Source organism: Phodopus roborovskii, unplaced genomic scaffold (assembly GCF_943737965.1).
Source record: "Phodopus roborovskii unplaced genomic scaffold, PHOROB, whole genome shotgun sequence".
Lineage (NCBI taxonomy): Eukaryota > Metazoa > Chordata > Mammalia > Rodentia > Cricetidae > Phodopus > Phodopus roborovskii.
Window position 1 is genome coordinate 8,113,004 of NW_026126567.1, and position 71,475 is coordinate 8,184,478.

The 71,475-nt window shown below is 45.9% G+C and overlaps 2 protein-coding genes across 2 annotated transcripts; one reads left to right on the forward strand and one right to left on the reverse strand.

The window, feature by feature from the left end:
- Positions 1-982: 982 nt before the first annotated feature.
- Positions 983-7,008, reverse strand: LOC127235234 (gasdermin-A). Its single transcript, XM_051202469.1, has 9 exons — positions 6,747-7,008; positions 6,182-6,368; positions 5,380-5,554; positions 4,345-4,450; positions 3,687-3,734; positions 2,947-3,122; positions 2,458-2,599; positions 1,917-2,029; positions 983-1,273 (listed from the first exon to the last, which is right to left on the reverse strand). Exons 1-9 carry the CDS (start codon positions 6,964-6,966, stop codon positions 983-985), a joined length of 1,458 nt encoding a protein of 485 aa, XP_051058426.1. The 5' UTR covers positions 6,967-7,008.
- A 12,613-nt stretch (positions 7,009-19,621) lies between these two features.
- Gsdmc (gasdermin C) lies at positions 19,622-34,815 on the forward strand. The gene is made up of 10 exons (XM_051202470.1): positions 19,622-19,832; positions 20,474-20,657; positions 21,679-21,841; positions 28,297-28,440; positions 30,897-30,960; positions 31,628-31,654; positions 32,435-32,574; positions 33,083-33,203; positions 33,654-33,727; positions 34,558-34,815. Exons 1-10 carry the CDS (start codon positions 19,622-19,624, stop codon positions 34,795-34,797), a joined length of 1,368 nt encoding a protein of 455 aa, XP_051058427.1. The 3' UTR covers positions 34,798-34,815.
- Positions 34,816-71,475: the final 36,660 nt, after the last annotated feature.

Genomic DNA, 71,475 nt, shown 5'->3' on the forward strand with positions numbered 1-71,475 from the left:
CAGTTATTAACCCGTTTCTAAGTATTTCTATGTGATCTTGGCTTACCAGAGAATGCCTGGACCTGTTAAGCCTTCAGCAGCTACATGGCATCTCCCTAGCGGCTTCTCTCTGCCTTCCTCTTCCCAACTTGACTATACTTCCTGTCTGTCTAGCGGCCAATCGGTTTTATTCATCAACCTTTAAAAGAAACCTATATATAAAAGTGCATCCCCCATCACCAACATGTACAGTTGGCTGGAACCTCAGCAGTGTTACCAATTTGTTACGATGGTGGCAGTTGGGGGTTGGGGAGGCCATAGGAAAGTTGCAGGAAATGCAAGGCAGGACAACATAAGTCCTTTGTTACTCTGGAGAGTGTCTTCCCCGTGTAGCTCATTCGCCATCATACAATAACAGTACTCTTTTTTCTTTTTTTGGTTTATTTTATTCATTGTATATGCAGTGCTGTCATCTTGCATGCCTGCAATGCATGCCTGCAGCCAGGAGAGGGCATCAGATCTCATAGGTGGTTGTGAGCCACTGGATGGTTGCTGGAACTTAAACTCAGGACCCCTGGAAGAGCAGCCAGTGCTAGTAACCTCTGAGCCATTGCTAGAGCCCAATAACAGCACGCATGTAAGCATGTCGTGTACAACTTTGAAAGTTCTCACTGCCACGTTGTGCTCTGGGAATTATTAGCACAAATATCCTTTTACGATGGCTCGTTCCACCGCGGCACAGAGGGGACTGTGCTGTGTAAGCTACACAGCTGGGAGTTGTGGCTGAGCTAGCTACAGAGCCAAACTGTTCTCCAGCCAGCCTGGATTGCTCTCAGAAAGAATCCTGGGCGGGCCAGGGTGTGTGACCTTGTTCTGAATGAGTGTTTTGCGTCCCTGAAACCAGTCCTGAGTGGGGCCTGTCCTGGTGGGAGCCTACCATCAGCTGTGGCTACCAGAGGGCCAGTGACATCTTAGGCTGCCAGCAGTCAGGTTGGATGTGACCCTAGGGACAGATGAGTGCTCCCTCTTCAGGCACTGTCCTAGAAAGCCCGGGGCTTGCGTCAGCCAGTAGCTGCAGCCCTGAGAGGCTCCCATAGAGAGCAGAGAGCTGAGGCACCACTGTGGGGTCCCAGGCGAGCTGGCAACTGGACTGCTCCAGTTCCAGCCCACAGCTCTGCACCAAGCTTAGGAGGATGACTACATCCTCACTCTTGAGAGCACAGAGGACTCCTGTTGGGAGAGGACAGGTGGTTTCCTCCATCTGATTACAGTAGTGTTCCAGGATGCTCGCCACCTGCAACAAATCACTCAGAAGGAACACAGGGACTGCCTAGGCCTTGGGTGGTGGCATCCACCCTCAAGCAGCAGCCAGGGGCCTCTGCTCCCTGTCCACAGCCAAGCTGTGCCTTTGGGATTTATGCAGGTTTGTGTTTGGCCCTGGAGATTGTGCTACCTTGTTTCTACTCCCGTGAACAACTCCCCTCAGATGCTGCTGGCTACAGTAAAGCATCCCTAGTGGAGATTGTGCTACCTTGTTTCTACTCCCGTGAACAACTCCCCTCAGATGCTGCTGGCTACAGGAAAGCATCTCTAGCACTCTGCCAGGCTGCCTACCCTCTAGCAGCTTATGGGTGTCAAGAGCTGCCTCCACCAGGAAGTGCTTGCAAGGCCACCCATCAGCAGCAGCAGGAGACAGTCGGGTGGGGCATCCCTTCACATTCGTAGGCTTGGCAGAGAACATGAATGATATGGATGTATAGAGCATTTCAGGATGCAGGACAAAGTGGCATCCCCCCGCAAGAGGCTGCTCAGCAAGAGCTGTAGGCTGCAAGGCCAGACGCAGAGCCTGCTGCCCCTGAGCAGGGGCTACACATATGAGCTGCTGCGGGCAGGTCCTACAGAGCATCTCCACTTGCTCCCCGCATCCTTCCCTGCACCTCCCTGAATCCCAGCACCCCCTTCTTTGAGGCTCTCACCAGTTCCAGCTCCTCAGATAGGATTCGTCTCTCTATGGACTGGGCCAGCAGGCAAAGCTGGGGTTCACTCAGTGCTGTGAGAAATAGAGACGGGTTACCAAGTAGAAGGGGTCCCGGGTGCTCTGTATGTATTATGTCTCCTCTGTGGCTCTGGTGGGGGAAGGGCTGCATCCCAGGAGTCCTTAGGTAAGGAGAACCTGTGCTGGTTCTGGCACCGCTGGAGTCATCTTTCCTAAGAGATTCTAAAAGGGAAAAACTGTCCACCCTGGAACATTCCATCTAGGGCTGGCAATGAACATCAGACACACAGGGTTTTCACATATCCAGTTGAGTGACCTTGAGCAATACTGATTAACCAGGATCTGTCTGGCAAGGCTTTGGCAAGGCTACTCATATTGTTAGTGCAGACCTAGGGCCAGATACTCAGTTCAGGAAGCTTCAGCATGTGATCCTCACCCTTGTTCACCCTTTAGGGTCTGCTTTCAATCCCTGACCCTCTTACCTGCTAGGGCTCCGAGAATGTAGAGGATAGCCTTGCCTCTCGAGCGTGACAAGTTGCCTGTGGAGTCTTGGAGGATGCTTAAGACGAAGCCCCCAGAACCCTTCAGCTGTGCCAGCAACCCAGTGTCCAGAGCCTGTTCCAGCTGCAGGCAAAGGGTGTACGGACAGGACCCTGTTCATGCAGTCAGTGTCCCGGTCCATTCAGGGAGTTGCTCCTGCCTCTGTGTACCCATGACTATGCAAAGAGCTCCGTTTGGGCTTGAACTTGGCTGAATCAGGTTTCCCCTAAGTGGGTGGGCCGGTGGGGGTCTGGGCTTAAGTGCCTGACAAAGTAGCTGGCACTAAGACGTGCTACCCCATGCATGGCCTGCAGTGTGTGTGAGAGCCCCAGGGATGCCCTGTCATCCACCATGCTGTGCAACTCTACCCTTCCCCTGTCTGTCTGCCAGGACCTGAGGCCTTTGCCAAGGCTGGCTAGTGGGCCCATTACCGTGTCCTCTAGCTCCTGGAGTGCCTGGCGGTCTTGTAGCAGCTCCTGGAGGGCACCCAGCAATGTTCCCCGTAGCTCTGAGGACAGCGTGGCCAGGTCCTGCAACTGGCCATCTGCTTGCTCCTGCAAGCTCTGGAGGTTAGACACCTCCCCTGAGTCCTGGCTGAAGGCTATGCCTGTATCGATCAGGGGGCAGCCATTAGTCTTGTGCCCAGTCACCTGTTCAGGGGACCTTTGTGCGCCCAGCCCCCCGAGGAGATCCAATGTCCCAGGACTGGCCCTGTATATAAAAGTACATATGCACCATATGTATTCACCACATTCCCTCCTCTGTGCCTTTGCCAGACATTTGCAGGGCAGTTTGTCCACATCAGGCAGTCAGCTTTCCTGCCTGTCACCTCTTTCCTGCCTTCCTATTCTTTTCTTCCCAGAAGGAGAACGAAAGTCTGACCCGGCTTCCTCTTCCAGGGCTGCTAGACCTCTCTGATTGTGGGAACCCAAGTTAGCTCAGGCACAGCCTCTGAGGCTCTAGCTCTGATCCTCTAGGCTGGAGAAAAACAAGTGTCACCTTCCGTGTACAGAAGGAACCAGAGTTGGAACTATAAGGAGTCTCCAGTGGGGCCATGCTGGCACTCACTCCTCTGGGCATTCCTGGCTCACTTTACCTTACCCACAGTGACCTAGGTTTACCACATAGCGTTGGAAAGGAACCACAGAATCATGTCAGGGCAGCCACTCACCTCTCCTGGTGTCCCTGTAGAGCTTTCTTTCGGGGAAGTAGAGGACAGCTACTTGTGGCGGAACAGGGAGAAATAAACCCAAAGGTCAGGGAGGCTGCATCTCCCATGCTGGCCAGCGGGGGTGGGACTCTGCGTGGTTTCCCACGTGGCATCCTAAAGTAACCCAAGCTCTGCAAGAGAGGGCTGGACAGGGGCATGGACAGGGCCACGAGGGGACAGGGGTTGTCTCCTGAATCCATGCTTTTCCCTCCCATGGGGACAAAGAAGCTGTCTGTAGTTGCCACATTCTCTCACTCCAAGGCAAAACCTAGAGATCCAGGGGCTGGGGTGAGTGCCCAGAGCTGGTACCATCTAGGCATTTTCCAGATGTGTCCCTGGTTTAGGACACGGAAGGCCCGCTCTGTCTCTCCGCTCAGTTTCTAACTACAGATATGCAGAGAGACTTCGTTCCAATTAGGTAACAAAGGCCCTCCCTGCTGGTAGAATCCAGCCCCACCCCAAGGCAAGCAGGGACAGACTGGGTTTAAGCCTCCTCAACATCTGCTCAGCCAGTGGGGAGCCCTGGGAGTTCCCTCCTTCTTCAGCTCTTCACTGCTCTCTGATTATTAACTGCTGGTAGGGGGTAGGTGGGGCAGGGAGCAGGGATGAATAGGCTTACCCCAGCCATCTTCCTCCACCACCAGCTGCAGAACCCTGTAGGCCAATATACTGCCCTGCGGGATGCTCAGCACTTTCTCTGTGTCCCTGTGGCTCTGAATCTGGACCTGTGAGGGAGTCAGAGAGAAAGGAAACCAACCCTAGGGCCTCTAGAAGGAAGGGTCTTGATGACAAGATTCCTGGAGGGTTGGCAACAGGTAGGTGAAGGTGGGGTCCTTATGTGAGGCAAGAACGCAAGATAAGCTTGCACGAAAAAACATTTCCAGAGATAACCCAGACAAGATTAATTAGCACACCTCGAGGCCCTAAGGTCTGCTGACCCTAACAGCCAGGCCATCCCTGGCTCAAAGGGTCACGTACTCAACGGACAGAGGGTCACACCCCGTCCCTAAGCTTGTGGGTTTTGCCTTTAAAAACGCCTGTGCCTGGAGAATGACGCTTCTCTCTGGCCTGCGCGCTGAAGGAGCCCGTCTGCGCAAACGTTTCCTGTTCATTAAAGCCTCTTGCGTGTTGCAGCAACTGGACTGGACATTGAGTTCTTGGGGGTACCGACCGAAACTGGGAGACTCCTCATTCTGAGGGTCTTACAAGGGGAGGCTGAAATAAATGACCTGAGAATAGATGTTTGGAACCAGGTGTGTAAATCCTCCTGCTGTGAAGAACACATGCAGGGGTTGTCTGGGCAAACTCAAACTAAACCAGTGATTTATGTGCTATTTCAGACCCATGATAAGTTGAGGAGAGAGAGGCCCATGCTGCCACCTGGTGGCTGGAAACATGATACCTGGAAAGCAGAGTCCGGATTGGGTAATATACTAAGACCTGGTTCAAAGCGGAGGGAAAGAAGGGGAAGTAGGGGAGGGACATGAGAAAACTCAACAACAACAACAAGCATGTCCAGGCAGAGCTGACGTCATGTCATCCTCCAAGGATGAGGAGGCCAGATCGCCTTCTGGAGGCTGATGAGTTGATATTCAGGGTTTCAAACGCCCTGCCCTGCCCGCCCGCCGTGTACCCACTCCAGCGCACTGCACACCTGGACATGGCCCAGCTGTAGGAGGGACAGCTGCCCAGCTCCCAGCGTTTGGCCCTGGCTCTGAAGGACAGCATCCTGCAGGGTCTCCACAGCCTCAGTCACCACGTAGAGGCTCTCCCTCTCCTTCCGGCTCTGGAGCTCCTGGAGGAAGGAGGGTCTAGGGGACCTCAGTTTCCTGGAGGGTGTGGGAAGCAGAGAAGATCAGAGCTGGTGGGGAGGAGGGGGGGAGTGCTATCTGTCCAGCCGGGGAGTTCCAAGGCCTTTCCAGGCTGATCTCAGTGACTTGTGGAAACAATGTGCTTGCCTTGTGTGGGCGGTGGGGTGGGGTGGGGGGTGGGTGTGAACACACTGCATGTTTAACGTGAGTGGGGGTGGCCTGAAAGGGGGGAAACTGAGGACAGCCTGGAACAGTCCTCTTCAAGGTTACAGATAAACAAACAGATCAGAATTATATTTCAGATTTGGGAAATAATACTAAAACTGATGAAAAAGACCCAGATTGCTAACCTGGGAAACCTGGCAGCAGCTGAGTAGCCACCAGCCTCATGCTGGTCTCTAGTTTACCCTTGTTCCTACCATGCCCTGTTGCCTGCCTCCCAGAACTGTTCTGTTTCCTTTCCTGGCCCTGGATATATCTGGCCTGAAACCTCTGTGCCTCCACAGGGGCCCTGAGCATCCTAGCCTACTATCTCATGGCTTGTAAGGCCACAAGCCCCCTGGGCTCTCCCCTCGACCCTGAGGATCTGTGCCCACTGACCCCAGCTGGGCGCCCAGCTGCCAGCGAAGCTTCCCTGGCTTTTACCTCCTCTCAAGCAGCATCTCCCAGGTGCAAGGGGAAACCCAGAGTGTCTGCACAGCCAAGGCAGAGATGCAGGCGGAGTTGCTGCCTCCAGTCACCTGGCCCTGCAGGCCAGCACTCAGGCTCACAGCCGCTGTTAGCTCTCCTGCCACCTTGTCCCAGATATTGATGGGACTGCTGTGGTTCACCTCTGTGGAGAAAGAGGTCCAAGCTGCAGGTGCCTGGCATGGGAAGGAGACAGGTTGCCCGGTGGTCCCAGGGTGCGGTCAGGTCTCAGAATGGCTGCTAGCACTGATGCATTGTGTGAGCTGTGCAGAAGCCACTGAGCTCTCAGAGCCTCAATCTCCTCATTAATAAAAACAAATAATGATTATTGTGACTTATTTTGCAGGGAGGAACACAGGAAGAAACGAGCCCTTTCTGTCGTACATACGGCCGCGGTAACATGGCTCTGAGGGCCATGCTTCTGCCGGCCCTCACCTCGGAGTCTCCCCGGGGGCACCCAGATAGAAGCCTGTCCGTTTGGGAGTCCCACTCCGTTCCACAGCAGCCTCCTCATGGAATGTACCTGGCTCGGGAAGGCCAGGCTCCAGCAGGTCCAGGAGAGAGAAGTCTGTGGGGATGAGCGGGGTGTCCCAAGGCCAGAGGTATCGCCTGTGTTTCTTCCTCACCAGGCAGAAGGGGCGCAGGCGAGGTGAGCTGCTCAGGCTGTCCACCGGTACCAACTCGCCCTTCCTGCCCAGCTCTCTCACCAGGCTCTTCGTGGTCCTCAAGAACAAGGATGACATGCTCCTTGAGAAGCAAGGGACATTATCATCCAGGGCCAGCTGTGGAGGGCTTGGTGATCGCTGCCAGCTGGAAACGGGAACAAAGACTGGGAGCCCAGGCTGGCCCGAGTCACGCCTGATCCAGCGCTAGGTTTCCAATCCTGGTCTTAGCCTGGAAGCCACAGTTGGCCACAAACACCCTTTCAGGTCACCCCAGACACCACTGGAGTCAGAGAAGTTCAGGGCCGCAAACTTGCTTCTCTGGGTTACAGGGCTATTTTATTTATTTATTTATTTATTTTTTTGGGGAACGCCACTGAATCCCGCTTTGCTTGGTAACGAGGTGGTTTAGTCACAAGTAGAAAATGCCTGCTCCACACATGTCTGTGAAGACCTAGTTAATTGCAAGCACGGTCAGCAACTGGCCTCCTCGGTCCATAGACTGGGGACCCAAGAAGAGCAGGGTTGCGAAGGATGCAGGAATCCTACTTACCTTCACTGCACAGTCCCAGTGCAGAAGATTTAGGATGAGACTCTATCTAGCTTCCTCTCTGAGCTCCAGCGCCGTTTGATGACGTCCCTCTCTGCACTTAGTGTTGAAGCCAGCACCCCGCTGTAGCGTGTTCCGGGATGCGCTGGTTTGTTGCATTTGTGCCGGGCATCGGTTTTAGGATGAGCCTTGGGCTGCAGGCATGGGAAGAGAGAATGAACTAGGGAAGCTGAAAGCTGGGAGCTTGCACACAGCCCTGGTGACAGCAGGAGCTGCCAGGTCCATGTCTCTTTGGGGCAGTGGCTAGGCACCCGCAGTTACGTTAGGGATCCTGAAAAATGTCTGAATTTGTTTTAAAATAGAAATAAGGAAAATAAACCCTTTTAAATCTATGTCTCGATGCTAAAAAGACACACACACACACACACACATATAGTTTTGTTTTTCTAGACAAGGTTTCTCTGAGTAGCCATGTCTGTCCTGGAACTTACTTTGTAGACCAGGCTGGCTTTGGATCTGGAAATCAGCCTGTCTCTGCCTCCCAAGTGCGAGGATTATAAAAGTACTCCGCTACTACCGGGCGAGATATTGATATAGTCTTTACCACAACACTATTAAACGATAATTGTGAATATTTCTGTGGCAGCAGGGTCTCAGTTAGGTGAATGTGCCCGACTCCTCCAGCGTCCCCCTCCTGGGACCCAGCAGAGAGAGGGAGAATAGGATCTGGGCCCCTGGTGCCGAGCAGAAGGGGGTAGCCTAAAGGCCAGGGGTCAACCCAAGTCAGGGATCAGAGGGAGGAGGCAGGACTCTCAGCCTGAGCACCTCGGGGCAGCAGAGACAGCTCTGGGTTGTTGCCACCGGGCTGACCTCATTACCGGATGCCAAGGGCACTGCGCCTGCGCAAATGGGCTCTGGGCACTTGGAACTTCTTAGGAACCTGGGCCAAGGGATTTTCAGCTCCGCCTCTGCTAGAGGCTTTTTCTGTCTAGCTGGAGAGTTCAGCTCCCCCTGAGTGAGCTAATGCCTTCCTAGCCACACGCCCTCCCCACAGCTCTCTCTGCTCCAGGATGGCAACATCCAGCATCTCTGTGTACGGCATTTCCTCTGTCCTGATACTCGTGGTGACTCATGGGTGCTGGAAAACTCTCCCCCTCTCCCTGCTTTCCCCATCTAACTGTGGGGAGGTGGGGAGGCGTTAACACTGCCTGCTTAGCCCTTACCCTTCATATGGGCACCCAGCCCATCCCTGCCTCTAGGCCTGCAAACCATGGGAACCAGCCATTGCTTCTCCTGCTCGACAACCCCACCATGCTTCCACCTACAGTTCCTTCTCAACAGACTAGATCAATGCAATCCCAGCCCTTCTGAAGTGTCAAGTCTGCCTGAACTTGTTGGCTGATTTGTAACACCATTTCTTAAGGTAGTAACCTCCACTCCTGTTTCATCCGGAGTTGGGTTTTTGTTTTTTGTGTTGTTGTTGTTGTTGTTTTAACCTAATCTATGATCACAGAATTACAAACTGCTTCTCTAGTCTGCCAAAGAGCCTCCAGCCACACGTGTTTTCATTTCCCTTCCCACTCCGGGAGCCACGCCTGAAGACTGGCTCAAAGCTCTGGTCCCCTTAACGCCGCCCAGCTGCAAAGAAAGCAGCTTTCAACCAAAGGTCCCAAAAAGATAAAAGATGATAAACTGAGCAAATTAGCTTCCAGCCTCACCTTTCCTTTACAGGAAAACTCTCACCAAGCACCTGTACTGCCTGCCAGATTCTCTGTCCGGACCTATTTTGCCTTTCTCGATGGTTAAATGTACCCATGGGATTTCAGTGTGCAGTTAGTTTATGTATGCAACTATTTGTTATCTGTGCTCATAAATTACTACAAGTGGCAAGATCACACAGTAATTAATCAGCCTCATTTCACAAGATCAACCCAGAAGAATTAACAATTCTTCCTGGTGGATTAAATAAGGACGTAAGGTGTATTGGACTATAATCTTGTGAATGAATTGGCTGTTTTTTGCTGTAGATTCTTCCCTGTAGCTTATTCCTTTCTGCAACAAACTTGGGATTCACTTCCCACAGTTTAGCACTATCTGATCGTTTACTGGAAACAATTCCTCCCATGCATTTGGAGTTTACTGATTACACTCATTAGCTATGTGAGAAACCTGCTTTCCATGACCAGGTCTTAGCTACGCGTGAGCCTGTTTCCCACTATCAGGTCTCTGTTCACCTCTCCTGTGTCATTGCAGAGATCTGTCTTCCTGAAATTATCCCTATTGACAGGTATTTGGTCAGGCAGGTGTTTAGGGGCCAGGCAAAAGCATCCCATCTAAGACATTACCAGATATCCGAGGACATAGAATTACTACACGTCCAAAGCTATTGATTCCCGGGTGCCCAGATAGATAGAAAAACAAGCATGCCCTGGTTTTACCTCACTGGCGGATGAAGAATAACCTGAACTATTTCTTGCACTTACCGTCATTCTAATCTTAGCTCAGATATTCACTGCTCCCTCCTGTTTCCCCCAAGAAGAAGACAAGGACAAAGGTAATCAGCCCATTTGCTCTTCCTCAGGAAAAAGTAAACTCTCCTGAAGGCTTGTGCTGCCACTGAGGCCAGAGCACTGGAAGGTACCAGCTCCTGCTTCTTCTAAAACTTAGATCCATTCTCCGACTTACAGCCCTAAGAAATTGATCCTCAAAGCTTCTCTTAGCAGGAAACCATAGCAAAAGTGCAGACAGCCAGCTTGCCTGAATTCCTCTGTTGTTTACTACCCTGTGCGGTTACTCTATACTCTCTGTGCATGCTGGGAGAAAAGCGGTGTGCTGAGTAAAAGACAATCTTTGCCTTACTCATGATTTTTACTGAATACAAACTTTTAGCTTTTTAGCACACTACTCTCCTAGAGCTCTCATAATTTAACCTCTTAACTAACCTTTTCTCCCTTAAGGAGTTCACAGGGCATTCACTAGCCACTCCCACCTTTGAGCTGACAACCAGGAATTCCCCTATGTAAAAATTCTTATATGCCTTTTATGGTGCAAAAGAGTTCCAGTCCAGGACCCTGCTAGCGCTGGGAAATTGCTGGTTGTAAGGATATATAAAAAGGAAACAATTTGTTGTGAGATAGGAAAATAATAAAGAGACATGGATAGAAAGATCATGTAAGTATATTCTTTTTTTCCCTCAGATTTTAGTTCCTTTGCTTATTGTGGCTCCTTTTGAAGATTAAAGGCATCTCTCTCTCTCTCTCTCTCTCTCTCTCTCTCTCTCTCTCTCTCTCTCTCAGGACTGGCAATCAGACTGAGACAACCCAAACACCACCATCCCATGGTTGTGAAGTTTAAAGGAGGATCTCAGCATCTTGTTAGAAAGAATGGGTTATATCAATTATAATCTCAATAAATGTTTTTAATTTTGGACCTTGTGGGTTAAACTGATGTCTGGGTATTTTTAAAAGATTTATTTTTTTATCTTTAAATTATGTGTCTCTGTGTCTCTCTCTGTAGGTAGGTATGTATACAAGAGTGCCTCAGGAGATCAGAAGAGAGCATCCATCCCCTGGAGCTGGAGTTACAGGAGGTCATAAACCTGCAGCTATAAACCTGACTGCTGGAATCTGAGCTCTGTCCTCTCCAAGAGCACCAAGTACTTTTAATCATTAAGCCATCTTAACTGTCTTAACTTTACCTACTCTCATTACAGTTCCCATGTTCCTGACACATTTTAACCTCAACAGTTTGGATCCCCTTGTGTTCTAGTTAGCTCCAGCTGTCAGCTTGACACAGTCCAGAGTTATCCGAGACAGTCTCCATTGGGGGATGGCCAAGATCAGACCAGCCTTTGACAAAGTCTCTTGGCTGGTGATTGACATGGCAGGGCCCAGCCCACTGTGGGCAGTACCATCCTTAGCAAGTGTGGACTTGGTCTGTACAAGAAATGGGACTGAGCATGCAGGAGTGAGCAGGCCAGTCAGCAACATTTCTCAATAGTTCCTGCATCCTGTTTCTTTCCCTGCATGCCTTCCTGACTTCCCTCAAAGGTGGACTGTGACCTGGGAGGGTCAGGTGAAATAAGTCCTTTCCTCCTCAAATTCCTTTAGGCCATGGTGTGTTTACCACAGCACCAGAAAGCAAACTAGGATACTTCCATCACCTCCAACACCTGACATCCAGCAACAGGAGAGACCCCAAACACTTATTTTTTTTAAATTTATATTTAAATTTCTTTCCGAATTTTATATTCGAGTACTTTATTTGCAACTCGAAATCCTCTGGATTCAGCACTCCCTGCAAAATAACAAACTCTTCTTTAATTCTTGTTGTACACATGCACATATGTTTATACATGACTACAGTCTGCTGAGTCCATTTCATATTGCTTGTGTGTGTACATGCTTAGGCCTGACCACTTGGGGTTGGATAACCTATCAGGACGTGATGGGAGATGTCATTCTGTATATGTTTCTCATATGAATAAAACACTGTTGGCCAATAGGAAAGGAAGATAGGAGGGACTAGGAGACAAGGAGGAAAGAGGAAGTAGGAAGGAGGGTCAAGATGGAGGGTCTGGAGAAAGCAGAATGCCAGCCGGCCGGCTCCCCAGTAAGAGAAGACCACGTGAAAATACATAGATCAGCAGAAATGGGCTAATAATTAAGACAGAGCTAGCCAATAAGAAACAAGTAACTGGCCAACAGCATAATATCAAATACAGAGTCTGTGCGTTATTTGGGGCTGGCGCGGTGGCGGGACAAGACTGGCGGCGAGAGGAAAAACCTTACTCCTTACATATGGTGCCCACGTGACTAGTAAGAACTTCCACTTAAAATTTAACAAAGGCTTAAAAAAAAAAAAAGGTTTTAGAAACAAAAGAACAGAGACAAGCAAGGCTTCTTACTGACAGCATTTTTCTGGGTTGGACTCTGTTTTGCGAGAGACAGGCAAAGATTTCGTGGCTCCTTTAAGGGAGATTTCCTGACTCAGCATAAGCGGCAACAAACTGCACAGCTTTTAAGAAAAAGCACTGCTAACAATTTATTGGTGTGTACCAGAGCTGCAATGGCAGTGACCACATCTCCAAGCCGGCAGCATGCAGACCAAGGCAGTGAGCGCAGCTCTCAGTGCTGGTGGTAAAATAGCCTCAGGAGATAGCTTCTAGGCCAGTTCCAGCTCAGTACCCCCAAGTTCTATGACTGAAGTGTGTGGTTTCAGGATCTCAGTTCTTGAGATGATAATGTTAGGTAACCAGATATTAGCAGGTTGGAGGCCATCGAGGAAGGACCCATTCCTCATGGCTTTGCCTATTTTCTGTGACACAATACCTGGGCTTTCTTAGTCACTTTCTTTCTGCCATGTGGCTGCTTACTAGCTTCTATTAAGGAATATGCCTGCTTTCTTAGACCCTAACTTAAAAGGCATGACTCTCCACTCTTTCAAATTCTCTAACCTGTCTTGTATCCCAAATACTTAGTTCTTTTATTGAATAGTACACCACCCAATGGACATAGTGACAGTTATCCTTCCCCAAAATTTCTGATACTAGAAACTGTTCTAAGTTCCCCTGATAAGAATGCTACTTCCCCCAGGAAGAAAGAGGTATGAAAAAAAAATAAACAAAACAAAAAGACCAACAGAATCCCCTTCTCTACCTGTGTGAATTGTAACGGTTCTCACCAAATTCACTGGGACTCCTTTTTCCAGATGGGCAAGGATAGCTTCTTGGCTACAAAATTGGAGAGGGGTCAAGAAATGAGGAATCTGTTCATATATTTCCAACCACGCCTGTTACTTCTGGTGTGGATACTTCTGGTGAGGAAGCGTCCCAGCCCGCCCACTCCTCAATGCTCGACCCTCCCAAGGGTGCTTCATCTACGCCTTTCATTTATCCTCCATCTTTGGAATGTTGACACCTTGTCTTCTTCCTATTTCCCTTTCTTTTGGTCTCTTTCTGTTTGTAATGGTTCAACAACATGACAGTGAGTTCTGCAAAAGTGTGTAGTAAAGCCACCTCACTTCTTATGAGAGTGAGGTGGATTTCAGATACACTTAAGCAGAAGCAGGTATGAATTTCACCTAGTCCCATTATTGTATTGTATCTACTACTGGATGGCTGATTTCTTCCTTAGATTTAGGTTATTTTAGAAAGTGGATTATAAGGGGATAGTATTTATGCATAGTGTTCATAGTTTAGGTCCCCCCAAGTTCTGTATTTTATGTGGGTATGAGTGTTTGTGTGTATTTGATACGGGGTATATCACTATGTAACCTTAGCTAGTCTGGATCTCATCATGTAGACCACACTGGCCTTAAGCTTATTAAATCATTGTTCCTCCCTCTACCGTTGCCTTCTGGGATTAAGAGTGTGTGCCACCACTCCTAGCAAATTCTTTAGTATTTTGAATGATGTCCTAATGAGTTGTAGATCTAAACATTTGCTAATTTTGGGATTATTTTCTTTTTTTTTTATGCATATAGAGTATTTTTTATTTAATTTTATATAACAAAGTCCAATTAAATGAAAACAAACATTTATACACAATATTTGGGAATTTGGGCGTCGTTCTTTCCAAACTACTTCCTGCTGGTAAGGGGCGCTGTCTTGGGGGATTCGAAGAAGATTCAGATATCCTAGCTGTAGTCTGTAGGGCTGCTTTGTCCAGCTGTTTGGAATGTAGGATCAGCTTGTACTCTGTTTCAGGTGGTCTGGTGTGATCAAACCACATTAGTCTGGAAGGAATCCACATCTTTTCATTTTCTGTGGAAACAAAAATAGAAATACTTTTCCCCAGTAACTTGTTCTTCAACTTAAATTTTGGAGTCAAAGCGTTTTTTTTTTTTTTTTTTTTATTTATTTTACATGTCGATCCCAGTTCCCTCTCCCTCCTCCCTCCCTCCCTCCCCCAAACCCTCCCTCCCTCCTTCCCTCCCTTTTGTCCTCTCTACCCTCTCCCATGCACTCTAAACACCCTCCCCTCCCAACCCCCCACCACAATACAATATGTAGGGGAATGCCATCCAGTTGGGGTCATGTAGATCTGACAGGTCCTGTGAAGTAGGGACTAGGGCTTCTCTCCTATCTCTAGAATAAGGCAGTTATCCCTCCATGGGGGATATGTTTGCAAAGTCCTTTTGTGCACCAGGGATACATCCTGGCTCCACTGTCTGAGGTCTCTTAGACTGCTCAGACCTTCTGGCTGAGACCCATATTCAGGGGGGTCCGAGTCAGACCCCTGTTGGCTTCCCAGCTATCAGTCTAGTGGCCCTTAGCTCCTCCTTGTTCAGGTAAGCTGTCTCTATGTACTTCTACCGCATGGTCTTGTCCTCTCCATCTGCTTCTGGGTTCTAGTTTGACTCAGTGTTTATGTATGGGTGTTTGCTCCTGTTTTCAACAGGCATTAGTTGAGGACTCCATGGAGAAGTTAGTTGTTGATCTCACTCTCCGGGATTATTTTCTTAAGGCATGTTTGTATATGAGGAATTTAAAAACTTGAGAATATCAACTTTTTAGGTGATTTTGGTACATACTACTATTAACTTAGAAATATTGTGGTGGTTTATGTTTCTATCAATGATCTGTATGAGAATCATTATTTCATCACTACTGGTAGTAAAAAATAATATTTATATTAAAAAAACCTTCCTTAATTAAGATGAAACTAGCATCTCAAAATTATTTCCTTTGATTTCTACTGAGGAGCTTCCAGATTTTAAAATGTAAACTTGACATTGCTTTTCTCTAGGAAATTAATATTTTAGTCCTTAACTTTTTTGTGACATTAAATTCTGTACTTGATCTTAGCCAAAATCACCCATTCCCCCCTGAAGTGGGTTTTTGTCAGGTATTTGATCATAACAATGTGTGAAGTAGCTGACACAAGCCTGTGCATCTGGACTCCTCCAGAGAAAAGTAAGTGACAAATTATCCATGCAAGACTCTTCCTGTGTGAAGTAATTGACACAGTGCCCATGTGTCTGGACACTTCCAATCCTGCAGCCACATGTCACTCCCAGCACACGCATCAGAAGATGAATAGTTGCAACCTCATTTCCTGACAATCTCGAACCATACTTGCTTAGCTGGTTTTCTTTGCGAAGACAGAGAGGTCCACTGTTTCTTAAGAACCCTCCCTTCTCTGGACCAATCCTCTCTTCTGAGTTTGTCTAAATTGTGCTTGAAATCAGAAGGCCCAAGGACTGAGAGAATCCTCATAAAATTGTACTTTCTCTAGAGGAGGAAAACCAACTTCAACCTGGTGAGTGCTGATGGGGATGAGGGAGTGAGTAAGGAGAGAAGGCTGCATGGTCAGAGATGGTTGTTCAGGCTGGTTGTAAAATGAGTTGACTGGGTTGTTCCTATGTAATGTGACCTACAGGGAAGGAAGCATTCCTTCCTCAAGTTCTCTGTAAGAGAATTAGTGGGGAGCTCACAAGCACGTTTAAGGGTAGAGGCTGGGTCTCTGATACATCTTTATTCAGGTTTGGTGTTGGAGACAAAATTGAAAATGATCACATGAGGACTTTTGCACATTCAGTGATAATTCTGTATTATTATAGTCATACCATTCAAAATGCAGTCCTTGTCATTGGGAATCTTGTTTTTCTGTTGTAAACAAAGAGATGGAAACAGATTGGTCTTTCTTAATTTTTACAAAGTGCTGTAACTTCTGTTGACGTAAGCAAATCCATGAGTATCTACAGTCAAGGTTTTGATTTCCAGCCTACATTGCTGTCTCAAACATTTTGTCTCCATGGCAGTTCCTACTGTCTCAGGCTGGTTTGTATGATTGTTTTAAGTTTTCCCTGGCTCTCAAAAATCAAACGTGCTGAAGTATGAATTTATTTTCTTTCTCCACTTGGAAATGGTACTCAGGGAAGTAGCATCACTTCCCTTGTATTGCCTGATCTAGAAATCCCGAAGTCCTCTGTGCTCCTCCGTGTCTTTCTCATGACCCACATGAAACCCATCATTAATTTTTTTTTGATTCTGTAGCAATCTTGAGTCATCAGCCTTGTGTCATCTTATTTGAATATTGCTATGAATAGCTTCAGAAGTTAGTCACATTCTTTGCTGCCAAGATTTTTATACTGAGGAATTTTTCATGTCACAAAACTACTTAGATTATTCTTTGCCTTAATTATGTTCTCTTTTGCCCATTGGTAGTCCAATTGGCCCTACGGATTCATGGATCCTGCGGCTTTGGAATTAAGTGACCATTGGCTGATCGTATCCAGAACAGGGCAGATGGCTCAGCAGGTCCAGCACTTGCTGTGCAAGTGTGAGGGTCAGACTTCTAATCCCGAGAACCCGCTTAAACCCCATGGGCAAGGGGCTCACCTGTGTAATCTCAGCAGGTGGGAGGAATATCTAGGGCGCCTCTGGGGCAACCCGGCTAGGCAAACTAGCTGAAATGGGGAGCTCTGGTGTCAACAAAAGATTATGTCTCAATATAGATGAAGGGGAGTGATTGACAGTCACTCAGTGACAGCCACAGGCCTTCATGTGCACACATGTGTATTACATCTATGAAAATAAGCCTGCGTTCACAAATACACGCACACACACCACATAGACACGTGTACATATGTGAAAAATGATATTTAAGGGCTGGAGAAATAACTCAGCATTAAAGTGTATTTGATGCTCTTCAAATGACTACAGTTTCATTTTCAGCACGCACACTCTGCTAGCCTCTATGGGCACACACACATACAGACACACATTAAATAAAAATGAAAACTAAATATTTTAAAAAGAAAATATGCAACCCTGTCTCAAAAAAAAAAAAAAAAAAAAAAAAAAAAAAGAAAGAAAGAAAGAAAAAGAAAAAGAACAGACAAGAAAAGAAAAAAGAAAATATTGAGAAGCCTTGCATCTGAGAGGAACATGTTCAGACTCTCTTTTGTGTGTGCTGGCATTCTGCAACAGCCATGTATGTAGTTTGTCCACTGCCATGTTTTGAATATGAAATGCTGCATGCGTCCGGGATATGCTGAATGTTTGAGGTCTTGCTACTGTCACTATTTTGGGAGTCCTGGGGAAATATGACAATGGGAACATGATCACGGGACTACATGTCCCTTCCTTGTATGTTTCTCTGCTTCTTGCTTGTAAAGAAGTCAGCCATTATCTCTTCCATGTTACCCTGTCACTATGTTCAGTCAAAATGCAGCAGCTAGAGCAACTGTGGACTGAGCCTACTGAAACCCTGTGTCAAAATAAATCTCTCCTATGTTAGGTTGTTTATGTCAGGTATTTTTCACAGTCAACTTAAAACTGGTACTAACACAATATCATTTTAAGCGTTCTCTAAATAGTTTAATTTATCTGGGAAGACTGTGTGGTCATATGCAAAGACACTTGGATATCTGCAGATTTTGATTATCAGCCTGGAAAATACCCAGCTATATAGAGTTATGACTGTATGCATGAACAATATCTTCTATAATATTTAGTATATTGTGGTAAAATTCCTAACATGAGCTCTGCCTTCAACAGTATATATATGCTCCAAACCTTGTTAGCAGATTGCAGTTTCTTCATCTTGTGCAAATGAAACATTAAGTTGACTGAGTAACAACATTCCCTTCCTCTCTCCTCCAGTATCAAGCATCCTTGTACTTGGAAAATTTGAGATAATTCATATAAGTAGATCCATGGGTGTTTACCCTTGAACGGCATAACTTCAATACCATCAAGATTTATCAGATTATTGAATTTTGTAAACATTTTTCCCTTTAAGATTGATAATAGTTCATAGTGAGATGTCACATTTTCCTTATCTGTTGTGCGGTTAGATTGTTTCTACATTTTGTGAGCAGTCCTGCAGTGGACATGATTGTGCTATTTCATTGTTTTTTCAATTCTATTTTGTTGTTGTTGCTGCTGTTGTTTGAGACAGTGTTTCTCTATGTAGCCTAGGCTCTGTAGATCATGCTGGCCACCAACTCATAGGGATCTGCCTGCCTCTGCCTCCTGAGTGCTGAGATTATCCCTGGTTTCCAATCTGTTAAGTTTTGAGAAATCTTGTTTAGTTCTTTAGAGGAGGCAACAGTTTATATTCCCACTCTGTACAGGATCCATTTTTTTTTAAACATTAGCACTGACAATTATTGCCTTTATTTATTTTTTTGATAATAGTATCCTGACAGATATAATATCTCATTGTGATTTTCATTAATACTTTTATGATACATTGTCATATTGTGTTTTTATTGTCTTAATGGTTATTACTATTTCTTTTTGGTAGTGCTGGGTCTTGAACCCAGATCCTTATTTGTGACAGGGAAGGATTCTACTTATGCATATCCAAGTCATTAGCACACTTATTTCTTTTGGTATTTATTGTTATTTTAAATTAGCATGAAGTAATGGGCTTCATTATGGCATTCTTACACAGTATATGTTTTCTTCATGTTCACCTCATTATGTTTTATAGTTCTCCTGACCCATCTCCACAGCTCCTAACTCCTTGAAAATTGTCCCTTTCTGATTTCATACTTAATACATATATGAGTATATATATATATATGTGTGTGTGTGTGTGTGTATGTGTGTGTACATATATGTGTGTGTATATATATGTATGCTTATATACATAAAACATGTTGTTTGTGTGTATGTAATATCTCTATTTCTACGCTTAGTCTATTTCATTTGGCATGATGGTCTTGAGTTCCATTCAGAACATGGAATAATGTCACAGTTTGTGGCTGAATAAAACTTAACTATGCATGTATACTACAGTTTATTTCTCCATTCTCTTTAAAATTATTTATTTTATGTGTATGAATGTTTTGCCTGCATATATATACACCATGTGTGTGCTTCATGCGTGAAGAAATCAGTTATAGGATGCTCTATAACTGGAGTTGTAGATGGTTGTGAGCTAGCAATTGAACTCTGGCCCTCTGGAATAACAGAGTGTTGTTAACCTATGAACTATCCTTCCAGCCTTTGCTTCTGTTCATTTTTTGTCGGGCCTTTAGGCTGGGTCTGTATTTTGACTATTTGGGATATTTCAAGAATAACTTTGATGGGTACATTTCTGCTGTGTGCTGATGTGAAGGCTTTCTCACACTTTGGTGGTTTATGAAAAACATCAGGAATTAGTGAGAGTCAACTACACTCTTCATCTTCTCAACTAAACTGTGTGCTTCCTCCTGTCTGATACTAGCAACATGCCCCACTCATTTGACTGGGTTTGCAAGGATGTGGTTAAAAAGCTTCAAGGAAAAGATCTGTGTCCTGTCAAATGTCTGTCAGATGCGACGAAGTTCTGTCAGTTTGAGATATTGCAGAAGGCTTCTCATTCATGGTATTGGAAATCTGAAGATATTCCAGTTGGATATTCCCTCCTGCAGATCTTAGAGCCAAATTTTCCAGTTCCAGGTATCAATAGCCTATGGGCAGAGAATTGTAAACATCAACATTTTCAGCAGTACCAGACCCACAAACTGCCCAGACATTAAATAAGCCATCCATCTCATTTAAAGTCAAAGGACAAGGAAGATCCTTTAGGAACCCCCTCATTTTTTGGACCCTTCCTTGCATTTGGTCATACAGTACTCCAAGAACCTGTTTAGATGGAGATATAATACCCATGTTACAGAAAAAGTAATTGAGGTTTCTAAAACAACTTTTCGAAGCTGCACAGTTCAAACTGGTAGAAATAGGAACAGACAGAGGTCAGTCTGTTTGTAAGTAGGTCTTTTTCTTTTTCAGGGGATGGATTCTGTACTTGAAAAGATGATATCAATAGATACTACACAAATGATGCTTTTCCTTTTTAAGGATTAAGACTATGCTTACCTTAGTTCTGGAATTTGCCCTCTGTAGTATTTATTACATATAATTCCATCTGTAGTATTTATTACATATATATATATACATATATATATATATAAAATTATTAGCTAGCTTTTTGACTAAGGTTTAAGTAAGGAGGGGAACTGTCTTTATATTTCCTATTCTCTAGAGCAACTGTCCCATAGTAAATTCTTGGCTAAACTCCTGTCCCCTCTTCTCTTCAGAGCCTGAAGTGTCAGCTCCCATTCCCCTCAAACACACTGTATCCCAGAAACTGAAGGGTAATGTGGGTGTCAACATCATTGCAGAAGGAAGTGTGTCAACAGAATTTGCTCATTCCTCTGGATACGACATCGAGGTTCAGTGTACCAGCATTCCAGCTTCAAACTTGGAAGATCTTCAAAACAGGTGAAAGTATGGGTCAGCCAAGTTCTGGAATGTGTTCTGGTAGGCAAAGATGCATCAGGAGGGTTTATGACAATGGATATTATTCTACTTTGTTTCTTAAAAGTCATTGAAATAATGGCTTACAATGCCATAATAATACTCATTAACACACAATCACCCATTACTGTTCTATTAATGTGATGGGGATAGGAAAACAAGACAGACAGACAAAGGTTCTGATCTGATGTAAGTTTCTGTTCATTGTCCCAACAACGGGCACGTAGGAAGGAAAGAATTGTCGAAGTAAATGGTTGGCATATTAATTAAAATGTGAGGAAGACTGTAATAACTGCTTGAACACCCCAGTGATTTGGGGCTTAGTTGACTCCTACCACATCTCTTCTGAGGTACAATGTAGAAGTAGAAATGTATGTTTTATGTGCAGCATTTTGGTGTGATATATGTATATAAGTCATCCTTCTTATAGATGCATATATGTATGTCAGTAGCATTATCAATCCATCTGGTAATCATTATTTAAATTTTTTTCTTTATTTTCTTTATTATATTTATTTACATCGCGTGCGTGTGCACACATGCATGCACCAAATATAGAAGTCAGAGGACAAGTTGTAGGAGTCAGACCTCTCCCTCTGCTGGGTGTGTCTGGGAATCAAACTCATGTCAATTTCCCCCTGTATATGCTGATCCACCCTGCCAGCCCAATAACTGTTATTTTTACAGCAAGAACACTTACCATCTGCTGTCTTGGCAGATTTCAAGCACATGTAGTATATTGTCAATTATAACCACATCAGGCTTTAATGTGAGTCCTGGGCATCTGAATTTATGTTCCTCATACTTGCATGGCCAGCGCTGTATAGACTTAGCTACAGCCTCAACCTGAAGCTAACACAATCTCCTTAGTTCTAAAAGGCTGGTTCGCATTTTCTGTTTGTTTGTTTATCTTTGTTCATGATTTGATCTATGTTCCTATGAAATTCGTCATTTGGATCGTTTCACTCTCATTTCACACCTTCAGGAAACTGGTGGAAAAGGAACCATCATTTGTGAAGGATTGCCGGATTGGAAGGAAGGACCTGTATGTGGTGACAGAGGCCTTCGAAGTGACCAAGGGTACAGTGCTGGAAGACAGTAGCAGTGTGGACTTTTCAGGAAAAGTGCTCACCCCCCAGTTAGCCAAGGTATGTGAAGAGGATATGAAGAAAGCCAATGCAGCCAGTGCACCCTTGCTTCTCAAGGGCTGTGGACACCAGTTTCTAGGGCTCAGAAGGATATGGTCATTATTTTCCTCTGCTGCTCATATGTATTATGTACTAACTCCTGATCTTAGATTGCTTTTTTTGTAGTCACATTTTTCTAAGTTTATTTTTTACATTCCAATCCCTGTTCCCCCTCCTTCCTCTCCTCCTGATCTCCCCATTTTCTCCCTACTCTACCTCCCATCTGCTCCCCAGAGTGGGTAAGGCCTTCCCTAGGAAGTCTACTAAGTCTGCCCCATCATCTCGTTGAGGCAGGACCAAGGTACCCAACCCCAACCCATTATAGGCTGAACAAGGTATCTCTCCTTGTTGAAGGGGCTCCACTAATTCAGTTTGAGCATTAAAATTAGATCTTGGACCCACTGCCAGTGGTCCAAGTCACACCATTGTTACCTATATGTAAGAACTATAGTTTGGTCTTATGCTGGATTCCCAGTTGTCAGTCCAGAGGCTGCGATCTTTCACTAGCTCGGGTCGGCTGATTCTGTGGGTTCCCCCATCATGGTCTTGACTCCTTTGTTTATATTATTGCTCTGCCATCTCTTCAACTGTTGTCCAGGAGCTTGGCCCAATGGTGAGTTGTGGATTTCTGCATCTACTTCCACCTGTTTCTGGAATTCTAACTTCTCTGGGGTTGTGGACGGTAGGTTGGTTATCTTTTGCTTTATGTCTGGTATCCACATATGAGTGAGTATGTGCTTGCTATATTTGTCTTTCTGGTTCTGGGTACCAGCTACAAGCCACAAGATCAAACAGTAATTATAGAGCCGTTATTTCATGAACTGACCCAGCACAGCCAGGTGCTCTGTGTGGAGGTTTTTAAACCAATATGAAAGTCACATTTGGTGTTATAGTCTTATGAATAAACGTCACTGTTTCTTGCTGTAGATTCTTCCTGTAGCTTACTCCTTTCTGTAACAGACTTGGGTTTACTTCCTACAGTTCAGCACTATCTGATCATTTACCGGGCACACTTTCTCCCATGCATTTGGAATTATTAATTATGTTCCCTAGCTATGTGTGAAACCTGTTCTCCACTACCAGATCTTAGTTTACTGATTACATCCCTTAGCTATATATCTATATAGTGAGACCCGTTTTTCACCATCAGGTCCCTGTTCCCCTCTGCTATGTAATTACAGAGATCTGCCTTCCTGCAGTTATCCTTATTGACAGGTATTTGGTCAGTGTTTAGGGGCCAGGCAAAAGCATCCCATCTAAGACATTCCCAAATATCCAATGGTATAGATTTACTACATGCCCAAAGCTATTGATTCATAGCTGCCTAGATGGATAGAAAAAAAAAGAAGCATGCCCTGGTTTTACCTCAGTGGCAGACAGAGAAATGATAACCTAACTCACCCCAGCTTATTACCAAAGATTTTAGCTCATCGATTTACTACTTGTGCTCTCCCTGAGAAGATAACAGCAAAGACAGTCAGCCCATTTGCTCATCCTTCGGGAAAAGTAAACTTTCTCGAAGGACTGTGCCACCACTGAGGCCAGAGCACTGGAAGTTGCAGGTTGTTTCTTGTGCACATGAAACTTGGACCCTCTCCTTGATCTACAGCCCTAAGTAATTGGTGCTAAAAGTTTCTCCTGGCAGTTTTAGTTTCTGCTCTGTGTGTAAATCTTATTTGCCTAGCTGGACCCCCCCCCCCAGAAACTAAAGCTTCACATTGTATTGCAAAAATAATTACTGTTTACAAATACACACACACACACACACACACATTCTCGCCATACCCCCAAGAACTGGGGAACAACAAGAAGAGATAGAAGAATAAAGAAACATGGAGAAAAGCAATCGTATGTGATTCAATTCTTTCCCTCAGTCCCCCTTAGTTATTTTTCCTTTGCTTGTTATAGAGTCTTAACTGGACCCTGTAAGGGACTTCAAATAGGGGGCTGGTTCCCCCCCAAAGCCTCACTCAGGGTTTTTTTTTCTAGTTCTGTCCATTTGCCTGCACATTTTGGGACATTATTGTTTCTTACTGCTGAGTAGTACTCCATTTTGTAAATATACCACATTTTCTTTATCCATTCTTCGGTTGAGGGGCATCTAGATTGTTTCTCAGACCTAGCTATTATGAATAGTGTTGCAATGAACATAGTTGAGCAAATTTCCTTGTGGTGTTTGTGTGCCCCTCTCCTTTGGGCATATGCCCCAAAGTAGTATTTCAGGGTCTCCAGGTAAATTGATTCCTAATTTTCTGAGAAATTGCCATACTGATTTCCAAAGTGGCTGTACAAGTTTGCATCCCACCAGCAATGGAGGAGAGTCCCTCTTACTCCACCCCCCCTCTTTCCCCCTCCCCCCAGCATAAGCTGTCATCGGTGTTTTATACCTTAGCCAGTCTGATTGGTGTAAGATGGTATCTCAGAGTTGTTTTGATTTGCATTTTCCTGATGGCTAAGGATGTTGCGCATTTCCTTAAGTGTCTTTCAGTCATTTGAGATTGTTCTGTTGAGAAGTCTATGTTTAGATCTGTGCCCCATTTTTTAATTGGACAGTTTGGTAGTTTTGTGTCAAGTTTCTTGAGTTCTTTATTTATTTTGGAGGTAAGCCCTCTGTCATGGGGTTGGTGAAGATCTTTTCCCATTCTGTAGGGGGGCATTTTGTCTTGTTGACCATGATCTTTGCTTTACAGAAGCTTCTCAGTTTCAGAAGGTCTCATTTATTAATTGTTGCTCTCAGTGTCTGTGCTACTGGTGTTATATTTAGGGAATTCTCCTGCACCTATGCATTCAAGGGTATTTCCCACTTTCTCTTCTATGAGGTTCAGTATCCTTAGATTCATGTTGAGGTCTTTGATCCATTTGGACATGAGTTTTGTATTTGGTATGGCTACATTGACATTAGTGCAGGATCTGCCTGGAGGACTGGATTGAAGCTGAGAGGCGGTGTAGGGATGTTTTATGCAGAGCCCTCCAGCCCGACTGTATCTGGTTTTAACTTAGTAGGTTAGATTTATGCCTATAAAGGACAAAGAAGTAGAGGAAAATTCCCTTTTGTAATAGAAGCTTAACCTTTATAAGCAACTTACAGGAAAGACTGGGTTGTATAAATATTTTGTTAATTTGAAATAGACATTTATAACCTTAAATGTTTACCATCATTTAAACATATATAACAATTTAGAAATAACTTGAGACAGCACAGTTGAATTTACGTTGCATATAAAGTTAGCTTACATTTACATATAAAGTTAAATTTAAATCACATGTACAGATATACACAGATATATCAAACAGGACTGGGTAAAAAAAAAAAAAAAAAAAAGAACCAGAGTGTGATCTCTGATTTGTACATTGTAGCAAACAGACGGGACATTTAAAGACACAGAGAAGACTAACAGGAAAGCAGATCTGCTGTAGATGGAACAGGCAAGGTTTTTGCATGACATGTGTGCCCTACTGGGCCCTGGGAAGGCTCGCCATTCTGCAAACAAGCCATGCGCATCAGAGCCAGTGAAAGAAGAAATTAGAGTCAGGGAAAAAACGGCAGAAGGTAAATGAATTTCGCGTGGCAGAAGCTGGTTAGACTGTCCCTGTGCCTAGGCGGCTGGTGTAGCAGAGGGAAGAACCTTGTGGGGTGAGGCTAGGCCACATGGTCAAGATGGCGGCTGCCATAAACAGGTTCCTGACCGCTGGCAGAAGTCAGAAAGTTTTGAGATATAATTTTGTTGGCTTTTTTCCTCCACGAGTGAGGCAAAAAGATGCGTGAAACCAACAAGACACTGCCAAGGGGCACAACACCCACGAAAGACCACCCACCGTAGGTCTGAGAAATGAATGTCTATGGGCAGTTCCAGGGTACAAAGCCCGAGAGACCCCTCATGAGCCCGAGAAACAAATGCACCAGTCAGAATGAAAGGTGCTACACCCGTTTCCAAGAATAAGGAAAACTTTTACGCTGACCAGAAAAGAAGGCGCCTTACTGAAATCGCAGAAAACGGGTAGATGAAAGTGTGGTGTTGGTTTGGGATCAGCATCCCTGAGACTCTGGCTGCCGCCAGCAGGTAGCAGGAGAGCTAGGGTGACCCAGGCAGAGGGAATAACACACCAGGCAGAAGGAGCTTGAGTGAGGAGTTTATTAGAAAGGGGAAAGGAAAGAGACATAGAGCACGGGGAACAGAAGAGAAGAGAGGAGAGAGGAGAGAGAGGAGAGCATGCGGGCCTCCGTAGTTTTCTAATTTTGTGGAGTACAGGTCTTTGAAGTATGACCTGACGATTCTCTGGGTTCCCTCAGTGTCTGTTGTTACTGATTTGTTAATTTGTTTCTGATTTTGTTAATTTGGATATTCTCTCTCTGTCTTTTAGTTAGTTTGGATAAAGGTTTGTCTATTTTGTTGAATTTCTGGAAAAGTCAACTTTCCTCTCATTGATTCTTTGTATTGTTTCCATTTTATTGATGTCAGCCCTCAATTTGACTATTTCTTGTCATCTACTCCTGGGTGAGTTCGCTTCTTTTTCTAGCTCTTTCGGTGTTTTAATATATAGGATTAGCAAATGTTGATAAAATCCGAGGTAGATGTAATTGTTTGTTACCATGTTTTGTTTTGAGCGAAGGATCTGAGGATTCTGTATTGTTTGCACACCGAGTTTCTTGGCTGGAAAATCACTTTTATTAAACTGCAGCTGTTAATACATTCTATGGTCACCTGATAACAAATCATTTTTGGGATAAGTTGTCATATAGCCTAGACTGTCCTCAAACTGGCTATGGAGCTGAATTCCTGGTTCTCCTGTTTCCAGGTATATCCACCATGCCTGGCTTTGATAAAATGTTTGATGGACAAAATTTAAATACTTTTGTGGACATGTGATTTACATAATCTACTCACCACAACCAAGCATTATTTAAAAATTAACATAAAGTTTATTATTAGCTTAAATATGGAATATTATCTCTCTCTCTCCTCCCTTCTGTAGTTTAATTCTGTATTCCTTAACTATTTTAGTTAAGCTTATGTTTGATAATTTGGCAGATGTATGTAATGCATTCTGATTATTCTCACTCTGAGATCTCTTACCTTCCTCCCTCACTCACCAATCCACCTTCCTCCTTTCAAGTCCCTTTCTCCTGTTCAAGCCTCTTGGTTTTGCTGTATGACCCACTGAGTTTGAGAATTCTGTGTGAGCATGGCTGTATAACTACCCATTGGAACACGATAACTTCTCTGACTCCAGCCTCTATTGCTTAAGGCAGAACCATGGAAACTTTCAACAGATTTCTGCGTATCTGCAGTGAGTCCCTGCTAATTCTATGGAAGGTTTGTTCAGGTGTTCAGAAACTGCATCCAGCTCTATCTGAGCTAGGACCGCTTCTGAAACCCAAGTTGCACATTAGCACTGAGTGGTCCCAAGACTGAATCTCAAGCACCATTCAAGCGTCCAAAAACTGACAGCTGAGGTAATAGCAAGAAGAAAAAAAGCCAACTCACCAAACAAATGTGGATATGCTAGGTACCATACTAAACATATTACCAACAACCCAATTCCAATTGCCTAGCACTGATAGCAAAAACAAAACAATACCCACCCCCAACATACATACAGAAACAAAAACAAACAAGACAGAATACAAAAATCCCCAAAAGCAAAATCCAAAAAAAAAAAAAAAAAAAAAAAAATGTGTGTCCTTGAAAAGCTAGTATTACTATAGTAATGTTTCCAGGAGAAAAGACAATGATTTCAAACATTAATGATGAATATGTTGAAGTACCTTGATAAAGATGTGAATAAATGCCATGATGAAGACTAAAAGGCAGTTGAATGAAATAAGGAATTTGATAAAGAGATTAAAAAAAAAAGAAAACCCAAATTGAAATAAAATTGAAATGAAAAATTCAGAAAGTTGAGAAGATTTGTGGACAGTCTCAGCAGCAGAACAGGTCAAGTGAAAGAGCTTGGAGTCAAGACAGAGGAATTTTATCAGTCACCACTGATGACAAATCCCAGAAACTAATAATGCCTTAATTAGGGCTTCATTTACTTCAGCACGAGGGCAGGGTGGGAGAATGAGACCCTCAGTGCAGAAGGAGACAGTCAATAGTTTGGAAAAATCAAGACATTGCAGTAGGGCTGGTTTTATAGCTCAGTGGTAAACACGAGCCTGGCATTCATGGTGCTCTGGGTTCAGTCGCCAGGCCTCTCCACACACACCTCCCCAATCTCAAGCTAAGTGAATATTATCCTACAAGGGGGAGAGGCAGGAACTGAACATGGGGACCAGGGGGAAGGGGAAGTGAGAGACTGAGCTTTCTAGATTTATCTGACTTTTCATTACAGGCATATGTTGCGTTGATGAAGAGTAAACATAATTTTTATGAGACAAAGAGATATGAATCCCTAGGAATGTTTTGTCTCCCCAGGCTCAAGCCCAGGGACAGTGGCAAAGGGAGACAAAGGATTCAGTGCCTATTCCAAAAGGTGCAGTGGTGGCCTACAAGAAGAAGCAACTGGTCATCGAGAATGACACTTGTGGTGAGCAGATGTCGGGACCAAGGGGGAACGGGGTGTCCATTGCCCTGAGGCTCCTCTTCTCTTATGTCTAAAGACCCGGAGGGGCAATTCTCACTGTCCTAGCTACAGGTCTCACCATTCTGAGCCTCCTCTACCCACGGCCACGCTCAAATACTGCTCTGTGTAGATGCAGAGATAGACTCCCACGTGGGAAGGGATCCAACTTGGGGTGCTCAAATGGAGGTGTCTTTAGCTGGATGAAGCCCAGGCTCAATCCCAGCCATCTCTAGTCTCCATCTCTAGGTAGTCAAGGTCCTGCCACTCTCAGAAGCTCAGCAGCTAGCCACCAGGCCCACCAGGTGATTCTTAAACCCACATTAATGCTTCATAAAACAATGGAGGCAGAACACAAAGGAAACTGTAGGCAGATACCTGGACAACACAGCACAGGATTTTCTCATTGCTATTAGCTTAAAATGTATCATTGCCAACACACACACACACACACACACACACACACACACACTGCTCAGACACTGCAGTAGGGCAGAAGTGTCTTTGTTAGGTATGGACATGTATATTATGTGAGTGTCACACATGAGTAGGTCTCAGAGCTTCAAGCTCCACCTCAATGTAGAGGCCAGCCCCTTAGGAAAGGGGGGGATGCCTTTCCTGCATGTGCATGCATACTACACGTATGCACACATACAGGCATATATACACCACACACACACACACACACACACACACACACACACACACACACCCTCTGAAATATTTACCTTGTAAATCCTGGTCAAGGGAGGGAAAGTCCTAGAGTCAATCCCCTAGTTGGCAGCAATAGACAAGGAAGCATTTCCAGTATGGTATAATTACTGGATGATGGCTTCTAGAGAAAGATTATCCACACTCTATTGGCACCCTTGACAGAGTCATAGGGTGGGGAGTAAGTACAATATACTACAGTTAGTGGTTGATGGCTTCTAAAGAAAGATTATCCATACTCTATTGGCACCCTTGACAGAGTATTAGCCTAGGGAGTGGGTACAAGGTTGGAGATGCCTTTGAAAAACCTAGGCAGATGTCCTTACTGTTGAAATGAACCCTTTACTAAAAATATTAACAGCAAACACACAAACAAGATCCCCAGATATGATTAGATCAGATGTTGTACCCAGAGAAGCAAGGCTATGTTTGTAGAGGCCAAATCCATGGGAGTCCCCTGGGAGCTAAACCATAAAGGTTGTGGTGGCACAGAAGGGGAAATGTGATGCCCCACGTAGAGGGCACTTGGGGAGCTGAATTAAGGGGCGGGGTTGTGTGTGAGAGGAGGTGATGATGGGAGAGGGCTCTGGGGTGAGGGCTTCTGAAGGTGCAGAGAGTGTTGTCTGGTCAAGCAAAGAGCTTGCTTAACCTGAGGCCCGGAGACAGTGATGCTTTACCATCACTTACCCCTGTCTTCATGTCAGCTTGAGGCTGGGGGGTCAGGGAGACAATAGATATCTCATTTCCCCTTACATATCATAAGGCACAGTTTTATCCTAAGCAACTGGCTACTAACGTGACAATTATTGAGTCCTGTCTGGTCTGTTATGAGGACTGAATTCGTGCTTGCCAGTCAGCACATTGTTCCAGTTGGTCCCTCCCCTGCTGTGTAGACAAGATGCCCTGTTCTCCCCCTAGTGCTCAGAATGTGACTTGCAGACACACTTGACGTTTGCCTTTTGTTTAATTTTGTTTCACATGCTAAATGTTGTCAATTTCCTCCCCGGGCTCGTTTCATGAGTCATGCGCTTTAAGGTTGTTGTTAGGCAAGTCCTAGGGCTCAGCACTTCACTATGGATATAATGCAAAACTATGTAAGACTGCCAGATCCAGAGTGGATAAGGAAGGGCCAGCTGGTAACTGAAGGCTGACAGGAAGCTTATGTGATAGGGCAGGAGGAAGATTTACCTCCTGGAGTATTTATATGTTTATTCCTCTTTTACGAGTAGTTATGTTTTACCTGCATTAAGGAAGATGGCGCTGCCATGTGGGTGTGGTCCTTTGCAAGAGCAGTAGAGGCTCTTAACTGTTGATCTGGTTCCCCTGCCCTCATGGGGAATTCTTGGATGTCAGAGGACTTGACGGTCACCTAGATGCCTATTGGAAATGCAGGTTTCAGGCTGGTGAGATGGATTGGCTGATAAAGGTGCCCGTTCCCAGGCCGGATGCCTTGAGTTCCCCCTGTGGGTCCCCTATGTTGGAAGGAGATAACTGACTCCCAGAGTGGTCCTCTGACCTCTGCATGTGCTGTTGGCATGCTCACACACAATAAACACACGTAATTCAATGAAAGAAAATGCAAGTTTCAGGGCGCCTATCAAAGGACCTGGTTCACAGGTCACAGGGGCCAGTGTCTATGCTGACGTCATCCCTGGCGTTTGGCCTGAGATTTCCAAAATGGGGTGTTGGAACGGCTCTAGTAGATGTAACTGTACCTCTTCCACCTTGTGTCTTTTCCGCTCAGCCATTCTCCTCTCTGCTAGCGCTAAGAAGAGAACACTTCTCGGGATGCTTCGTATGCAACCTAGGTGTGGTTTTCAATACTTTGAGCACAAACTACATCCTCTACAAATTGAGATAAGTATGTTTTTTGTTGTCTTGGGTCTACATGGTGACAGCTTTATCATAGGGAATCTCTCCGGAAAGCGGAATTGCAAGGGGAAACACAAGTGTGGCTGGAGGGGCTGGGGAGGTCAGAGGTGGGGAGGGTGGAGAAGAGTGACCCCTTCGCTTTCCCCCTCCAGTGTCAAGTTCCAGAAGAGAGCTAGGTGAGTGAATGCTTCTTGGAACATGAAAGCCAAACCTACTCCTCCATGCTGACAACCTGATAAGAAAAACCCATGTGTCTTTGCCCAAGGTCTTGAGATCTGCTCTTGTACACAAAGGGTGGGGATGGAGAATAGAGAAGTATCAGGGATACAGGGGAAGTAAGGTCCATTACTAATTCTTAATGCTGGGCAATATGTTTTCCCTTTCTAGACTGGGAGTTCAATTACATCTCTCCAATTGGTAAGTGTGTATCTGGTGGGGTTGTTATGGAGATCTGGGACATGTTACTGTGCTCAACCCTAGCCCTGGCTCTGGTTCCTGTGGGATGGGAAGATCATGGAAGGCCGGGGTGGAGAAGTTATAAACTGGATGGAGCAGGAAGAGAAGGCAGGGGAGATACTCCAATGCGTGTGTCTTCTTTTCTAGGAAGGTTAGAGGAACCCTTACGTCATGGTGAGTCTCTCTCTCTCTCTCTCTCTCTCTCTCTCTCTCTCTCCCCCCGGAACCCGGGCTTTGAGCAGGAAACCCCAGGCTTGTAACTCATATGACCACTTTCTTTAGATCTCAGAAAACCGAGGTCTACATTTGTATTTTTAGTTAGTTCAGCTCACACAAGCACAACTCTGTGCACTAACATTCACTGAGGATGTCCTAGGATGCAGGCCACACTCCAGTGTGGGCAACGTGAAATAATCAGGTGACAGTGCCCACGTCTTTGGAGGTTCCATACGGTATAGCCTGTCACATTCACAGAGGACACTTGGCAGAACCAGGGTATCCCAAAGCGCAGTGCTGGGTTAATTCTTCATAGACGGTGGAGATTCTTACTAATCCGGGTAGCTCTTCCGTAACTTGACCCCTCCTCATGTCCCCATGGGAAACTGATTTGGAAGCACGGAGTACCGCCATCTTTGGAGCCCAGCAGTACACTTCCTTCCTGACATCCCAGAGTGAGCACGTGGTGAGTTCTCTCCCACTTGCACTAACTAACCAGTCTCCAGGGTTTCCATCTGCACTCCCTGTGTGGTGTCCCCTCCTTGCAGAGCACTGAAGCTGCCTGCTGTCCATACTGTCCAGCTTCATGATGGTTGCCTCACTGGGGCACATGCAGGCTATCAGTGGAGATGCTTGTAGCCGCCAGGAATGGCAAGGAAGGGAAGGGCTTACCATCCCAGGGATGTTTAACTGCAGAATTGCTCTCACGTTCTGATTGATGTTGCTGTCTGTGAGCAGATTTCAAGTGTCTACAAAACGAGATTACTGAGAAAACAGACCTACTGGCCAGGCTTTCGAAGGACGTTCAAAATGTTGTATTCTCTAGCCTCCTGCCCATGCTCAGTGACAAGGAGAGTCTCTATGACCTGATGTACATGGTGAGAGTTGCATAGCTTCCTAGAGATGAGGAATCCTGTAAAGGGGCAGTTTGGGTGATGGGAGTGCCAAGATACATGAGGGAGGAGGGATATACCTGATGCCCAGGAGATGTCAAAGACTTGGGATTCGGGCTCTATGTGCAGTATGAGGGCTGGAGAGTGTGGCCTTGAATTCTGCTCACACCACCCCTGGGGTAGGCAGAACCTATAGCCCACAGCTTGCTTAACTCCTCGGCACATAGGCACATTACACAGCAATGGTTTTGAGCCAGGTATTCAAGCTGAAGCTACTTTCAGGAGGGTTGCAAGTTCAAGGCCTTTCTTGGCTACATAGCAAGTTCAGAGCTGGCACGGGCAACGGCATGAGACCCTGGGACACCAAAGAGAACATTAGAGGGAAAAGGGAGCCAGGCTGTAGCTTCAGGGTAGAGGCCTGGTCCAGCATATATAGTCATCCATTCCTTAGCACCGGGAATGATGTTGTTAACATGCTACCTGTCTCTTCTAGCTGGAATTGGATCAGCTGGGGCACATGGATGGCCCAGGTGGTGTGATCCTAGATGAGCTTCGAAAGGACTCGTGGAATGTCCTAAAGGACCTTATTCTTTATCTCCTTCAAGCCCTAATGGGTGAGATTTTGGGAAAGTGTGGGAGAGTCCCGGTGCTGGCTCTCAGAGGGCTGTCGTAGGTGCCACCTCCCCAGATCTCTGGAGTTCTCATGACCGTTCTCAAGCACCCTTCTCTCTAAGGTCAGCAAGGCTAGAGTGATAGCAGTCCATGTACTACAGACAGAGTCTGAGGTGTAGGAAGTGAGCAGTCACCAAGCTCCTAACATATCTTTGGTGCAAGATGGTTCCTGTCTCAGCCCTTAGATTTTCAGGTTCAGAGTCATATTGCTTAGGATTTTGGAGCCCATCTCCAGGGCAGAAGACCTTTCTAGGGCAGTGAGCTTGAGTTTCAAGTCTAGTGGGGTACATTCCTCTGTACCAGATTTTTTCCTCTCATTGTGTGTCCTAGTTCATGGTGAGAGGCCGATATTGAGTCTATCATTCTGCTTTCTAACATGCCTTTTCCTCCAGTGCTGAGTGATACCCAACTCATTCTGCTGGCCCAGTCTATAGAGAAGAGGCTTCTCCTCCAGCAAAGAGAGCTGGTAAGAACCCCCATGGGGATGGCATCCAGGGAGGGGGGAGATGAAAGCAGGAAGCGGAAGAACATTCTAGAAGAAAGCAAGACAGTTTGCACAAGGAGAGGAGCCAGGAACCCCCTGGGTGCCTTCTGTGACTGAGGAGCTGGCATTTTGGATTTGGACCTGTCATGAGCATCTTTGTACTTATGGTGGCCTCAGAAACAAGGCCCATTAGGTCTAAATTAGCCACCCAGGGAGGCATCTTTGTACGACCTAAGGGGACCAAAGTCTGTTATACCCTTTTTTGTTTACCTTCTTTGCTGTATCATTTTCAAATTGTCTTTTCTCTCTCCATATGTTAATCTATAAATACTAAGGTGTGCCTAACCATATGCATACATGTGCACACACAGACACACACACAGACACACACAGACATACAGATACACAGACATACAGACACAGACACACACACACACAGACAGACATACAGACACAGACACACACACATACACAGACACACACACAGACACACACAGACAGACATACAGATACACAGACATACAGACACAGACACACACATACACACACACACACACACACACATGGACATACAGACACAGACACACACACATACACAGAGACACACACAGAGATGCACACACACAGACACACACAGACACACACACACAGAACACTCTTGTACAGCACACACTTTATTATCACTGTGTTGTTGCTGTGGCTTCCGGTCTTGCTCAGTTCAGTGCCCTGTGTGAGTCCTGGCTGCTCTGACGGAATGTTTCTCACTCTGGTGTCACAGTCTAGTCTGCCCTACCTGAGAGTTTCTCTTCTAGGTGGAGAGCATCCTGCAGCCAAACTTCAAGTATCCCTGGAGCATCCCCTTCACTCTCCAGCCTCAGCTTCTCACCCCACTCCACGGGGAGGGCCTGGCCATTACTTATGAATTGCTGAAGGGGTGTGGGCTGAAGATGGAGCCAAATAATCCCAGGTCAACTTGGGATCTGGAAGCCAAGATGCCCATGTCTGCCCTTTATGGGAGCCTGTCAATTCTGCAGCAACTTGTAGAAGCCTAAATCTTCCTGAGACCCTGGCTTCAGTGCTGAGTGCTGGATACATTTGTTATATAGCACCATGGCATACACAAGACAGGTGATTTCTGTGCATGTTCTAGTTGGTGGCAATAAGGATGCCGACTAAAGGTTCTTCTCTTTTTGAATTTACCATTCATTCACATTAATATAAATAATACATGCTGATCATATTCACCTCCCCCATTGTCCTTTTTAAATCCATCTCTCCCAAGCCCCTTTCCTCTATCTTCTCATTCAACTTTTTTAATGCTCTACTGCACTTAATTAGGCTTGTTTGCAGGACTGTGGGGTTATAACCTGAGTAAGGCTAACTTCTCAGAGGCCACCCTGCTGAGCCACGTGACTCCTCTTCCCCCAGTAGCATTAGCTGCCTACAGTGTCTCAGGGAGGGTTGATGCCTTATAGGCCCCACGTCTATCCATGACGGAATGTGGGTGGCCCTGGGCTCTCTTGGTCTTGTGTAGGTAGCCATTGGTACTGTGAGTTTGTGGGTGTAACAGCCATCCCATATCCTTGCCCTGTCCACGAGTAAGTTTGCTGGTGTCTGTCAAAACTCCTCAAATGGCAGGCTAAAGTTTTAAACATCCTTATATGTAAGATAAAATAAATGGTAGTGTTACTTAATCGTGTGCACTTTGATTTGTCCGGGGGTCAAAGGTGTTGGTGTCAGCATCTTTGAAGTGTGTCAGGAATAAATTGGGGATATTTACAGGTAGATAGTTAATAGTATGATTACTTATCACTCTTTCTAGGCACCCTTACTCATTTCATCATCCGCTCTCCTTCTGTGCTTGCCCCCTTTTTTATTAGATCCGCTCTTTTTTCTCCATTTTTCCTGTCCCTTCTGTCTTCTTTCTGTTGCTTTCCACTCCCGTACCCCTACGGTGGCCCCTTCACTTTCCCGGCCCCTCCCCTGCACTTGCTCTGAGGTATGTATTCACATCTGAAGTTTTGAGCTAGGAGGTTCCAATGAGTGAGAACATTTGCTTGTCTTTGTGGGTCTGGGTTAACCCCTCAATGGGATTTTTCTCCAGTTCCCTGATTAGCATTCCACATACCGCACATTTTCATTACCCATCATCAGTTGAGGGACATTTACGTTCTTTCTCCTTCTTATTGTGAATAGAATAGCAATGAACATGGCCGAGCAAAGAACTCAACACCCTACTCCACAGATACTTGCCCATCAATTTGAAGGTAACACTAATTTCCAGGCTGGCGACACCAGTTTGCAGTTCTACCAAATGACTACAAACTAAGCAGCATCAAAGAAAAAAACAAACGAACAAAAAACCCCAAACTATTCCTTTGTTGCTCTGGACACCGGAAGTCAACTATTACCTTGTGCTTCTCAGAGCTTCAGGGAGAAAGGCCGCTCGCTGCCTCTTCCTAATGTCTGGTGGCTGCTGGCTGTCCTGGGCATTCCTCGGCTTGGGACTACACCATCCTGATTTCTGCCCTATGTTTTTGTTTGCCCTTCTTCCTTGATCTCTGTGTCTGTCCTCCCTCCCCTAAAGACACTGGTCTTTGGAAGTGAGGTTCCTTTCAATCCAGAATGACGATGCAATGGAATGTGTCTACAGAGATTACACTTCCAAATGTTACGTTCTGAGGCTCAAGATACACGGCCTTCCAAATGAGCTTCGCTGATTTAGGGGCCATGGGAGGAAACCCGTGTCTGCAGGGACTGTGCATGTGAATTCCGTGTGGGTGTGAGTTCTTAGTCAATGCTCTAGTGCCGGGAAGACACAGAGGCCACGGCAACTCTTATAAAATAAAATAAGGTACTTAATTGGTGCTTGCTTACAGCCCCACAGGCTTAGTTCATTATCCCCAAAGCAGGCAGGCAGGCAAGCAGGCAGGCAGGCAAGCAGGCAGGCATTTCTAATCCCTTTCATGTAGTACCACTCCCCAGTGACCAAGCATTCAAATATGTGACCCTATGGGCTCATTCCTAATTCAAAGCGCCACAGGCTCCCAGCAGACAGGACAGGGGGAGTGTCCTACCTACAGCAAGCATTTGGAAAGCTGTTCTGGATGCACACGGGTGAAGTTAGAGCTGCTGGAAACTGGGTGGCCAGTTTTGGATTCCTTGTGGCCTAGAGAAACCTGTTCACATTTCACCCCGTGAGACATTAGAGACCACAGGGGACGGGCTGCTGGCTGCAAGGAGACTAGAAGGGAGCAGACACCAAGTGTGACACTGGAGCTGCCCCCTTTGTCCAAGCATCATACAGTGTATTTCAAAAGGTAAGCACCCGGAGATCAACGCGCCTGCCAATTATGCTTGCCAACCTGATACACCTGGGAAGAGGCAGCCTCAGGTGACGGCCTGCCTCTGCCTGATTGGTCTGTAGGCATGTTCGTGGAACATTTTCTTGATTGCTAATCGAGGTGCAAGGACCTAGCCCACTGTGGCTTTTTTGAGCCAGTGGTCCTGGGGTCTATAAGGAAGCTGAGTAAGCAAGCCATGGGCGTGAGCCAGGGAGCAGGGCTCCTCCCTGGTCTCTGCCTCAGCTTTTGCCTTCAGGCTCTTGCCTTTCCTGTTAATGGACTGTAGCCAGCAAGGCAAATAAACTCCAACCTCCAGACCTCAAAGACAGACTGGGGTCTCTCCTTCTTCCCAGTGTACCTACATCGAGTAATCTTCTTTTTCTGAGTTCTGCTATTAGGCTGGCTCTTTTAATTGGCTTATTGAAGATGGTTCCCAGACATGGATATCTAGGATTATGCCACCCTGGTTGATCAATTGACAAGACTAGCACAGTTGTGTACTGACAGTCTAGTTTCTGCCAGCAGATGGCAGCATTGCCCAGCAGTAAGCTGCCGGTTGGCACCCTCCCCGCCCCCAATCCTCCTTCACCTTCCTCCCTCCCCCTACCCCCTATTGGGTTAAGGTGGAATGGGATGGGAGAAACTGGGCAGGACAGAGGGATTAACACTGGTCTCTTTTTCCATGCTGAAGCAGGTTCTCCCTCTTGAACACTGCATTGCTTGTGTGAGATAGCTCTTTAGACATTCCTGAAGGGAAAACCTGAGTTATGGGGAACCTGGAATATTTTAGAAATATTTCAGAAAATATGACTTGGTGAGATGTCAGCTGCTCATACTGGAACTATTATGGGCTATGTGATAAATCAGATTGTGTCGTTGCTGAGCAAGGGCTTCAGCTGGAAGTCTTAACTGCCTTGCAGCACTAGGGAAATATTTCTCAGTGAGTTCAGACAGTCATAAAACCCACCCAAAACCTTAGAACCTTGATTGGCAAAAAATGCCAAGACTCAGTATCTTGATGGGAACACAAGAACTGTTCAGATATTGAAAAGCTGCCTTCCATGAGGAAGCTGGAAGTATCTAGCTTTGGGGATGGGTGACGGCTACCTTTGAGAGGAGTTGTAAGCCAAAATCTCTGAATTTCATATTCTCTCTCTCTCTCTTTCTCTCTCTCTCTCCCTCTCTCTCTCTAACTCTCTGTCTCTTTCTAACTGTCTGTCTCTGTCTCCCTTCCCCCATCTCTCTGAACTCAGGGTCTGTACATGTAAGGCTAATGCTCTACCAGAGAACTACATTCTAGCCCATCCTTCTATTGGATTAAATTAAGTAACATAAATAAAAAGCAGAGAGAATCCGGCACAGCGCCCGGTGCTGCAGAGGCCCATCAAGTGCGTATGAACTTGAGGCTTGTTGTGAATCTGATATGGAGGCTATCAGGGAGATGGTGCAATGGGCAGAAGAAGATGGCGTTGCTTGATTTCTGGGCTATTAGGCTTACTTTTTCTCTTTAAGTTAATCTTTGGGTATCTTTGGGCAATTGAACAAACTTTAAGTAGTGTCCTTCCCCCCAGGAGGTGTGATAAGTGACTGACATTCCCAGCTAGATCTCCCTTTCCCAGCATGCTTCACAGCATGCAACAGACACTATCTGTTGGAAGGTGCATGGGCTGTGCAGCTGACTTCTCCCAATCCCCACCCCCTCACCCTGCTCACCAGGCTGCACCTGGAGCAAATGTGGCTTGTGAGCTAGTCACTGAGAGAGGAGGCCACCGTGGCTTGCTGCCCACTCCACTGTCTCTCAGTCTCTCACCTGGGCACGTGTGCACAGCCTGTCCCGAAGCTGGTAGCCTGGCCTGACAAGGAATGGAGATAGGACCATGCGGGTGCGAATGTGGCAAATGCTGGGCGTGGTAGTCATCTCTCAGACACGAGGCAGGGTGGAAGTCTTTATGTTCAAGAAGTGCAGGTCGGAAAGGTACCAGCCAGCCTTTTCAAAACTGTGCGCGGTTGATGACCTTGCAGCAATGATGACTCCCAAGTGATTCTCAGTAGGATCTGCATCCGTAGGTCCTCGTCCTCTGAGAAGCAGAGCCTGCTCCAGCTGTGCCTTTGCAGACTGTCCTGACCTTGCAGAGGTCAAGGTCTTGAGTTCCTTTAGCTGTAGCTCTAAGAGACCAGGAGTTAGGCAGATTGCTTGGTAGGCAGGCAGACAGGGAGATGGGGTAATAGGTAACAAAGGTGGCAGCTTCGAAGATGGTCACCCTCTCCCCATCTGTCTGTCTAACTCCCAGCTACCGCAGTGTGTGTGTGTGTGTGTGTGGGGGGGGGGTGGCTGGTTTAGTGGGAGTTCCAATAGGACTCTCCCCTCATGTCTAATAGTTCTTTTTGTGATGGCTATGCTGTCTAGTGAGTTGGACTTGCTTTGTGTAAGAAATAACTATGTACAGATGTCCACACAGGTTAGGAGCAAGCCTGACATTAAGCTACTTGTCTCCAGTGTTAATTGACCCAGGATTCCAGGTGATAGCGATGAACACACCAGGGAAGGTGAACAAGGCAGAACCTTTGCCCTCAAGGGGTTCGAATGGGAACTAACTTGTCTCCAAAAGGAAGGACATTTTTACTGTCTGAATTGCTGTGTCATGAGGCACCCCGAAGACAGTGGCTTCAGAGAACGAGCACTGGACTTGTCTTTGATTTCCATTTTTCCTATGGGTCAGGGATTTGGGAGTGGCTCTGTTGCGTGGTTCTGGCTTGAGATTGTCCACATAAGCGTAGACAGGTGTTGATACCGCCTAACGTCAACTGAAGGCTTCATCGAGGCAGAGACTCTATTCTACAGATGAATCCTCACAGCTGGGGACACTGATCTTTCATGTTCAGTCACACTGTTGATGGGGTAGGAGCAGGACACAGAGCCAGCCCTCATGAAAGCGCCACCTCTTAAAGAAACAGAGGTGCCAAATAATTTGTGAACTTACTTTGAGGTCGCCACCTAGATCTGTGGCCATACTTTTATGCATCTTCAGAAGCCACATGCCCACCTACTCATCTATTCAGTCCATATTTATTCATCACCTAGTATTTGCTAGGAGGCCCAACACTCTGGGAATCAAGAATAATAAGGGTCAGAGACTTGAAGTTTAAGTAGAAATGGAGGAACCTGGGTAGTTTTCTCAAGTATGAGACAAACCAACCAAGGTAAGGCTGCGTGAGATCCAACCAGTTGCAAATTAACAGAGCACTTGTACTTGATTCAAGTGTGTTCTGAGTCTCTATCTTGGGAGATCCTTCTGTGGTGGTAATGGTTGCCTAGCTACCAGAGCTGTGCTCCCTCCACCCTGGGCTTGAGCAGAGTATCTCAATAGCATTAACATTCCTGGGGTTTCCCAAGCAGCAGTCAGGCTGCTGGGGGCTGAGCTCCAGATGCCCACCTAACAGTGTCCAGGGTGGATATCAAGGTGGGAAGGCTGCAGGAGAAACAGAATCCACTTAGACGGTGGGAACGGATGTGCACGCTAGCGTTTCTCCCCATGGGAGGGAGCAAGGATGACAAGCTCCACATCTGAGAAAGGATAGCAGGCCGTGGGCTGAAGTGAGAGGAGTATAGGAAGAGGAGGTCTGAGAATGCATGGCAGGTTCAGATTAGGAGCTGTGCAATTTAGGACGGGGACACAGACAGTATCAATTCACAGTCTTCTCCAAAACATCCGTGGGCTCAGAAAAAGGAAAATACGATTGCGATCCTTTCAGAAACGATTTCTCAAATAAATTAAATACGGTAAGAGTCTACTAACCATGTGCACTATGTAAGACTGCCCTAAACCCTGTTGAGATGAAAAATGTTGGCACCTGGCACTTGTCGGGTCACTAATGCAGTCAATAAATACAAATACTAAAGGGACAATTTGTCAGGCTAAGCACTGGGGACACAGACGTAAATAAAACAAATAGATTTCAGATCTCCAGGTATAAGAGCCTAGGAAAGCTGCTGACAAGAAGGGAGACAAATTCATGTACGTGCCCTGAGGGATTAGGGAACAAACTCAGATTGGGGTAATGATCTTGACAGCTACCTGGGAAGCTCAGAATTCTCCAAAGCTATCTTTCTGGAAAAAAATCTTGGACCTCTCCATACTGGGGGTTCCTATATAACAGACTTTCGTATGCCACACCAGCCCAAGGTGTCCAACTGACTACTGGAAAGAAAACAAAGCTATAATTCTTCCTTTCCCCATACTGATTATTTCACGAAAAACCAGCCTCTTTCTGCGTCTTTCTCTTGTTGCAGGGAACACTATGTTCACCTGAGCTCAAACAGAAGGGAATCAAGTGACAGAAGATGCCAACAGGGTATGCAGTGCAGTGAAATTACTATCAGTAGCTGTGACAGAAATGTGCAGGGCCATTTTATTTTGTTTCTTTTTTGTCCATCAGGTACGCTTCTCAGTTTGGGATGGCAGCACTTCAGTTTTAGCCGTTGTGATTTGGATGGGGTTAATGAACTAGATATGACGATCAGTAGGAAAACATAGTATACATTGTTCTGAAACCATGGTCATCGTTTACGGGATGTTTACTGCAATCATGGAACCCGGATAAAGCACCTTCTTACCAGCAAGGTTGACAGTTGCTAAAATATAACCCCCAAATTGTATTGGCCATTGTTCGAGGAAATCAAGACTGAGAATAAAGTCAGCTCAGGGACTTATTTGGTAATGATGACGCCTCCGATCCAGTCTTACCTGAAACCAATTTCTGGTAATTACTCTTTAATTAAAGGTAATTTGAATCAGCATTTTGGCCTTTTCACAAAGACATGCCCTGGTTAACACAGTGGGATATCTGATACCGTAGAAAGCAGTAGAACAGCTTTAACATAGAGTGGTGAAGTAACTGACATTAGCAAGGTTTTCATCAGGACCACAAGAGAATGCGGTGGGCGAAGGCATCGGGGATGGAGCAGCAGTATTCACCATTACAGGCTGAGTGAATGTGAGGATGAGAAGCAAGGAGCCCCAGGAAGAGACTACAGGGAGAAAAGGGGTGTGGTTGTAGAGCTCTTGATCTCCAGCATTGGCATCCAACCTGTGCATGGAGATTTGGGATCCAAACGTACAAGAGAATTGCCATTCTAGAACACAGTGGAGTCAGCCAAACAGTAGGCAGAGTGGGGAGAACCGAGTAGAGGGGGAATGATTTCAGGGGCCAGAGGGGTTGAGAACATGGCCCACAGAATCAACTAAGCAGGCTCATAGAGGATCACAGAAACTGAAGAGACAACCATGGGCCCTGTGTGGGTCTGGGCTGTGTCCTCTGAATACACATTGTGATGTGTATTTGGCTGCTATTGTGGGACTCCTAGCAGGGAGAGTGGGGGATGTCTCTGACTCCTTTGCTTGCTCTTGGGACCCTTTCCCTGGGAGATGTCATTCTATAAATATGTTTCTCATACTGGTTAATGAATAAAGCACTGTTGGCCAATAGGAAAGCAAGATAGGTGGGACTAGGAGACGAGGAGGATTCGAGGAAGTAGTAAGGAGGGGTCAGCAGATAGAAACTGGAAAACAGAGGTCTGGGCCTACTCTCCGGTAAGATGAGACCACGTGGAAATACTTAGATTAATAGAAATGGGTTAGTAATTAATACAGAGCTAGCTGATAATAAACAAGTAATTGGCCAATAGAATTATATCAAATACAGCGTCGTCTCTGTGTGTTAATTGGGGCCGGCACTGTGGTGGGTCCAGGCTGCCGGAAAAACCTTACTCCTTACAGAATTGGTTTCTTATAACACGACTTTTGTATGTGTGTGTACATGTGTGGTCCTGATTTTATTTTCTGATGTCCATGACTCAGCTTTTACAGTGGACTGGGATAGGATTAGAACCTGGCTGGAGAAGACACATGGTTCCTACTATACATTCCTATGGAATTGCTTTGACAGCTATAAATCAACATGGGTATGAACTGATATTATTGTCCTAAGTCTGTTACTGACAACCTGTGCTTAAGGTGATGTTTTGCATGTGTGTATAGTATTTGTGAATGTGTGCATTATAGACAATAAAGCACATGTGTGTATATGAAACAGCTTTCATATTGTGTGCATGATTATTATTATACATATTTCATATTTTGATAATTTGTATTTACATTTGAAACAAGCTTGTTTTACATATTAATCTCAGTTCCCGAACCCTCCCTTCCTCCCCTGTCCCCCACCAACCCCTTTCTCATCCCCTTTCTGCTCCCCATGGAAGGAGATGGCTCAACCATTAAAGGCTAGGCACACAACCAAAAATATTATAAATATTTCTATTCATGATATATTTACAGCCGTGATATATATATATTTAGTCAGGAAACAAGTCATTACCATTTAAAATATAGTCTAAATAAGAATTTAATGAAAGAAATTTAGGGGACATATATTAGTATCAGAACACTGTAAATATTTCTCACAGTCTTGGGTGTTGGTAATCATGGTTACTACTTACAGGTGACTGTTCTCACCACAGCCTTGTGAAAGATCTGATTTGAGAAGCCAGAGCTTCTGTTCTCTTACCCACTTACTATGACATTCAAAAATATGACTTGAGTCCTTTAAAGTGTATTGAGCTATATCATAGCTCAGATCACAGTGCCCATGTCTTCCTGGAAAGGGTAGATGCTATGTTGACGCTTGAGTGACACTTTCTGTAAATGCCAGTTAGGCAAGTTGGTTGATAGTCTTGTACACCCATCCTGACTTTTCTGACAAATTGTTCTATCATCAATTATTTAAGTCATGGTTATTGAAATTGAAAGCTGTAATTGCTGATTTTTAAACCTCTCTTCCAGGTTATATTAGCTTTTGCTTCACATATTTTAAGACCCTTACATTATTAGGTATGTGAACATTTGGGATTGTTTCATTCTGAAACTTCTTATTTCTATGAAATGACCTTTATAGCCTTTGTTCTGAACTGCACCCCAGTTAGTAGAGGATCAGTATTAACTGTAACTTTGCACACATTTTTATCTTAACTTTGTAATGGTCTCTGTGTCTAAAGTGAATCTTCCATGGACAGCATACAATTGATATTGTTCTTCTCTATATTCTGAAAACCTCTGTGCCTTTTAATGGGAAGGTTTAGACCATTTATATTTAATGAGAGTGGTGCAATGGTATATTTATGTCTGTTGTTGCTGCTTGCTTTTTAATTGCTATATTGTATTGCTCGTTCCACTTTCTTTGACTTCTTTTTGGGATGCACTTTAAAATTATTAATATTTTCTCAATTGGTATATATCACACATGGTACTTCATTTCATAAGCATATTTTCCACACAAGTACATAATGAACTTTCAGTATATCTCTCTCACCTCCTATGCCTCACACCCTCTCCTTTTCACCCCATCCACCTCCCTTTATCCCCTTTGTTTACGTCTACTGTCATTTATACAAAACCCAATAGTCTTATGTAACCACATAAAATCTATAGAATGACATTTCTACCTTTTTTATTGGACTCAGGTGAGTGAGGGAACTTGTTACTATGCTTGGTGATCCAGGTTCCATCTGGAGCTTTGGGCTGAGTGAAGTTTCTTGGAAGCAGGTTGAGTGTTGCTTTCAATACTCATTAGCCTGGGCCAGAACAGTGTTCAACTCAGGACTCATTGTCCCTATGACTGAGGTTCAGGATGTCCCTGTAGTAGTCTGCTGACAGCCCAGAAAATCCAACCCTGAGTGAAGACTGAGCCTCTCTCTATAATCATTTTTTTTTTTTTTTTGGTAGCTTACTTTGGGTAGACTCCTCAGAAAATGCTAATTAGTTGGGTGCTTGAGGAAGAGATTTCAAAACCCTTTAAAAATAGATTCTCTCTCTCTTTTTTTTAGCCTTTTCCTTTCTGGCAATTTTTTCCTTCAAACTCAAATGACCTTGGTTTCCCTAGAATTTCAGATTATGTGTGATAGAATTAAATTAGTTAATTCTATTACTTTACACGTGGAATGACTACTTTATTTATTGTTATTTACTTTGTATTTTTTAGTGTTTCCTTACCCTGAGGTTTTAAAATATACAGACCTGATGTTTCAATTCGATTTGGAGCTAATATTTTTACCAGTTCAGATAAAAACCTGGACCCCATCCTACAATCCAGATAACCTCACCGTCTTTGTACTACAATTAATGTAAACACTGGGGGACTGCCGGCCAATGCAATGCTGTATTTTTGGAGATAACTATGTATGTACACATGTACATATATGTATAATATACATTTGCTCTTCTATAGCCACCACCTCATAGGAATGAATCAATTTCTGCAAGACTCAACCTACTTGTGAAACTATCATTAATTCCTTGTGAAAACTATGCAATCATTTAAAATGCAAGTTAGTGAAGACCTTGACATACTGTGATGAATTCATTTTCTAAGCAGAGGGTGCACAATAAGTGACTGCCAAACATGAATGCCCCAACTGTGTGTGTAGTTGAAATGGTACATGACTGCTTGAATTTTAAATCACTTTTTAGAGAGAAGTTTTAAGGTCCCATCCACAGAATTTACTGAAGCAGATATAGTCAGCTGTCAATATCAGTGATAAAATTTAAAAAAAATTATTCCATATGAAATTATCATTGGCTATAAATATGTCTAAGGAACTGAGTTTAGACTAGGCAGGCCAGGGTTAGTTGAAGTTCAGCATGTCCTACTTACATGCTCATCACATGTCCTCAGTTTCAAGCACTAGTCTGTCTTCAGCTGAAACATGGGCACAGGCTCCAGTGTAGTGATGGTGTCAGTCTGTCAGGGTTGCCATAGCAAGAGCTCAAAGTCTGAGATCAAGGCATTGGAGATGTTACCTTCTCCCGAGTTCCCTCTGTGACCTGTGTCTCTCGGCGTGTGCTCATCTGTGCTGTCTTTGTGTATCCAAATTCACTTTTTCTTTTTTTATACCCATTTCATGTATATTTTTTTTGAGATGGGTTGCACCCACCACAAGCTTGTTTGGAGGTCAGAGAACTTGTAGTAACTGGCCCTTGCCTTATCTAAGATGGATTACAAGGACTTAACTCAAGCTGGGGCTTGGAAGCAAGCATCTTCACTCATTGAGCCATCTTGCCAGCCCCTTCATTTCTTTTAGAGACAGGGCCCTTCTATGTAGTCTATCTTGGCTTTGAACTCTCGATTCTCTTTGCTGGACCATGCCCAGTAGATTTCCTCTTAGGAAGGCAGCAGTTGTATGGGGTTAGAGGCTCCCTTCTGGTTTTACTAGTTCACTTACCCCTCTAAAGGGCTTATTTATCTTCTACTATAATCCTGCTCTAAAGTTGCAGGGGTTAAGGATCCAGTTATGAATCAAAGTTGGGAATTGGGGAGCAGGATAGATACGCTTAACCTATAATCATGTCTAACAAAAAATAAAAGATATGTTAGATTTTATCTCTGACCAATAAAAAAATGAAGAGAAAAGCAGAAAGAATTCTTTTGGACTCTTGGGAAAAGGTAATTTAACTTATGGAAGGCTTTGCCTTAAACCTCATATACTCTAGAATTATCACCAACCAATGTCTTTACTTAAATATTAAATAATTAAAAACTCAAAAATTTTATGGGTATGGGTGTTTTGCCTACAGTTGTCTATGGACCACATGCATGCCAGGAACTGTGGAGGCCAGAAGAGGGCGCTAGATCTCCAGGAGTTACAGATGCTTTTGAGCTGTCATGTGGATGTTAGGGATTGAACCTGGTCCTGCGGAAGAGCAGCAAGTGGTGAACCGCTGAGCCATTTCTCCAGCCCCAAACTCAGATATACTTTTGCCATAGTCTTCTATCACCTATGTTCTGTATGGGAAGGGTGCAGTGAGTTAATTTGCACAATTAACTGCATGTGTAATTTTAATAACAGTACCTGTGCTCTACTTACCGTTTTATTAATCCGATGTCTTGGTTTTTGTAGAAATTCAAGCAAAAACAAGCATTTCTATGACCACAATAGAAAACTCAGTATCATTTGTCACATGCAGCTGACAACAAAATACATATACAGTGGCCGGGCGGTGGCAGGGCACACCTTTAATCCCAGCACTCAGGAAGCAGAGACAGGCAGATCTCTGAGTTCAAGGCCAGCCTGGTCTATGGAGCAAGTTCTAGGACAGCCAGGGCTACACAGAGAACCTTATTTTGAAAAACAAAAGCAAACAAAACAAAACAAAACAACAACAACAACAAATACACAGTGAAATAAAACACTGTGAAATTCTTCCCTTGTCAACCACTGGGCACACGATTCGTTCTCTCTGTGACAAGCTCCCTTCAAGAAGCTTTATTAGGTGCGGGGATGAATGAATTAATGAGTACACAGCGTTCCTTTCCAGTCGCTCAGCATAGATGTATGCAGCCTCTGGTCACAGAGGTCTTAGGACAGAGATGTCCAGGCCCTTGTACCACTGTTATCTAGCCCCGCCCTGGGAAGGAGAGGATGTGCCTGCCTTTTCAAAGCAGGTTTGGATGAGGCCAGAGCAGAGTGAGGAGTTGATGCAGAGCTTTAATGGAGGGGTGGAGGTTGGCTTTCCTGGTTCCAGCATCCCAGCGCCTCCTCCCTGCAGCATGTCTTTGGTGGGGTGTGTGGGCCATGTGCTGGTTCCTGTGATGTTTGGATCCGCCCCTGAGTATGGATGACTGTTGCAAACATCTTTACCTAGTGTGCAGTGAAAGCCCAAGCTTTTCCCCACCCAAGGCCGTTCGTTGTATCACTGGGCTCTGTGTGTGCTCTTGGTTGGAATAAATCTCCGACTCGGGGCAAATAGATCACAGGCCCCATCATTTACGGCCTATAAATTAGAGGGTGGCTGGGAAACTTGGCGGTGGAGCCTGGCTGCCCCCTCCTTAGATACAGTGTCACTCTTTTATCGGGGGGTAGGCTGTTTGGTCTCTTTCTGAACCCCCTGAAAGACAGTATTTACAGGCTATGGAAATACCTTACCCACATGTTTATTTCTTTGAGACAGTCGGCCCTGAGCTCATTGGCTCCTTGTTCATGTGTCTGTCTGAGCTGTCTGGGCCTTTACTAGCCTTGGGTGGTACACGCTCCACACTTCCAAGGCCCCTCAGTGGGCCCCACCACACCCTGAGTGTTTGGGGTTTCATAATGGCAGAGAGGCTCTCGTCAGCACTCCGCGGGGCGCATTCCTGAGGCAGGGTGTTCCCCCCTTTCCACCGAGGCTACAAGGCTCCATTGACGGCTCGGATTGTCCCATCCCTGCTCCTCCAGAACTTGGCACTGCTCTTGGGGTTTCCCGACCTCCTGCAGCCTGTCACATCACCTCCAAAGACAGACTCACAAGCGTGGATTTCAGGGTAGACTTTGCGGCTTCAGGGGAGTTTTGCCCAGAGACATCTCTGGCAGGTTCAGATTCCAGAGAATCAAGCAGTCCCCATGTTATCACTTAGCTGTCCTAGAGTGTCTCTGTTCAGCCCTTAGACACCTCCTGACGATCCTGGAGAGGACAGAGGAGCGTGAGAGCTTGATGCCATGGGATTGCAGCGATGGGGGGGGGGGGCACTGAAAGTCACCTGGCCCAGATGCAGGGACCCTCACCCTGAGGTCCTTGACAGGAGCTCATCAGCCTCCTTCTGCAGAGGTCAGAGCCCCCAGCCCTGGTTAGCTTTCCACTGACAGCCCCATCCACACTACCCTTCCCTCCCCATGCCAGGATCCCAGATCTAGGATGGAACTAAGCATCTGCTTCTCAGATACCCTTGTCTTCAATGATCTTTAGGACACAACCTGGTGTTGGAGCTACAGCCCAGGGATTCAAGCTAAGACACTTAGCCTTTGCCTTTCAGTTTTTGTGTCCATAAAAATAGGCTACTAATATCCATTTCACGTTGCTGCTATGGTGACTAAGTTGGTCATTGCCTTTAAAACACTGAGAACGCAGATTCACTTGCAGGGACTTGTAGCCAGACCCCTCTGGGCCTAAGATCTGTCTCTTCTTCTACATCTCATCACCTCCCTTTTAAGCCTTCAAGCCTGTGGGTTTATCTGAGGTCAGCTCTTAGGCAGTAAGGTCTCGTTATCTCAAATGCCAACGCCCCCTGGTTTGGAAGTCATCACCATTTACCCACAGAGCCCAAAAAAATTTAAGATGCCATTCAAGAGCAAACGGTAGAGAATGAAGCTGGACCTGGGGTCAGGATCTGTCACTGCCAGCTGGGTGATCTTGGATTGGCCGGGCTGGGCATAAACTCCGGCTCACAGAGTGACAGTGGGATCACGGCACAGATGGGGGGGGGATGGGCGTGGCCGTGTCTTGTCAACTTGAAGCTCCAGTGTTCTCATTTGTAAAGTAGATGGTTACAGCTGCGTGTGGAGATTACATGAAGAGGTTTAGCTCAGAGCTAAGGTTTAGCTCAGAGGAAGCACTGGACAAACACTGGCTACTGTCATCTGTCATGTCTTCACATGCCGATTACAGCATCTGATGAAGGTAGATTGGGCTGCTTATACTTGGATGAGGCATTTGAGCTAAAGCGATCACCCTGGAGCTTCCTATTCTGAGTTTCCTATTCCTATTTGCAAGATGGTTGCCTAGAGTCAGGGCATGCAACACATTTTTCTCTGCCCGTAGATAACTAGTCTCTAGGGGGGCCTCAATCTTGTGACCCTGTCCTCATTAGCCATGTGAACTTTCTGGCCTGGTCTGCCCTTGGTAATAATTCCTGCCAGGTCACAGAGGATATCTTACCCCACGAGCCTTGGGTTAATGGCAACCTTTGACCCTATTCACTTAAAAGGTAATCGGCAGCAGAGGCATTCATTCATGTAGCCAGAGCACATCTATCAAGGGACATTCTTGAGTTCCTTAGTTCATCGTGACTCAATGTGCCTGGCTGCTGCCCTCTTCCCGAGAGAAGAACGAAGACAGGTATCTGAGTTTCCCTGTGTCTGGGCCATTCATCACCTCCCCCTTCCTCCCCACACCCAGTCGAGTCAGGAGCTCCCATTAGAGGGCTTTGAGTTGACGACTCAGACGAAGCCCAGGACCCTGACTCCCTTGCTTTTATGATCCTATTAGCAGGCTGATGGGTGACAACCATGGGGGGGGGGGACTGAGCAAGCAAACATCGCTGACAAACAGAAGAAATGCACTGAGGACGCGGCCCTTCCTTTACCCTCACAGGGTTACTTACTTCAGTCCGGCAAGTCTTGGATCCATGCCCAATTGCTCAATCATTCAATGATTTACTGTTCATCAAACTTATTTTTGAGTGCTACATACAAGTGAGGTGCACTACTGCATAGTGGGCTGGGGAAAGAGAAATCTATAGCCCTTGCCCTGCCTGCATCCAAATGGGAAATGTGTTTGCATTGGTAAGACACTCACAAAACAAGCACATGCAGAAGGGAAGGAAGGTATTTATTTCATGTATGTTTCATGCCTTTGCCCATTCAGTTGATCAGTTATCACGCATGATGCTGGTGCTTCGAGATGAACAATGAACAATGAAGATGCAGTCATGGAAACCTGGGAAACCACTGAAGTCTAGGTGACCAGGCACTAGCACAAAATTAGACTAAGATTTCCACTTTAAGGGAAATGTAGGCTTTCAAGAAGTTAGGAAAACAAATTCCAGAGAGAGGGAAAAACACGCACTGCACGGCACTATCATTGGAAAGAGACCAGCACTACGCAACTTCTTTTGACGACTATTTATTTGTTTGGTGGTTGCAGCGTGTATGTGTGTGTGTGTGTGTGTGTGTGTGTGTATGTGTGTGTGTGTGTGTGTGTAACTTGCAGGAACTGGTTTTTCTGTCTTCTACCACATGTGTTCTGGGGATTGATCTCAGGTAATCAGGCTTGGCAAATGAGCCCCTATTCCCACTTAACTGTCTTTTTGGCCTGGGAGACACATTTTTTGAGGGGAAACTTTGGAAACAGGCTTGTGGAGTTGGGAGCTAATGATGGGCAGGATAAGAGCCGAGGGCTGGAGATTTAGGAAAGGGCTATGGACTCTTCTAATCTGACAAACACTGTGGGGTTAGAGACTTGTCCTGAGTCATTTATCACCATTTTTGTTGCATTCCACAGACAGAAGGAGACCAGTTGCTTCGTGTGGGGAACAGAAACAAACCTCACATTATTCTTGACCGTTAGGAGCTGTACACACAAGTAAGAGTTGAGAGGACCATCCTGGATTCAGAGTCCAGGTTATGCCTTGTGGGTAGGAAGCACAGGACAGGCACTGAGGGAAGGGGTGGCACTTCTCCAGGCAGACAGAACTTCTCTTGCTTTCCCTGCTGTGGGGACAAGGATGCCTCCTCTTTGCTGTAATTAGCCAGTTTCCTCTCTTCGCCTGGACACAGCTGGCTAACCTTGCTTGGATTGGTGAAGCTCTAGTTCAAGGACCATTCCCTGGGCCGTGGACCTTTGTTCTCACAGAGATGGAAGTGACCCTGTGCACATGTAACCTGTGTGTCACACAGGGTCTATGTCCGGCTCAAAGGCCACAGTCTTCAAAGAAGACTGCTAAGAAGTACAAACTACCGCATCATCCCATTTCTTTACAGCAACTAATTTGTGCCTCATCCTATATTAGACAAACATTTATACCAAAATGATGGTTGATGGAGACAAAGATGGACCCCAAACAGTGAAGGCTTAGCTGTATTTGTGGAGTGTGAGATGTATGTATGTATGTATGTATGTATGTATATGTATATGATATATATGTATATATATGTATATATATGTGTATATATATATGTATATGTATACATATATATATATATCAGACATATCCAACCTATAACCCATGGGTTACACACATCCCAGAACAGCATAGCCATGAATGTGGCCCAATGCAAAATCATGAACTTACTGACTTAAAGCACTAGGGCTTTTATTTTTCTATTCCACCTCCTCTTCCTCCTCCCCCTTCTTTCCCTTCTTTGTCTTCCAGTCCTCCTCTTCTTCCTCCTCCCCTTTCCCTTCCTCCTCCTCCTCTTCCCCTCTCTGTGCCTGGTTCTTGAGTGTGAACTTTTTAGATGACAATGTCCTATTGCAATGTCAAAAGATCAGACAAACCCACAGGCAAAGAACCCTGGAGGGATGTCACAGAAGAGGGTGCAGGAAGAAGCTAAGAGCTGGAGGAGCAGGACGCCTGTAGCGAGGTAGCATCTCCTAGACATGTTGGCAAAGTTACCTCCACAAAGTCTCATCAGCATGGCAACCTAACACGGCCCGAACAGGGATGACGCCAATAGACATGCTAACATGGAAAGGGAGAAATCATGGGCCTCAATTCTAGATGAGGAATTACAGTTAACTAAGGAATGCTGGGAGCAGGAAAAATCGTGTCCACCAGGGAGGAGCCTCCTATTGGTTGTCTAATACCGAGTAGTCAGTCCCGACATCATATGCATACAACTAATAGTATACAGACTGAGCAGGCTATGTTTTTCTAGTTGTGAATAAATAAATAGGGATGTAACAACAATTAAAGATTAAGAAGCCATGAATTTGACAGAGAGCAAAACAGGTACATGGAAAGTTTTGGAGGGTAGAAAGGAAAGAGAGCTGTGATGTAATTATATTTTAATTTCAAGTAAATTAAATTGAAAAGACCCTGGGGCTATTGAATTTAAATGTTTCCAGATATGGGTTTCAAAGGGGTGCTGTTCACTGGTTTCTAGAAAGTGAGTAAAATTCAGCACCTGGATCTGAATCTGCCTTCTCCACTCTCCTCTGTTGTTGAAATGTGATATAGACTTTTATTTTTAGACAATGTCTATGACAACAGATGATAATTAGATTTTTAAAAATATCAGTTGTTGGAAAAAAGATGGTAATTCTCTGATTTTTTTTTTTTTTTTTTGTGTGTGTGGAGAAAAATTTACTGGTCTAATAAATAATCCTCAATCCTTGTAAAGGCAAGGAAATTCTGTCTCTTTATGAAATTTATTTTAAAATTTTGTGGTAATTACCATTCTATGTCACTGTGAGTTCTAACATCATATGTGTGTCTGGGCATGGATGTATGTGCCAGTTGACTGATTACTGTTGTTTTTTGAGCAGTAGTTGATACTTTCCAAGCACAGCTCAAGTGCCAAGCATTCAACCAGTACCTGCTATACCAACACAAAAATGATGAAGAAATCACCTCTCATATGTTTGCGGGCAACTCTGATGTCCCCTCTTTTCTACTCTTCTAGGCTTCAGGATTATGTCTTGCCTTTACTCTCCTCTCATGTGACAGGGGATCAGTTACTGGATCTGTGTCCTCTGAAAAGTCTTCAGTTACCTAAGGACTTCTTAGTCCTGAAACCTACAGTGTCAGCTGAGCTGTGGGTTACGCAAGGACTCATCCCTCCACTATCATTCTGATTACATTTTCAATTAATACGGCCCCAAAGAACCATTCTTTCTGGCAGCTGTAGCATGTGGTTAATGCTTTACCACGTAATTAACTGCTTACACTGTGTTTTTGATACGGCATTCAGTGTGTGTACTAATATATGTGATCCTTTTGACAATCTTGTGAATAGACTCTGTCATTCTGTGGAAGAGGAAACAGAGACGTGTGTGTGTGTGTGTGTGTGTGTGTGTGTGTGTGTGTGTGTGAATGGTATATGTTGGACCCTCAGGAGAGAGAGTTTTAAGAATAGAAAAATGTTTGTGAGAAACCCTGAAAGTGCTCAGCTTAGACCCCACGATGAGGACAGGGCCCTCCAAGGATGGGGACAGGGACATCCGCAGACCTCAGAACAGTGAAGAAGCCCCGGGGCAGCAGATTGCAGAGGGAGAAGACCAGGATGAAGGCACCTGGGCCTGAGGCCGCCAAAGGGCTTCCGTGGCTGAAGCTTGGTCCAGAAGCAGCCAAAAGCTGTCTAACCCTCAGAGCCTGTGTCGGGGGAACAGCCATTGGACTCCGCTGTGTGGACAGAGACAATGACCGAAGGTGCCAAGGTGCCGTTCAAATGCTCTCAGGGTGGCTGGAGTGGTGACACTGGGGTTTAACAGAGGGATTGTTTCTAGCGTCACGGGAAGAAGGGAGGGGGAGAGGCAGAGGAAAGGGACAAAGGCTTTCGTGAAAGCGACTGTATGAGCGCCAGCATTAGGAGTCCAACCACCCCTTTTGCAGCCATTCCCACCCCATTCTGACCCCCCCCCCCATCCCTCCAGGAAGGCAGCAGCCATGCTGTTTTATTGCCCAAGTTGAGTGAGCACAGGGCTGCCTGCAGATGGTCCCGAGGAGCTCGGAGATCATTAGGTGGGTGATTTATTGCAGGTCAAAGCACAGCAGTTTTGTGCCTATCTCAGAAGCCCTTGAAGCCTTGTGATGAATGAGAAGCCAGGTACAGTGAAGGAAATGTGTAGGGCTGGGAGGGCATGGCCAGGAGACAGAAGGGCCATAGGATGGAGCTGTTTCATCTCAGCTCTACGCTATGAGCCAGGCCCTTGTATCTGGGCGGCCTGCTTCTCTTTGGGCCTCAGTTTTCCAATCCGTGATATGAAGGACACTGAGCAAGAAGAATCCCTCTGGGGGCTTGTCACTAGTTTCCTATGCGCATACCACTCTGCCTTCCTGATCATTAGCACCTACAATGCCTCGATGCTGTACAGCACATCCGTCTTCTCTGCAGGAAAGGAAAAGCCGCATCAGGGCTTGGCATCTGCATCCTCTGGTTTGGTTCTGCTGAGCCCTGAATCCTTCATGGAGTTCCTGGACCTCTGGCCCCTTTCATGAAGAGGCCACGGTAGCTTCTCCTCTCCATAACCAAATTGCCCTGGTCTCCTGCTTCCTGGGTTTGGCTGAGACATGGTTCAGAGGCTTCCAAACAATGGCCAAGGTTGTCCTCTTACTTCCTCATGCATATGAACAGGTGCATGGAGTCCAGAAGTCAGGCAAGAGGGAGATTTCCTTTGCGTTCTGATGTAGAGGTCCACTAGCCCTCCCTCCTTGACTTTTCTCTGTCAATCTCCAATGCACCACCCTGTTTGCTTGGCTGTGCACCTTGGGAGCCGCTTTCTGGACCCATTGATCTCATCCTCTCTTTGATGCTTAGGGTTTGAGTAAGGCTCATGCTGGTCCCTTTTGTACCTGGAGCAGAGACAGAGGCTGAGCAGTGAGGTGATTTACCGTTGTTGATGAGAGAAACACCTACAGTACAAACTTTAAGAATTACTTTTTGTTCTTGGACAGTTTCACATGTATTTTTACAATTTCATACCTGCATACAATATATTTAGCCATTCCCCCACCTCCTTACCTGTCTTAGTCTCCTTCCCTGTCCTTTGAAATAACGCTTCTCAATAAGTCCCCCCTTCCATCATCGAAGAAAGTTGACCACACTGACCACACACCATGCAACTATTAACTGTCAATTGTGCCGCAGAAAGGGGTGGGGTACTCTTGAGCCCTTCCCCCTTCCACAATGAAGTAGTGATTGAATGAATCTCATTCATTCATGCCTCTCTTGTCTCTCTTGTGTAGTACAGGACAGATTACACACACATGCACTCACGCACGCACGCACACACGTACGCACACATCTAAGGCTAACCACCTCGCGGGGCATAATCACAGGGAAGCATCTTCCCAGGTAAAGAATGAGATGAAGATGACCCAGGCCCCTTTCACAGTCCCCAGTATAGTGCTCAGTAACCCACACTCACCCACCACCATTGCGGTTATGAGGAGTGTGGTATTCCCAGTGAGTTCGGGTGGGTTCTGAGGGTCTCTAGCACCCTGAGCAGAGTGAGGGAGTAGTGAGCTTGTGTGCTGCTGACAAGGTGGCTTTCAGCCAATGACAGACTGTCAGGTGGGGACCTCTGACTCAAGAATGAGGACAGACAGAGAACGGTGAGGTGGCCTGCATCCGCAAGACATGGCAATGGAAACAAAGCATTATCTCTTGGGGGCCATAGGGTGTCTCATCTTTTAGAGGGAATCTTGAAAAGCAGCTATAAGACAGATCTTAGAAATGTGACCCGTGGATGGCACCGACCAAAGCTCAAGAGCTGGGTGTGTAATTACCTGTTCTATGGGGGAAAGAACAGGCTACCGCGAATCTCTCATGGAAAGGATGCTGCGGATCACGAGTATCTTCTGTGTACTTTTGTAATCCATCCCTGAAATGATTAGGTTTTGTTCCATTTCAGACATGGAACAATCCAGCTGTGAAAAACCTGGCCATAAATACACACCGCCAGGGAAGCTAGCAAACAAGAAGGACCCTAAAAGACACACATGGTCTCCTGGAGAAGGGGAAAGGGACAAGATCTCCTAAGCAAATTGGGAGAATGGGTGGAGGGGAGAGGGAGAAGAGGGAGCAGGGGGATTGAGTCAGGGGAAGAATAGAGGAGAGCAAGAAAAGAGACACCACAATAGAGGGAGCCATCATAGGTTACACTGAGCTGATCTCCTGGAATTCAGTTGCAGTGAGGGAGGACAATGGGGAAATCATGGACTCCAGTCTGATAGCTGGGAAACCAGCATAGGACAGACCCAGACATGGTGTCGGTTAGGAGGCCTGGGCAGTCTATGGGGCCTCTGGTAGTGAATCAGTATTATTCACCCCTAGTATACAAATGGACTGTGGGAGCCCATTCCACATAGAGGGATAGTCCCTCAGCCTAGACACATGGGAGAGGGTCTATCCCCTGCTCCAAATGATATGACAGACTTTGAAGAGCCCCCATGGAAGGCCTCACCCTCCCTGGGGAGCAGAAAGAGGACTGGATGGGGGTTAGTGGGGGGTAGGGGAGAAGGGGAGGGTGAGGGAACTGGGACTGACATGTAAAACAAGCTTGTTTCTAAGTTAAAAAAAAAGAAGGAAAACAGCTTGGCCACTTAGCCAAGAAAGGAGCCATAAACCGACATTTCACACGGCGGGCTCAGCACTTTCTGCTCTCTCTGCTCCACCAGGCTGCCTTTCAAAAGAGGCACGCACCACGGAGGAAGGTTTGTGTTCCTGTGCACGTTTGGGATGGTTTTCCAATTGTGTCTTTGATAAACTGTCTCCAGCTTTGTGAATGTGACAATGCCAAGACCCTCTGACGATTTTGGAGGTCGTAAGTTTGATATGAACTGCTTGTGGCTGAGGTATTGGTAGGACTTCGTCCGTCCGAAGCTCCCACCCACATTTCTTACATGTGCCACACCCCTTGGTCCTCGGCTCCACGTCACAGAACCGTCTCTCATCCTACCCTGTCACATTGCCTTCTTCTGTCTCTGGCTGTGATCCAGTGTTTGCCTGCTGCAAGGACTCCTGTGTTGTATATTGGACTAACCCTGTGTCTTAATGTCAGTGCAGGTGTCTTTCCCAATGAAAGGGACATTCACAGATTCTGGGTGTCAGGACACAGACATCTTCAGGGAGGCATCACTCAGCTTTTCACCATCATAGGCAGTGTGTGAGTCAGTGTATCCTCCTCCCTGTTGCTTCTGTACTCCTTGCTGTTCAGCACAGTTTTGCTTTAGCACAAAGCGATCCCCCCCCCACACTTGCAGCACGGTGGTTATTATGCCCATCTATTAAGCCCGGCTGTTCATCTGGCACAGCTGTGAGTCAGTTCCTGGGGCCTCATTACTCTGATGGGATCAGCGCCGTTGAAGTCTGCGTCTTTCAGGTGAAGAACCACACACAGATGAAGCAACCTGTCCTCAACTATTAAGGTGCAAGTCGCGGGTGGGAACCCTGGTTGTCTGGTCCCCAAGCTTGTGGCCCTCACCAGGACGTCACTGCCGTGGTTGTGACACCAGTAGGGTGGGTCATGAATCTGTTGCCCTGAGCCAGCTATCTGCTGTGGTATCTATCCATGCCTGACTTCTGGTTCTCAAAAGACCCTCTGTGTTAATGAGAGTATAGAACACCACACATCAATGACTTGAGCGTCTCTTTTGATGAGAGAAAGGGTCTAGGAATACTAGAGACTGTGAGTGTTATTTCCTAGTGATGTACTACCTGGGTTTGCGTTTGCTTCTTCAGTAGCAGACAATTCATCTTTTCTTCTCTTACTAGAAATCCCCCCCCCCTTTTTCCCTGAGCTCATTGGTTCATGGAGTGTGTAGGGAAATGGGCGATGTCATGACTAGATGTGGAAACTGAAATGCAGAGATGAATGAAGGCTCCTGTCCTCTGCTCTCCCCTCCCCTCCCCTCCCCTCTCCTCCCCTTCCCTCCCCTCCCCTCCTCTCATCCTTGGTCCTGCCACCTGCGTGCTTGATGGTACGCTTTCTCCCCTGACCTCTTTCTTAGCTAGAGGCAGCGGTTAGGCCAGTATTTGTTTGCATAGCTGCCATTTGTTCCCAATTATTAGCCTTGGTGCTTATATGAATCCAGCCCTGGGAGTTAGCAACCCTCACCTCCGTTTCTGCCTGGTGATTCGCAGTCACATTTGTTTCTCAGTTGGCTATCTATGTGAATAAAGAGAGAGAGCGTACAACATGTTTCACCTTAGAGCTGCAGTTAATGGCCCAAGTGACGGAATGCTACAAGGCTTTAGCTGTCCCTGAATATATTAGTGATCTCATAGTTGAGGCCAGAGCAAAGGGTAAAAACTGTGTTCTCAGATGCTCTGGGAAGTCCTGAAATCCCCCAGCCTCCCATGACAATGCTAAGTAGCTTTTGTTAGACAGATACACTTTTCCAGGGATGAAGCTTGAAGATGCCAGCTCATTACCCTTCTTCTATCACTCAAAGCCTACAACCTACTAAGAAATTGGGAGAGGAGCCGGAGCGGTTAATCAACGCAATTACCGTGAAGACTGCATGCTGTGTTGATAAACGCTTTTCACAAAGCAGCAGGTTACAAAATTAACACACAAAAATCAGTAGCTTTCCTATACACCAGTGATTGAAAAATAAGTCAGGAAAACAGTCCCATTTTCAGTAGCCTGAAATTTTTTCTTGGATAAAACCAACCAACAAAGTGAAAGACCTATGCAGTGAAAACTTCCAAACATCAAAGAGGAAAATCAAGAAGAGCACTAGAAAATGGACAGGCCTCCCATCTCATGGTTGGTAGACTTAATATGGAAATGGATACCCTTCCAAAAGACAAATCTATAGATTCAATGCAATCCCTATAAAAAATAATTGGAAAGAAAATCTTAAAAATTCATATGGGAGCACAGAAAACTCTGGAGAGCCCAAACCACCCTGAACGATGAAAATCCTGCTGGAGGACCCACCATCCCCGAGTTCAAGTTCTCCTACAGAGCTATTTTAACTAAAAGAGCATGATACTGGCATAATAACAGATACATTGGCTGGTCAGTGGTGGTACACACCTTTAATCCCAGCACTTAGGAGGCAGAGGCAGGCAGATCTCTGTGAGTTCAAGACCAGCCTGGTCAACAAAGTAAATTCCAGGACAGCCACAGCTGTTACACAAAGAAACCCTGTCTCAAAAAACAAAACAAAACCAATAACCATTGCCCCCCCCCAAACTACCACTACCAACAAAAACAGACACCAATCAATACAATAGAAAGGATGACTCATATATGAGTTCAATCTCAAACAGCCACTTGGTTTTGTCAAAGAGACCAAAATTACACAACGGAAAAAGGGCAGCATCTTCAACAAATGGTGCTGGTCAAATCAGAAAGCTACATGTAGAATAATGAAACTGCATCCATATTCCTCAACCTGCACAAGAATCAACTCCAAACGGACAAGAGAAATTCTGAAACTCCTAGAAGAAAGAGTAGGGAGCACAGGTCACAGTGTAGGCTCAGTGAGCAGCTTACTGGGTAGAAGTGCTTAGCTATGAACAGGGCATCTGCATCACACCTCCTCCCCAGGACTCAGGGGCTGTCACTAAGGAGGGAGTAGAAAGAGGGGAAGCCTCGGAGGTTGGAGGGATGGAAATGAAGGAATTGTCTTCTTGACATGTCTGGACCACTGCGTGCAGGAACTCATAGCACTTTGCTGGCCCGCATAAGACCTGCACAGAATCAAACCAGTTGACATTCTATGGAGGAACAGGAAGGGGTTCATGAAACCCCACCCATAACTGTCCAGCTGTCAACAGGTGATTGCCCCACAGGGAGAATCAATTTTCTTTAGAGACTTGGTCTTTGGTAGGTTCACCGTGTGCATTTAGATGGATGGCCTCACACCCACGGGCATACAGGCAGCACAAGTTGGACTCAGTGTGGTCATGGTGGTAGTGGTGCATGTCTTTGACTCCAGCACTCGGGAGGCAGAGGCAGGTGGATCTCTGTGAGTTCAAGGCCAGCCTGGTCTACAGAGTGAGTTCCAGGATAGCCAGAGTGAAAAAAAAGAAACCCTGTCTCGAAAATCCAAACAACCAATCAACCAAGAAAGGACATGAAGTTGAAAGGGAGTAGGTAGGATCTAGGAGGATTGGGAGTATGCTCAAAATGCATTATAAATATTATGAAATTCCTAAAGAATCAATAACATTGTTATATTAAAAAGGGTTGCATAATGGGATGTGTGTCTTGGACACATTGCTTTCTGATCCTATCACATTGGTGTAGAGATGGCTTTGTTTCTTACCAGCTGGCCTTCTTGAGTCGCGTTTAGCCCACCCTCCATTCGTGGGGACCAAGGCCCTTCTATTTCTTAGGAATATTCGATATTCAGCTCTTGGTATACGTGGGGGTGATGAAGAGGAGAAGAGGAGAGGTGAAGGTATGTCTGGGTGAGGTGACCATATGGGTCTGAGCTAAGGATGCCTCACAGACTTTCTCATCTTTGGGGTTGTGGGCTTGCCAACCTCAACTCTTTGTATTCCGTGGTGATATCACTCATGTCCAGCAGGTGGCAATGTTGCTGCATGAAGGAGAGTTTTGGAAAAGTGACCTAAAAAAAAAAAAGTTTTTTTTCCCTTTCATCTCTTTAAAAAATGGCGGAAAGGCTTTGTGTAGTTCCAAGCTTTAGGTAATATTTAAAACAAATTTGAAAGAAATCAGAACCTTCTCAAGCTTGCATTATTCTCAAGCCTCTGCTAAGTTCATCAGGGTCGGTAGCCCACCCCCAGCCTTTTCTACTCCCTTTGTCCATCTCTTCTTCTGTCTGTCAGTCCCTCCCTCCGTCCGTCCGTCCGTCCCTCCCTCCCTCCTTTGCTGTGTGAACCTCTCTTATTTGTCTAACACAGGAACTTTTAAAACAGTGTGATATAAATCGGAAACACAGCTCTTGGGTTTGTTAACTGTTACAATCCATCTCAGAAAGAGGCAAGGGAAATGAGAGGACCAGGAGGAAGTGTGTCCACATTAGCCGTGTTTGCTACTCTGGTGGATGGGATTGTAAACGACTTTTTCTTTTTGTTTTGATTTATTTAAAAATAATTCCACAACAGAATTTTGTGAATTTTAATTTAGGTTTAAATTTGTGTGAACTCCATGTCTCTTTTTCTGAGCCCAGTAATTCATATTTCGGTGTGTATGTGTGTGTGTGTGTGTGTGTGTGTGTGTATGTGTGTGTGTGTGTGTGTGTTGGTGTCTCACTTTGTAGCCCAGGCTGGCCTTGATCTTGAGGTAACCACTGCCTGCTTTGACTTCTTCAGAGTATTGGGGTTCCAGGCATAAACCCAGCATTTCCTTTTTAAACATGGACTCTGTCTTGGTGGCGATCTCCTTCCTTCCTGAGTAACTTCTGCCAAATACCCTCATGTCAGATGGCTCCAAACCACAATGGCACTGCCAACATCTTGGTCCCTCCTCAGATCCATTCGCTGCACACCTTTGGGACATTTCCTGGGTGTCCCATGGGTCACTTCACACCACATGTACTGTGGAGGTCACGTGGGGGACTGTGCAGCACCCTGGAGAACTGGGAGGCTGCTTCGTTTCCCAGGGCTACCGTGCAAGCTCCAAGCAGCCCCTCTGAGTGCCTTCCAGTGACTGTGGGAGGGGTTACCCCAGTCCGTGCCCGAGGCACCTCGACCCTGTGCTACTGCTGGTGTAAAGGAACCCTGTGCAGCACAGACCGTGGAGTCCCAGGAGCAGGAAAGAAGTGAAGATGATTTAGCCGGGTTATAACATCCCCTGCAGCCATCGCCCAACTCTCTTCCCAGTGCAGGTGGCATAGAGTAACATTTCTGAATGTCTTCGTGTCCCCGGTTGAGCCTCTCCTGGCCAGGTGTGGAGTTCCAGAACTCCTCCTCCATCTGCTGCCAGATGCAAGGATTACAAGCAGTCCCCATGAAGAAGGGCAGGAGGAAGGCTACTGGAAAACCTCTATGGAGAGGGCCTGCCCTTCCCTGGCGCTGGGAAAGCTGGCCCTGCCCTCGTGATGGTCACCGCAGCAAGGGAGCTGTCCCGGAACCTCACTGGAGAGCTCTCTGGGAGAAGTGTCCCAGCCCTCACCATGGGCTCCAATGGCTTAAAAAAGCTGGCTCCATCCTTGCTTGAGGGGCGTGCCCCAGTGGTCCAGGCTGACCAGCTCTGCTACGGACCAGGCCCACATTCAGGGCTTTCAGTTGAGCCACACTAACATCTCCTCCATCTGACCTGCTGGAGCTCAGGAAGAGACAGGTCCTGTGGAATGAGGTTTGCATGGGTGGCCTTGGGATATCCAACAGGAGTTTCAGTGAGGGTCCATTGATGATGGTATACCAGAAACCCAGAGGCCTTGAACCCGAGCAATGACTCATTGCGTGGAACACTTGCAAGTAAAGCTGATCGGACCAAAGACTATAGTATGTGATGCACCATGGTCCCTAATGCTAAGGCAAATGAAGGTTTTGGTTGCTATGTTTTGGTTTTAACTTTCTTTTGTGGGGGCTCTGCAAGGGTGAAGGGTGGATATGGGCGGGGACTGGACAATGAGCAGTATTGGGGTGGATGATGTGAAATTCCCAAAGAATCAATAAAGAAATTACGTTAAAAAAGCAAAGGAAACCTCTGTTTTCTTTTTCACTCAACAGACTTGGATGCTGGCTCTGCTGCTCGCAGCTCTGTGGTTTGAACAAAGACCTCAGAGTCCCTGCCATACAGCATGTACCATAGCTCTCACTCCACATCTGAGCTCTCACTGAGGATGCAGGGCTGCTAACTCCAAAGGTTTTCCCAGTGGCCTGTGGTCTCCTTGAGAGCAAAGATCTTTCTTCTCCACTTTACATTTATTTACATGAGAGCAAAGAGACAGACACAGGGCTAAGGGGGTAACTTGCTAACTCAACTTGCAAAGGCCAGGGCCTGAGTTGGGAACCCATGTGGAAAGCTGGGTGTGGGGTGTGGGATGTGGGGTTATGACCTCAGCAGTGGCAAGATGGGTGGCAGTCAAGAGGCAGACACATGAATGCCAGGCCATCTTGCCTAGCTTATAAAGAAAAGAGAAGTTCCCAATCAATGGGTGGCCCTGTCTAGAACAAACGGTGGGAGGTTCCTGAGGAACGACACCCTAGGTTATCCTCTGGTTTCCACGCATGCATACCTGGACACACACACACACACACAGACACACACACACAGACACACACACGCACGCACGCACGCACACACACACACACAGACACACCCCTGAACACACACATGCACTCACAGAGCCAAGAGCAGAAGAAACACCTGGGACACTGTGCACTAAGGTCTTCATAGCTTCAGTGAATGCAAACATTTTCTCTTCTAGCACTCTGAAGATTAAGCCATTCATTCATTTTTCAATCTAGTCTTTGCTTCCCACAACCATCCAACGAGCCCTCCCTGTGTACCAAGCAATATGGGAAGCAGCAGGAGGCGGAAGTGCTGGTGGGGATGTGTCCTTTGTGCAAACGTACGCATGCGCAAAAGATAGGCGTCTATGAAGAGTGTCCGCAAAGGGAGAAGGGGGACAATGGATGAATAAATTAGGAGGAAGGACACAGTCCGATTGCTAAAGATGGGCTGGGAGACATTTCTAGGCTGAGGCCTCCTAGACAATGTGGTGAAGCTGTACGAGGACAGAGTGGCGCACCGTAGGCCGCGTGAGGCGTTGCCAGCCAGGTTTCTTCTAAGCAAGACAGACAGCGTGCTCTGCCCAGGAGTGACCTCTGATAAAAGAGGTCTGTACGGAGCACAAGCATTCCTTGGAGGAACTGCAGCCTGAGCTTGTCGCCTGACTTGAGCTTGCAGGAGAGGTTTAAAGCCATTACACAAGGGGTACCTCAGCAGAGTAACTGGTGTCAAGGTCCCCAAGGGGTCCAGGAAGAAGGCGGTCTCTGTCAAGGGTCTTGTGCAGACAGCAGTAACAAAGAGATCGCTGTTTCTCCATGGCCTGTCCTGTGCCCTGGCCCAGAGGCGAAGGCATCTATCTGACCCTCATGCTGAATTTGTGCAAAGACCCCCATTTTAAACTGCGGTCAGGGCAGGAGGCGGCTGGGAACAGCTGGGAACTGTTGTTAGCTTCTGGCAAAGTCCTGGAATTTCTTCCTGTGAATCCTATGCCCCTAAGCTGCTGGGGGCCCCTTACTTGACCTGGAGTTGAACCTAGCTGTAGAGTCCAGGCCTGGGAGGGGTCTGCTCATCAGACCCAGTGGCAGCATGAAATTACACAGGCTTTCCAAGAGGGCAGAGGCTGTAGTTCCAGCCACTGAGAGGCCGCGTGTTCACAGTCCCTTTGTGTCCCCCAAGGGCAGGCCATGTCAGGAGAGTGACCGGATATGACAGTCACTTTTGTTCACCTGTACCCCAAAGAAGTCTCTCTCGAGATAGCGGATCTTCTGGTGCAGATGGAGTGAAGATAAGAGCTGGGTGAGGCTAATTGTTGTTTTCAAGGGCAGAGGCACACATCATCTGTTAGTGCAGTTCGTTCGAGGATATCTTTCATTCACAGGGTTCAACAGGGAGTTGTGACAATTGAAATCTGTCCCCTTCTTTTAAGGAAAACATGTGTGAGCTTCTTTTAAAAATATCAACACACCAATAGTGGGCTTTATTTCAGCATTCCGCACATTGCTCCTGTTGGTTTGTCTCTCCCCCACCATCTTCCTGCACCTCTGGTCCCTTGCTCCCCCCAGAAGCCCCCTTCTGCTTTCACGTCACATCCATCCCATTATTGTCTCCCCTCCTCCTTAAGATCTTTTCACTCTTTTATGGTCTCTTTTCACGACCTACGAACGCTCATGCCACATCTATATATGCATGAATCCTAATACACACACACACACACACACACACACACACACACACACACACACATATATAGAGGTCTAGCATCTGCCTATGAGAGAAAATACACAGTATGGATTTCTGAGCCTGGCTTGTTTGGTTTAACGATGCTTTCCAGTTCCATCCCGTTAACCTGCAAACAACATGACCTCATTTATCTTCGTGGCGAAATACAATTCCATTGTGTGCATGTACCACATCTTCTTCATCCCTTCCATCTCTTGGTAGATCTCTAGGCTGGTCTCCCGTTTCTTAGCTATTGTAAATAGTGCGGCTATACACACAGGTGTATATAAATATCTCTGTGGTGGGATGTAGGGATCTTTGAGTGTCTTCGGGCACCTAGGAGTGAGTGAGAAAATGGCCACAAGAAGAGATTAAACTTCACTGAGCTCACACAGACCTCGGGGCTCAAGTTCTGGCTAGAGTTTGGAGCCTCTTAAAGAGCCCACTGCTTTTAACCCCTGGGTGCCCACCTGTCACCCCTCTGTCACCTGGTCTGTGTATTCATTTGTCCATTGACTAAGCCAGCCACTCTTCCCTTGCACATTCTTTATAATTATTAAGAACACAAAGGTGCCCGCCAGGTCCTCAAGGAAATGATAACGCCACAGAGAGACGTCTTAAGTGCGTAGCAGAGGTGTGAGCCAAATGGCATGGAGAAGGCAGTCTTGGGGCAGTGTCATGGGTTGGATACAGAACCTTCCCAGGGAAGATGGCATTTGAGACTGAAAAGAGGAAAAGGATTGAATTTGTTAATGACACTAGGGACAATTGGTCATTAGGCTTAAGCACTATGCCACCATAGCAGGACCAAGGAAGGGCGGAAGTGGCATGCTGCCATCAAAGGGCTTGTGTTCCAACAGCTGACTCTTGTACCAAAGCAGTCAGTCACAGAATGTCTCCTGAGATCATCCTTGGGCTGGGTGTAATGGGAATGTCACACTGGACCCCTTTTCCTCAAGGGACTTGCCATTCACTGAGGGGAAAACAGCTGAGGTGGAGGTCTGAGATCTGTGTTATTGCCTTGCTCTGGCTTTCACTTGCCTGAAGCCTCAGGATCTTGGCTGTTTCTCATCCATCAACTAGTGAAGGTAGACGCACTTTCTTGTCTTAGAAGAAGGAAGAGGCAGCATCCAGCCTTGAGTCAGTTTTTAGTGGTGGGACACGACAACATTGCTTTTCATCTGCCATTGGGAGCATGCGCATTAGTTACTAAGGAAGCCAACTCATGTCGCATACCATCAAATTGTCTTTTCCTTTTTGTTTTCAGCTAAAATCTTATAGCTCATCTTGGACATGTCCGAGGGCATCTTGTCTCTGTGCACCATCTCCATGAGCCAGGCTGGGCATGCCTAGAGCTGTGTCTCTCCACCGTCTTTATGAGGCGTACTGAGCATGCTCAGAAGTACTCCTGTCCACCATCATTATAACATATACTGAGAATGCCCCAAAGTGTCCCTGTCATTTTAACTTTTTAAAATGTGCTCCATGGCCTTGAGCTAAGCATGTCCAAAGATGTGTCTGTCATCTTTCCTTCTCTAGCCTTAAACTGAGCATGCTCAAGAGTGAAGGCTCCTCTAAAGTGCTTTTTAATATTAGTATCTATGAAGTTTCCAAATAAAATCCCTAAATGTACTTTTTTTGGAGGAGGAAATAACTTACTTCACTTTGGAAATAACAACTATATTCTCTTTGCCTATTGCCTTTCTCCACTCTCGTATCTTGACTGGGCTTATTTTGGCTTTGCATTCCCAAGATGCATTGCCTCTTGTTACCCAAGAGAGCTGCAGGAGAGTTGACAAATTTGTACTCTTTGCCTTATATTTCCCCAGCCCTGCTCTTTGTTTTTTGGAAGGGGTGGATGGAATTAAGACAGATAACACACAAAGTCTCCTTTTGATAGAAAACACCCTCTATAAATCCAGAGGATTTCTTGAAGATTTCTAAACAGGAGAGTCTGGAGACTTGTAAGGCTGAATCCTGTGAGAACATGGCCCCCTCCTTGTGTCCTACCTCCTCCTGAGGATCTCCCAGGACTAACAACACCTTCACCCTGTGTGCAGATATTGATGAACAAACACGTGCTTGAATTTCTATGGTAGAAGACTCTTCCAGCATTCGGCCTTCCTATGATTCTCTGCCATTGGCCAGCTGCCTTCCTAACAGTAGACTTCACCCCTAGTTCCCAAATGCCATTATTCTCCCCCTATCTTTCAAGTATATATGTGTGGGTGGGTGATGTCCATGTATATGTGTATGTATACTTGCATGTTATGTGGGTGCATATGCATTCATGTATAGGCTAGATTTCGATGTCAGGTGTATTCCCCAATCACTTTGCACTTGATTAATTAAGTGGAGTCTTTCTGAACACAGAGCTTGTGACTTGGTGAGCCTTGCTAGTCCCCTCCAATATCCTCCTTCTGGAGGCTGGGATTGCAGATGTGCAAGTCTGACCAACTTTTATGTGAGTTTTGTGGAACCAAACTCTGGTCCTCGTGCTTGGGCAATAAATGCTGTATCCACTGGGCCAACTCCTGAGCCCAGAACCCTTAACTATGTTCATATGATGACCATGACCGTGACAGATGCAGGAAACTGAAGAAGTGAGCAGACTGTCCATTGCTGGCCGAACTCATTCTGGTGGACAGCCTCTCTGCTCACTGAGTTTGTCTTAGTGACTGGATCGTTTTTTAATGTACTCTTTCTTTAACTGATAGTCATTGAACATACATGTGAAGAGTGAACATTTACGGGAAACAGTGTCATTTTGCTGAATCTGTACAATGTGGAATGCTAAGCCCTCTCCTCATCTTGAGGCAGGCACTTGCCATGTAGTTCAGGCTGGATTCAAACTCTTGATCCTCCCAACTCTCTGTCCCAAGTTCTGGGATTCCAGGTGTATGTCTCTGAGCCTTCTCTTCGCTGGTTACTTCCCTGTGCTGATTGACAGACGAATCTCTTATTGGTGTTTCTATTTGTGTATCTTTACCTCTGGATCTCTTTGGATTTTACATAAATACCTGATCAATCAGGTGTGGCACCAGCCCAAGGGTCTAGAACTGGGTCAGAGGAGATAAATTCTTACTTTTAGAAGCAACTTGGTGGCCACTATATTCTTTCTCCACTCCCCTTTATTCTCTGCAAAAACACATGCTTTGCCATTGTGTTCTGAGAACTCTCTCAATGGTCCTATGCTCTGGGCATTTCCTCAGTTAGCTAAAGCCTGGGTGTTAGCACAGGAATGGAAAGGTACTCGGGTGGAAGATCTGATTTCCTTGTCATTTCCTAGCAAGGACACTGGGTTTGTAGTTGGGTCACATCCCTGACTACATGGAGAATTTTCCTCTTCTCTCTGTGTTACTTCCTAGCGTCTCTTGCACGAAAGTAGTTTCTAATGGACTCAGGGTCATTTAAAACACCCAGAGGAGCTGGGGAAATGGTGGTGCACACCTTAATCCCAGCACTAGGGAGGCAGAGGCAGAGGCAGGGGACCTCTGTGAGTTCAAGGCCAGCCTGAGGAGCTGGGGAAATGGTGGTGCACACCTTAATCCCAGCACTAGGGAGGCAGAGGCAGAGGCAGGGGACCTCTGTGAGTTCAAGGCCAGCCTGAGGAGCTGGGGAAATGGTGGTGCACACCTTAATCCCAGCACTAGGGAGGCAGAGGCAGAGGCAGAGGCAGGGAACCTCTGTGAGTTCAAGGCCAGCCTGGTCTATAGAGTGAGTTCCAGGACAGCTAGAGCTGTTACACAGAGAAACCCTACCTTGAAAACAACAATAACAACAAAACAAAATTCACCACCACCACCACCACTACTAACAACAGAAAGCCACCAGAGTAACAGTTATATCCACAAATATCCTGTTTACAAGTAGGGAAGGTCACACTCGCTGGTTCTGAGAGTTAGGCTATGGACCTATCTTTTAGGCAGCCACCATTAAATCTAGTGTAGTGGTCAGGAAAACATGGAGGGAAACTAAACTGCCAATGGCATAGGGTTGGCAGGCAGGTAAACTACACCATTTCTTCCCCTTTGGTTTGCCTGTTGCAAAGCCCCTTGGAATGCTTAGAGAACTTATGGGGCAGGTGGTAGTCATTAAGGAGCCAGTATGTGAGATGCATTTTGCCTGTAGAGGGTGGTCATGGTCTGTCTGTTAGAGGAAACTATCCATTTCCAGGCACAGCTCTTCTAGGGGACTGTGAATTAATCTGTATTCCTTGATATCCATAGTGTAGTGAAGATAGTGTCGGAAAAGTGGAGTGGAATGTCTATAAGATAACAGTCTCATGTCCCAGTACCTTTGTAATGGCAATAGATTATAGTGAGTACTTCTTATTTTCTCCAGCAAAGGCTATTAGAAGAACACCCAGGCTCCTGCCTCCCTTCTTGCCCTAGTTACAAGCTATTTGAGGATGTTCATTCAGTTGCCTTGCCTTGATTTCCCTTCACAAAAGATGGCTAATAATAATCTCACCGGGAATCTCATAGGATGCTTCTGCACTTTGCCGATGTAGAGCAAAGTCTGTCTGAAGGAAGGATGAAATAAACTAAAAAGCCTCCAAGCCCCTTGAAGCCTTAGGGTTTTGGGAAAAAAAGTTGAATGACATCTTATGTCTATGACATCTAAGCATGTATTGTAACTGTGAGGGCGACATAAAATAGTGAACAATCATGCTTTTTTAATTGGATTAGAGCAAGAAACAGTTTGCTTAAACTCCAATTAGAAGAACTTAAGTTAGACAAGAATCTCTTTGTGAGGATAGGGGATGTGTCTCATGGGAAAAGGGTCTGAGACAGGCTTCCCAGAGGAGGGTGTGGGAAGCCAAAGACAGGAATTAGGGTGATGGGATACTCTGATTTAAGGAAGGCTTTTCAAGTCATTGCAACCATAAAACCTGCAACAGGCAACTTAGTGATGAACAAATTCCATGGTCTAGAAATAAACGATTTGTGAGTTTTAAAGTACATATGTTCTGACATATATATCTTTTTTTAAAATATATGCATATATGTGTGTATGTGTGTGTGTTTGTGTGCATGTGTGTGTGTCAAAGAATATCTTTGAGTGTTGGTGCTTAGATGCTTTCTACCTTTTGTTTAAGATGAAGACTCTTCTTAGCCTGGAACTTCACAGTGTAGGCCAGGAGAACTGGACCATGTTTCACCGTTGCTGGGTTAGGCATGCACCATCATATGGGATAACTCAGGTCCTTCCACTTGGGAGGCAAGTGTTTTCCCGTCAGAATGATCTCTCAGCCCAGAGTGTGATGATACCCACACCACCCACCCCAGTGTTCGGATTATCACTTGGGTCAACATATCCATACTATCCAGCCATTAGTGGTATATGCTACCCATGCATTAGCCACTCACTTTCTAGAGCCTCAAGTTGACTATTGAGGTCTTCCACTGTAAGTATATGAGGCTCTTTGCTGCCTTAAGTCTCCATTATCCCAGAAGTCTTGGAGTGCATACTCTATGAATAAGGAAGTATTCTTGTGTGACACGATCTTGAACTCATTACTTTGCAGTCACTCTGCCTCCTGTTTGCCCCGCTTGTTTGGGGCCTTGGATTTAGAGTCATTCAGTGCTGGGTTAGGTTTGTCTGCTCTTATTAACCAGTTATTGACCGTGTACAGTTTCTTCCACTGTGTGAGAACAGACTCCATGGCTCTCTTGTGAAGCTGCCTACAAGGACCAGATGAATCAAATCAAGGCATGCAAAAGGCTTTGCAAGGTCTTTAGCATGCAACCGGCTTTTAGTAACTGATGGATAATTAAGAGTCCTTGTCATCCCTGTCCATCTCCTGTGCATAGTTAGATGGGTCTCACCGTTCCCCGTATTCTTAAATAAATACTTCCATTGAGGACAAATTGAACTTGATAGTTTTGCTCAAACAACACTGTCAAACAAAGGCTGGTAGAGTTCTCGTGTGTGTGTGTGTGTGTGTGTGTGTGTGTGTGTGTGTGTGTGTGTGTGTGTGTGTCTTGAGTAGGGTGTCAGAATGTCCCTGCCTCCTGACTTCCTCTCCTTGTTTTGGTGACTGCCCACAGGCATCTGAAGCACCATTCAGAAGGCAGGAATTTGAGATCAGTTCCAAGCTGGAAGTGACTTCCATGTGACAGGCAGCTCCACTCTGTAACTAATTTCCCCTGCCTAGGCAGCCCTCCAAATTCCTGGGATGCGATCAATTGTCCAGACCACTTTAGGTCAGGGTCAGGGGAAAGCAGTATGCAGCTCAGCCAACATATGCAAAAGC

Bases quoted from the DNA above. Each gene is read 5' to 3' on its own strand.
- LOC127235234 (XM_051202469.1), bottom strand. From the start codon at position 6,966: ATGTCATCCTTGTTCTTGAGGACCACGAAGAGCCTGGTGAGAGAGCTG. The intron at 3,123-3,686 runs GTGAGTGGCTGC...TGATCGATACAG, and splicing joins CTACAGGGACACCAGGAGAG to GCATAGCCTTCAGCCAGGAC. The intron at 2,600-2,946 runs GTAATGGGCCCA...CTTTGCCTGCAG, and splicing joins TCCAGGAGCTAGAGGACACG to CTGGAACAGGCTCTGGACAC.
- Gsdmc (XM_051202470.1), top strand. From the start codon at position 19,622: ATGCCCCACTCATTTGACTGGGTTTGCAAGGATGTGGTTAAAAAGCTT. The intron at 28,441-30,896 runs GTGTCCATTGCC...TTTTCCGCTCAG, and splicing joins CGGGACCAAGGGGGAACGGG to CCATTCTCCTCTCTGCTAGC. The intron at 30,961-31,627 runs GTGTGGTTTTCA...CTTCTTTTCTAG, and splicing joins ATGCTTCGTATGCAACCTAG to GAAGGTTAGAGGAACCCTTA.